At 41.3% G+C, this 62,615-nt stretch overlaps 1 long non-coding RNA gene across 1 annotated transcript; it reads left to right on the top strand.

Annotated features, from left to right (window-relative positions):
• Positions 1 to 8,565: 8,565 nt before the first annotated feature.
• LOC124545226 lies at positions 8,566 to 52,136 on the top strand. The gene is made up of 4 exons (XR_006967597.1): positions 8,566 to 8,724; positions 9,230 to 9,315; positions 33,943 to 33,999; positions 51,884 to 52,136. It is a non-coding gene; the product is annotated as an uncharacterized LOC124545226 (long non-coding RNA).
• The last annotated feature ends 10,479 nt before the right edge of the window (positions 52,137 to 62,615 follow it).

The raw sequence follows: 62,615 nt of genomic DNA on the forward strand, positions 1-62,615 counted from the left end.
AGGGCCCCCGCGAGCGCGTAGAAGTCCCGCAACACGACGTGGCAAGGACTCGACTAATAGCTGAAGCAGTGCTGGAGAGAAGTGACACCGTGAATCCGCAAGGGCTGTCCATAAATCCGTAAGAGTACGAGGGGGTGGAGATCTCTTCTTAACAGCACATTGCAAGGGATCCGAGATATGCTCAATAATGTTCATATCTGGGGAGCTTGGTGACCAGCGGAAGTGTTTAAACTGAGAAGAGTGATCCTGTAGCCATCCTGTAGCAATTCTGAACGTGTGGTGTGTCGCATTGTCGTGATGAAATTGCCCAAGTCCATTGAAATGCGCACTGGACACAAATGGATGCAAATGACCAGACAGGATGCTTATGCATGTGTCACCTGTTGGTCTGCGTAGATTTGGTGGAAGAGACCAAACAGCGAGGTCATCGGTCTCATCGTATTGGGGAAGGATGGGGAAGGAAGTCGGCTGTGCCTTTTCAAAGGAATCATCTCATCATTTATCTGAAGAAATTTAGGGAAATCACGGAAAATCTAAATCAGGATGGCCGGATGCGGGATTGAACGGTCGTCCTCCCGAATGCGAGTCCAGTGTGCTAACCACTGCGCCGCCTCGCTCTTTGAGTCACCTGTCAGAGTGGTATCTAGACGTATGAGGGGTCCCATATCACTCCAACTGCACACGCCCCACACAATTACAGAGCCTCCACCAGCTTGAACAGTCCCCTGCTGACATGCAGAGCCCATGGGTTCATGAGGTTGTCTCCATATCTGTACACGTCCGTCCGCTCAATGCAATTTGAAACGAGATTCGTCCAACCAAGCAACATGTTTTCAGTCATCAACAGTCCAGTGTCGGTGTTGATAGGCCCAGGCGAGGCATTAAGCTTTGTGTCGTGCACTTATCAAGAATACACGAGTGGGCCTTCAGCCCTTCACTCGTTGTTGGTCCCATTCTTACAGGATCTTTTTCCGTCCGTAGCGATGTCGGATATTTGATGTTTTACCTGATTCCTGACATCCACGGTACACTCGTGAAATGGTCGTACGGGAAAAATTCCCATTTCATCGCTACCTGGGAGCTGGTGTGTCCCATCCTCGTGCGCCGACTATAGCATCACATTCAGACTCACTTCAATCTTGATAACTTGCCATTGTAGCAGCCGTAACCGATCTAACAACTGCGCTAGACATTTGTCTTATATAGGCGTTGCCGGCCGCAGCGCCGTATTCTGCCTGTTCACATATCTTTGTATTTGAATACGCATGCCCATACCAGTTGCTTTGGCGTTTCAGTGTATAAAGTTACGTATCTGCAGTTCTGGCACACAGTGAAACCCTGTGGCAAAGTACTGCAGCACGTCTCTAGAGAAGCTGAACCAAAATGGCGCAGCCCATTAATGAAGTGGAGTATCATGTGGTAAGTCGTTTTCTACGTGTCAAAGGGATCAGCGCTACAATAGTCGATCGTGAGTTGCTGGAACGCGGCAACGCACCATCATATGACACAGTGGTTATGTAGTGCAGATGTTTCCAGTGTGGCCAAACAAGTCTTAATGATGAAGAACAAAGTGACAGACCATCTGTCTGTGAAATGCTTGAGAAATTGAGGCCCTGGTGCTCGAATCAGCTTATCACTATCGAGGCAACAGTGAAAAAAGTTAAAACAAGTCACGGAACATTTTTCAACATCCTATAAGGCATTTTGAATATAACAAAGGACGCCACCCGCTGAGTTCGTTGTCTACCCACACATATTTAATAACCATGCCGAACTGAGACAGCTGTGTAAGTGTTGCAGTTCTGTCAGGACAATCGAGATGGCTTCTTTGGCCATCTGAGTACCATGGACAAGTGTTGAACGTATCACTGTGATTTCGAGACTAAGGAAGAAAGCACGTTGCAGAAACACGTGGGTTCACCAGTGAAGAAAAAGGTGAAGACCCAATCACTACTGGGCAGGATGATACTCGGTATTTTTGGACTCCTCTAATATTATGTTAATAGATTGTGATCGTAGGTGAGAAACAGTCTCAGAAGCATACTACTGAAATCTCAGAAAGAGATTATGGACAGCTGAATAGACGAAACGTCGTGGGAAGCAGTACCAGGGGGTGCTTTTTCTCCATGATAACACACCTGCTCATTTTGCACAGGACACAGTCATACATACGCTATATCTGTGGCCTCAGAAGCTGAGGTGGATCATCTGCAACAAGCACTGCCAAAGACCTCACCTACAGCCAATAAGAGCGTCCACAAGAAATCACAAGGGCCTGACCTCTAACATCATGCAGGAAATAAGACTGGCCACATTGCCAATATGAACTCACTCCATACAGTATTGTGCTCTAATATCTACCTTCTCACACTGTCCATACCTGATCAGGCTGGTTATTTGTTCTTACTTAGATAACTTTTTCAAATGAGAATTTTAGCAGTTAGCTGATGTCTACTACAGAGGGGCAGAGAAGTTGCTCTTCTAGGAGTCACAGTGAGGTTCAGCTCTCCAACTTGGGCACCGTGAGTTTGATGGGTTGGTGAGAACTGTAGGAGACTGTCAAAGAAGTCTGTACCAACACAAATGGCGTGCATGTAAACTCTTTACTGTTCCAACTAGCTGGAGCAGTTACAGGTGAGTGTTCTCGTCCGGTGGTGCAGCCTGATGTCGGCACACGAAGTCTTCATACTGCTGCAGTAGAGGTGGCGCCCTTGATGGTTATGCACACGACTAGTTCTCAGCATGCTGACAACGCACTTAGCGCTAGAGACCAATAGCTGAAGCTAGTGTAGCATTCCTGCAGGCTGTAGCGACTGTGTTTGGTCCAACTAGCCAGTGTGAGGGGCTTGCTCGGCTCAGCTGTAGGCGAGACTGGTTGACATGGTGGCCTAGCTTGAGGTAGCGGATGCAAGTGCATATGAAGCCCTTACCTGCATCTCACTGTGACAGATACCGATTCGATGACTCGCTGATTTCATGCATGGACACCCAGTATTTATTTGTGCCAAAAGGTGTTCTGGAGTTACAGCTGCAGAAGTGACATAGGCCATGTGACTAGGTTTCTCCTGACTTCAGTAATCGTCTCAGCATGTGGACGACTATGCTTGGTGAATGTCGGGCGCAATGCTGGGTCAGCGTATTGCCAACAGTGGCTTACGTAACAGCGTCAAGCTCATCGGTTAGACTCATGTCTTTACAGACTAGACAGAGGCTGACAGACTTGAGCAACCATGGATTACTTGGATTCTTGACTTCATATGTGTCAGTAATATTATGGTGCAGAATTGTTTTGTGAACTATCATGATAATTGTTCATTCACCCTTAGTGTGTAATAAAGAGCATATGTTGCACTTGGCAAATGTAATAACATGCTATTTCATTCGGCTATCAAGTTTTGCCTAACTCCCTTGCATTCTCCTGACAAGGCACGCAGTGATTTCTTCTTCTTTTCTCAGATAAAGAAATAGTTGCGGTCCATGCTTTTCGAGAATGATGACGAGGCGACTGTTGACGTGAAATGTTTCCTGAAAAATCAAAATGCAGCCTTCTACAACTGAAGTTCCTTCAAGTCATCTATTTTTGGGAAAAACGTGCCGCACTGATGGGTGAATACGTCGATGCACCGAAGGATACCACCAGAAATCATACCTGCACCTTAATTTTTTCGAGGTGATAACTGTAACTTAAAACTACCTGTCCTATAATCTGTGTGGCGGAAGAAGCACCCTGACAGAGAGTGAGGGCTTGTTGCAGCAGCTTCGTGAGTCAATCATGACCAGTCATGTAACGCAACTCTATGGCAATGCCTCAGTGTTTTCGCAGCTTTGTAGATGACTATTGTCAGTCATGTAACTCCTGTATCGGCAGCAGTCTTTTGCACTTGGTTGTTGAAAGCTGGCAACAGTGCTGCAGTTAGCACTCTTCTTTCGGTTTATGCTGTACAGATTAGCAACAAGTGCTGCTGCGATACACTACCAATTTGTATCATAACAACACAAAACAGGGTACTTATTTTCATGGGGTGTGTGTCACCGTGAATGAAGTACAGAGTGCCCAAATTGTATAAAAATAGAAATCTTTAAATGAGGAAACGTTGTCGCCACAGTACTAAAATGGCGCAGCCTGTAGGCCTCTTACATGTATGCAAACTGGTTTCAGTCTCTTTTTTTTTTTTTCTTTGTTGATCATCTTCACTTCATATGGTGGTGTTGCCCTTCAGCCAAAACATATTAGCTTTTTGCAATGAAGAGGGTAAATTAATAGCGTAAAATATATTTAAAATTATGTTTTTTTGATAATGTATTATTAAATACAGACAGCTAACGTGTGGATGGTGTTTAAATGATAAGGACAAATCTGCTTCTGGCAAATTGAGGTAAACACTCGGTAGTGCATCGGTAGAAAGATAGTGTAGGAAAAAGGAGGGGGTGGGAGGCTGGGAGTATCAGATGACCTTTCTCTGGGGAGTGTGATGTATAAGTGAATGGTGGAAAAGGAAGGAACATGGGGGGCCCAGAGGCTGGGAGAGGTATTGGATCCTCGATCTACAGAAAGCATATAAATTGGTTCTGGGGCTATAACTGGTGAATAGGTAAACGTCACGATGGATTTCTGGTTGAGGAGGAGGAAGCCTATTGAACTTTCCTTCAGACAGGATTGTGTTGTTCCTCTGTCCTCATGGCTTTATAAGGATCTGCCCAACAAAGAGTCCATCCAGAGCAATTGTTTACTCTGGTGGCCTCTGCTGGTGCCAAATCTACAAGAAGAGCCTCTCGCCCTACTATCACAACCTGGAGCGTCCACTCACATTCTACTATCTGGCAGGTGTTCGAATAAGACCTTTCCGATTTACTGCTTTGCTGGGATACAAAATTCTACCGATGGTAAATGGCCTAAAACTTTGTCATCAGATCTGACACAAATCGCCACCTATCCTGCTTTACAGAATAGGTAAGCCTCCATGTTCTGTGTTGAGGTATAGACATCCAGTACCCTGGGGCCTACTCGTGGTTTCATCATTCTTCAACCAGTCTTTATACATGCTCACATCAGTAGCCTGTCAACAGACGACCGCCTTTGCCATTTCTGAACTGCTCATTCCCAGGTGCCAGGCTATAAGAATCTGTCATTTGTTAGAGTCGTTTATGTCAGTGGAATATCCTCATTTGCAACCTGTATCGTCGGTAGAATGATTTCCCATTCGTCTCTGCTCCACTTATATAATTTCCTTCCAACGCCACCAGGTGGCATTCAACCTCAGAGTGTGCAATGGTTATAATGTTTTGGCTCTTCAGCATACCATTTCCTTTTGGATCCTCCACTAATGCACAGTTTCAGTGGTGTAGTATTTTCAGGTTTAAATTTACGTATATGGACTACACCCAAAACTTTCCTTTAGTAATACATTGTTAAAACGAAATGAGTTGACTTCACCAACTGTGGCACCAGATGTTTCCTAAACAGCAGTGATGTAAAATAGCACTTGCAGGTATAAGAACATACTGTAAATACTATTTCCAGTTGTAATAGGACTTGCGGAGGGACACTTTATGAACTGTTCGATACTGCCCAAGGTAGCTTTTCAGAATATCACCTCATCCACTTTACACATAACAACACAGTATATAATGAAACTTTTGCTTTATAATTTATGATTAGATGCTAATGCATACATTATGTAGTATAAGTAATTAGCTTACCAGCCTGCAAGGTAAAAGTAATCAGCCCGAATCTGTAATTAACAGTAATGCATTATTTCAGAATCACAAATTTGATAATGGTTATGGGAAAACTAATTATGTAACTTTTGGAAACAATGCATGAAAATGTCTTGATAATGTTAGCATCAAAGTCCAGCTGGTAACTAATTAAAAAGTTATGACTAAACTTCGATTATTTTGTGTAATGCAAAATTAACAATTCGAAATATTTCAGACATCAGATGTAATTAAACTCAAACAGGATCTTAGGGAATCATATTATCAAAGATGGCACACTCAGATTGCCTGTAATTAATTTTGTAATTACACCTTCTAGAAATTTCCGATATAAATAAAAGTTTTTGTGTAAAATGTGGAGCTTATAATCTTATTCAGCAGTCTGTAAAGTTCTCTAATTTATGTTAGCACAAATGTTTCTCCAGTGATTAATAATAAATCTGTAATTTTGTGTCAAGTATTCTTAAATGCATTTCATCACTCAAAACTTAAAAACCAGTACTTCATTCTAAGTGAACATTTGTGTATTTCAAAATTTTGTTGACAGAATATTTTGTAATGAAACTCTAACTGAAATTCGATAAATCTATTTGTAAACAGTGAGATCAAAACAGAAAGTACTGTCAACAAATTTTATAAGCAATGTTACATATTAAACAAAAAGAAAAACTTCTCGCTGTTTTGTTGTTTGTTGATGGAAGGATTGTGTAACTACATCATTTGAGAAAATGAAGATTTTCTGGAGTTGGTTTTATTTAAAACACCAGATTCTCACACTTAGTTCTCAGGACTATCTTGAAATAGATTCAGCACCACAATGAACAGTTTCTGCAACATGGGAGATTTACACCACAAAAACAGTGTCCACCTTCTAAAATTTATTTAGATTGACAGCAACTTGTTTTTAATTTAATCATGACCTTTAAATGTTGTGAAGTTTAATTAATTAATCAGAAGGTGACTATGTTAGACAACCTGAAACATTTGCTGCCAACTAATTTAAATCAGATCAAAAACCATAACTTCCCCATATCTTACATTCCACACTCATATGGGTAAGGCGAGCAGATGTACATATCAGATTGTTCTACACCTAGGATCTTTTCAATCAACTGTCAGCAATAGTGAGTTGTATAACTGTGAGTTACCAATTGGGAATACTTGGAAAACTTCCTGTAAACCATGATCAAGGCTGGTGACTGCAGCTATTGACCTTTCATTTCAGGGAAAGTCACTTGCTGTAAAAATGAAGTCCTGGTCCATGAAAATGTGTCTTGGGTGTTTGTAACAGAGAAAAGCAGTTGCCTTGTGCAATATAATGCACTCATCCAAAAAGATAATTAATCAATGGAAAACTGAGGGATCTGATATACTAAATGGTGAAATATGCATCCTGTCCACAAGATCTGGCTTTCATCTATTCTTACATCCAAGAAACAGGTGTCCAAAAAACATTTTCAATTCAACGAGACAGTGTATGCTACAGAGTTCTATTTTGGGTCCTTTGTTTCGTAAGACAGAAATACTGTCCTCTTTTGCAAATGATACATTCACAGGCCAAAAAAGAATATTTCAGTACTTATTATATAAAGCCAGATGTTGTATATATATTCACAGGATCAAAAAACTATTTCAATACTTATCATATAACTCCAGACATTGTGTACATAGTTCATTCAAGTACTGAAATTTAAGTAGAAGATAGCATTCAGTTTCGGCGATTACAGGTGGATCACAATCTTAAGTGCAAACGCCACACACTAAAATTGATGAACCACTTTAACTCTTAACATTTAAAGTAGAAAAGGTTACAACCTCACATGGTTTAAAACGTAGAAAACAGTTTTTGATTCAATTTACCTCTCACAAGCACAAGTATGCTATGAAATCTTTTTCTTTTCTGAATACGCAATTTACAAGAATAATTTTTTGAATGAAGAATTAAAAATTATATCTGGTATTAGTTGTACAAAATTAGTCACAGACTTCTCAAAAACTTAGGTACATTGGCAACTGTTTCGCTATACATGTATTGATTAATGTGTTGTTCGATAACGATATTTCTTTCTTCACAAAATATAATGACAAATGTGAATATGACTTTAATTGTTTAAACTTTGATACATGAAAGAGTCAGATCATAGGTACCATTACACTTATGTTCAGCAACTTGCTAGAAATTGCCAGAGTGTATTAAATTAGGTGTGGCAATGTGGTGGAGTTGAAGACTGAGTTAAAGTTCGTTTTATTGGTCAACTCCTACTCCATCGAAGAGTATGTTCAAACGGACTCTTAACTCAATACATTAGATTATAATATAGTTAATAACGTCGTAATATAACAGTATTTCTAATTCGCTAAGGGTTTTTTTTTTCACTAGAATATGCATCATTGACTTCTGATACTTCGTTTCACGTTCCAGAGGCTTCTCTGCACGGGATCGTTGAAGTACGAGTAATGTTATGATATGTAATTATCATCACTCCAAAAAAATCAGAAGTTACATCGCCGACCTATTATATTATACATATAACTGACTGACTTTTCTTTTTCAGCCCAAATTAAATCAGTTAGTTGTCGGCGTGCCGAGTAAAAATAATAATCTCGACAGCGGTACAATACTGTATATATCATCCAATAACAGGTCAGTGTAGAATATGCAGTACGAATGTGTAATACTGAAACTAAATTTAAAGAATCATGTACTGCATTATATATAATTTGTAAATTAACTTACATCGCCATTTCTAAGGTAGTGCGAAACTCATACAAAAATGAATTTTCATTTGCCGCGCCATTCAGCGACAGGAGGTTGTTTCAGTTCAGAGATTGCGATTAACGAAAAGCAGAGACGTCACAGGATATGCGGTTCAACATTGATTTTGTTTGTTAGGAAATGCGTATTGGTCCCAAATTAATATACATGGTTAGTTACTTAGTAACGTTTCTGGGACTTGTGTTTATGATAGTGATGGTTGTGATTATAGTTTTGAGCCGCTTAGAAAGGTAACCAAAAAACTTAACATGTAATTGACAGATAAATTTGAAACTTGCGCGCTGCGCTTTTTCTTTTTACACGGGAAATATCAGCTGTAGCTGTGATTGAGTGACAGTTTGACAGTTCACCAACAGCCGCGTGGGCGTGAACGTATGCTGCATTTGATCTCAATGTGTACTTTCAACAACTGAAACCTACCTATTATTCCTTAACGCCACTTCAAAACTTATTTTTTTGTCCCCTGTATGAATATAGTGGATTCTCGGGTATATTCGGTTATACTAGAGGTAACGAACACCCAGAAAATTGATACTGTACTGAGATATAACGGCCCAGTACGTCTTGCAGGGGGAGGGTGGGGGGTTCCGAATTTTGCCAAGTTTGACTATATCGTATGTGAAACAGCCAGTGTAATTCATCATTCAGTGATTGGGATAATTGTGTTGTTTATACGCTTGCTATTCGCCTACCCTACCCATCATCGAAATCGTACCTAACTTTTGTTTGTTTCAGAAAGGAAGACTTTGAAGCCAATGTTGCGTAAACATAGGCGTATTTGTGGTTGCTTTCAGTGCCGCAACGCCTCGTAATGTTATTAGGTAAGTTTTAAACACTGCTCGAGAACTTCTTATTCAGAAGAACTTTATATGAACTACACAATTGGCCGTAGCAACCCCGTGACTTAAGCAAAAAATTGTCGATTTTAAAATTCATAAGACGTTTGCAGATCTCGCCCATCTCCATATTCCATGGACGCATTTAGGTTAAACATAAGTGGGCTTTTCAGCGGTGCAATATCTTGAGTGTGTAATGCAAAAACTTTTTATTGTTTGAAAGATAGAACTAACTTTTTAACTGATTAAATCATTAGAGGTGGAGCACAAGCTCGAATAGGACATGGAAGGGGAACTAAATATATTGAGTTCTTTTCAAAGGAACAATGGAGAAGTTATATTCGGATTGCCAATGAAAGTTTGAACCCATTTCTTTCTGAAACCGAGTTAATTGTTTGTTTCAAAACTGCACATTAATAACTCATTTTCATTCACTGTTTTTGCTGAATAATCTGTTTTGGTACTCATAATTTCCATGGTCCACTAAGTTCTCTTCTGTCACCAGGTGCTTTAGCAGGGAACCAGCTCAGCAACATGAATTCGCTTGTCGCATCAATAGATTGTCCTCACTCTTGACATTATTACGACATACTCATAATTTTTTTTTTTTTTGCTTTGCATGTCTCTTTATTCTTTGTCATCTGGAGAAAATCCCTTAAACCGCTCAAAGAAAACTTATTTCAGGGGCTGGACTGTCAAAGCTTTTTTTTTTTTTTTTTTTTTTTTTTTTTTTTTTTTTTTTTTTTTTTTTTTTACCCATGGTATCCATGTTTTGTTTCCGTACTCCTATAGCCAATTTGTGGCAGCCAGTTGTTTTGTAGCATACTTTTTGGTCCATTTTTATTCTCCTCTAGAATGTTAATTAATTTGTTCATTAATTCTTTCACTTTCTATATCACAATATTCAAAGTGTTGTATCCCTTTTTCACTTAATAGTGGTCTAGCAGTGTATTTAGGTGGCACTGTATGTTAGCTGTAACTGTAATTGGCACCACAAAAAATAGTTTTATGTTGTGAAAATTGGCCTCCCCAGACAGCATAAGTTTTCTCAGAGGATCAATGATTTTAGTATTTTATTCTTTTGCTGTGAGGTTTAAACCTGTGACTTTGTGATGTAGCACACTTGGAGAAGCCTCTTGGATATGCAATCCAGTCCCATAGAAAGGAAGAGTATTTCATTATGTAATAATCATTGTTTAATACACCATACTTAATTTTGACCCCGATGGTAGTAATTACAGGTCTATTGCACAGTTAACTGAAAAGTCAGTGAACTAAACCAGACAATTTTGTACATTACTATCAATTCCTTCAGCCATCTGGACCCACCAATGTGTTGCAGAGGTACAGGACAATCACATGGAGAAGGGGGGGCATTCATTTTTAATATTCACCAATTAACTGAATGAAGGCAGCTGCAAGATAAGGTAAACCCAAGTAAGGTTTGTAATGGTTGCATTCAAATTTGGTCCACAGACATGCTATTGCAGATGTAGACACTTTCTCTGGGGGAGGGGGGTTGATTATCATTTTACTGGTGCAGTGACAGGCTACCCAACCTAAATAATAGGTGGTCTGATTTTCCTGCCATCCAAGAGCCACAGGAACCTCCTTCACTGCTCCCTGGTAAATTTGGCTGTAGGATCTACATTCTCTCGGAGTAGGCATACTAGTGTACTGTCTCAGAGTCAATTAGCTAGTGAAGAGATGCTCATCAGCCCCAGTTTCACAGCAAACCATAGATTACCACATTGTTACAGATTTTACAATGTGGTGCAGAAGCTACCACCTCCTTTGACATGAACTCACTTCCATCAGCTTGGAGGTACTTTTCTATAAATTCATATCAGTAGCAGCTAAGTTACATCACGCCGGTATGGTCTTGCCTATTTTTACCACTGCTATTGACGGAGTATGTAGCTTGTGCTCTGAGGTGCCGATACCAAGATGCAAGAATTGATGCATTGCTCTCTTTTTGTGTCTGTATCCTGTACTTCTCATATCCAACCATGATCACTCATTATTTACTTCCAATAGCTGATCATCTTTTACTGAATAACGCTATTATTCTTTAAAATTTTGTTTTTGTGAGGATCCACAGCCTCCAAATGCTTAATTAAAGAAAACATGGTCTGTAATAAACTGTAATGTAGATCAGCTTTATTTAAATCATGTGATTAGCTAATTTTGATGACATGTCATTTTCAAGTACATGTGTAGTATTATATATTACATGTTGTAATTGTCAAATTATTTTTCATTACGCATAAAAAGATGACGATATATTCCATCCCCATGTTGTGAATGGATACCTGTTAATGTGACAAGTTTAATAAGGTTATTGGGAACGTTGCTCTAACAGGATGCAACCAACTACAGATTGTGGCACAAGTTGGAACAAATGATGCCTGGTCATCTGGGCTCTGAGGTCATACTTGGGTCATTCCTACGACTAGCAGAGAAGATTGGGAAGACCTTCCTTGTGGACGGAGTTTCAATGAAGCTCACAATTTGTAGCATTGTCCCCAGAACTGAACATGGCCCTGAGTTGTGTGGAAGGACTGAACAAGAGACTTAGAAGGTTCTGTACCAAGGTAGGCTGCGACTTCTTGGACTTGTCACAGGACTGAGAACTGTAGAAATGCCTGCAAAACACGAAGGCATATTGCCACATTCTCATGTCAATATAGATGCAAACTCCACTATGTGTTGGAGAAAAAACAGCTATGTTCTCATGTCACACTTAAGAGATAACAACATATTTGGATTGACAACTAAGTATTTGTGACAATTATAAAGTTTACTGATTTCTGTTTTACTTGCAGCAATCTACACTGCGCTATTAGGTCCCACCCTCCCACAGGTGAGAGTATTAAAATCCTAATGGTTAACTGCCGAAGCATTCCCAGCAAAGTGCTAGAGCTTGAAGCACTCCTGAACAGCAGTGAATCACACAATACTAGCTACAGAAAGCTGACTGGAACCTGAAATTTATAGCAGTGAGGTTTTTGGGGGGGAATTTGAGTCTCTGTAGAAAGGATAGGCAAGTGGGAAATGGTGGTGGCGTATTTGTTGCAATAGTCAGGAAACTCAGATCCACCGAGGTAGAAATTGAAGTTGCATGTGAGGTTGTTTGGGCAAGACTCAGTATCAGAGGTAGGCATAAAATGATAATTTGATCCTTCTATGACCCACCAGACCCATCTCCTGGTGTAACCGAAAGCTTAGAGGAAACCTCAGTTCACTTGTACAAAAGTTCCCCAACCATACTGTAACAGATGTTGGAAACATTAATCACTCCCAATTAGTTGGGAATATTACAGTTTTGTTAGTAGTGCATGGGATGAGACATCCTGTGGAACGCTACTAACTGTCTTTTCTGAAATGTTTTTCAAACAGATAGTTAGGAACCCCATTCTTGATGAAAATATATTGGATCTAATGGCAACAAATAGACCTGACCTCAAAGATGTCCACATCAAAACTGATATCTGTCCATGACATAGCTGTGGCAACAAAGATTATCAAAGTATAAAGAACAAACAGAAAGATATAATATTCCAGTAAACTAGGTTTAAAAAATCAGTAGTATCATACCTCAATGAAGTACTTGAAACTTTAAGTACAGGGCAGGAGCATGTAGAATTAGGACTCAAGTTTAAAAGAATAGTTGACAATGCATTGGATAGATTTGTACCCAGTAGAACAGTTAATAATGGGAGGGATTCACCACGGTAAATAGTCACCATACAGTAAAGAAACAGATATTATGGCATAATAGGTGTAAAACAAAATGTAGGTGCTGAGTGAAATGTGTTTAGCTGCCAAGATACCAATGTGATGTCTTTAATGACTACCTAGCAGAATATTGTCAAATGATTTTTTACAAAAACCACAGAAATTCTGATCGTATGTAAAGTCTATTAGTATCACCAAAGGTAGTCCAGTCCCAAGTATATTAGACAGGAACTGAAACTGAGGGTAGCAAAGCGAAAACTGAAATGCTTCACTCCATTTTCAAATGTTCCTTTATGAAGGAAAACCTTGGAGAATTGGCCCAATTTAATCCTTGTACCACTGAAAAGATTTGAAGTAAGTATTAGTGTCAGTGGTGTTGAGAAACAGCTGAAATCGTTGAAACTGAACAAAGCTTTTGGGCCAGTGGAATGCCTATCAGAGTCTATACTGAATTGTGGGCTGAGTTAGCCTCTCTTCTAACAAGGGAACCTCCCCATCGCACCCCCCTCAGATTTAGTTATAAGTTGGCACAGTGGATAGGCCTTGAAAAAACTGAACACAGATCAATTGAGAAAACAGGAAGAAGTTGTATGGAACTATTAAAAAAAATAAGCAAAATATACAAACTGAGTAGTCCATAAGAAGATAGGCAACATCAAGAATAATGTGAGCTCAGGAGCGCCGTCGTCATGTGGTTAGCGTGAGCAGCTGCGGAACGAAAGGTCCTTGGTTCAAGTCTTCCCTCGAGCGAAAAGTTTTAATTTTTTGTTTTCAGACAATTATTATCTGTCCGTCCGATGCGATCACTTTTTTGGGAGTGATTATCACATCGACAAGAAAACCTAAATTGGAAAAGGTAGAAGAATGTTTTTACCCATTTGCCAAGTGTACAAGTTAGGTGGGTCGACAACATATTCCTGTCATGTGACACACATGCCGTCACCAGTGTCGTATAGAATATATCAGACGTGTTTCCCTGTGGAGGAATCGGTTGACCTATGACCTTGCGATCAAATGTTTTGGTTCCCATTGGAGAGGCACGTCCTTTCGTCTACTAATCGCACGGTTTTGCGGTGCGGTCGCAAAACACAGACACTAAACATGTTACAGTGAACAGAGACGTCAATGAACGAACGGACAGATAGTAACTTTGCGAAAATAAAGAAAGTAAAATTTTCACTCGAGGGAAGACTTGAACCAAGGACCTCTTGTTCCACAGCTGTTCACGCTAACCACGGCACTCCTGATCTGGCATTGCCCTTGTATCGCTTATGTGCTGTTGCACATGGACTACTCAGTTTGTATATTTTGCTTTTTTTTCACAGTTCCACACAACTTCTTCCGGTTTTCTCGATTGATCTGTGTTCAATTTTTTAAGGCCTATCCACTGTGCCAACTTATAACTAAATCTGAGGGGGGTGCGATGGGGATGTTCCCTTGTAAGTATAATTTATCATAAAACCGTCCAAAAAATAATTGTGCCCAGTTCTCGGTAAAAATTGCAGGTCATGCCCATCTACATGAAGGGCGGTAGAAGTGATCCGCAAAATTACTGTCTAATATATTCTGAGCTCAAACATAATGAGCTACCTTGAACAGAATGACCTCCTAAATGCAACCAGCATGAATTCTAAAAACATCAATAATGTGAAACCCAACTGGCACTTTTCTCACATGGCATACTGAAAGCGTTGGAGCTAGGCAGCCAGGTAGATCCAGTGTTTCTTGATTTCCAAAAAGCATTTCACTCAGTACCACACCTACACTTATTGTCAAAAGTACAGTCATATTAGGTATCAAATGAAATTTGTGACTGGATTGAGGACTTTTTGGTAAGGATGGGACAACATGTTATCTTGGATGGAGAGTTGTCAGATGTAGAAGTAACTTCAGGTGTGCCCCAGGTAAGTGTGTAGGGACCTCTGCTGTTCATCTTGTATATAAATGACCTTCCAGACAATGTTAATAGTAAAATCAGGCTTTTTGCAGATGATAGTTTTGTATAATGAAGTACTCTGAGAGAAGCTGCATAAATATTCAGTCAGATCTTGATAACATTTCAACATGGTGCAGAGACTGGCATCTTGTTATAAATGTTCGTAAATGTAAAATTTTGCAAATCACAAAATGAAAAAATGTAGTATCCCATGACTGTAATATCAAGGAGTCACTGTTGGAATTGGCCACCTCATACAAATACCTGGGTGTAACACTTTGTAGGGATATGAAATGAAATGATCACATAGGTTCAGTCGTGGGTAAAGCAGGTGGTAGACTTCGGTTTATTGGTAGAATGCTGGGGAAGTGCAATCAGTCTATAAAGGAGGTTACTTACAAATCTCTCATGCAACTGGCTCTAGAATATTGCTCAGATGTGTGGGACACATACCAGATAGGGCTAACACAGGATACTGAATGTGTACAGAAAAGAGCAACATGAATGGTCACCAGTTTGTTTGATCTGTGGGAGAATATGACAGATACTGAAGGAAATGATCCAGAAGACTCTAAGATAGACATAAACTATCCCGAGAATATCTGTTGCCAAGTTTCAAGAATCGGCTTTAAATTATGACTCCAGGAATATACTATATCCCTGTAAGCCCACCCAGCTAGCTGCGTGGTCTAAAGCGCTGTTTCTCAAGTGGGAAGACGTGTCGGTCCCCGGCACGAATCCGTCCATGTCAAGGTCCGCGTGCCGGCCAGCCTGTGGATGGTTTTTAAGGCGGTTTTCCATCTGCCTTGGCGAATGCAGGCTGGTTCCCCTTATTCCACCTCAGTTACACTATGTAGGTGATTTCTACACAAACACTGTCTCCACATATGCATACAACATAATTACCGTACCATGCAAACATTTGGGGTTACACTGGTCTGGTATGAGATGTTCCTGGGGCATCAACTTGGGGCCGAACTGCACATCAACCCTGGGTTCGGTGTGGGGTGGCGGTGGGGCAGGTGGACTGCTGTGGCCTGTTGTGGGCTTGTGAACCACTGAGGACTAAGGCGGGACCAAGCCTCTCTGTCGTTTGTAGGTCCCTGGTTCAATACACAATACACACAATAACCCGTACATATCGCTCACACAGGGATCGTGAATATAAGATTAGAATAATTACTACACACACACACACACACACACACACACACACACACACACACACACACACACACACACAGTTATTCAATCAATCATTCTTTCCACACTCCATATATTAATGGAACGGGAAGAAACCTAATAACTGTTACAATGGGACATCCCCTCTGCCATGCACCTGATGGTAGTTTCTAAAGTCTAGATGTAGGTGTATAAGTACTACAACTTGACAACTTTATTTTTGTAAATAGTCTTCACGGGTTTGCCGTTGTATCACATTGTGCAAATTCCACAATATTTCCTCGGAGCAGCTATCGGACATCTTCAGGTGGTTGAATCTTGCTCGTCACTAGGTACGACTGACTGTATCCGCACACTGACGCCCCACTTTTAGATCAATTTTTCGCGCGCTTGTTCTAAAAATGGGGTGTTGGTGTGCAGATACCGTCAGTCATACCTAGCCACAAGCAAGGTTCAACCACCTGAAGATGTCGTACAATTGTTCCAAGAAAATATTGTGGAATTTGCACAACGTGATCTGGCGGCAAACACATCCGCCGGGAAAGCTTGAAGAGTCACAACTCTATTATTGATTGTTTTATAGCATTTCTTGTGTTAACTTTTCCTACAGAACAGTCTTAACAATGAATACTTCAGAATTTTACATTGATATCATTCCATAGTAAAGGTTACCTTGCATTTAATCTGTTTTTCATAATCAACTAATATTTTCTTTAGCTACCTGTCTGTTACTTTTTGTAGCTTCCCCCATGCCCCTTTTTTAACATCATGTAATCTGGAAAACAAACTACCTGTAGTATGAAAAGGGGTCTGATATCTCCAATCAGCGGACAGATTATTTGCCAGATAGGGATTGTTTTACATGGTAACAAAGCAGTTGGTTTTACATGCTAACAAAGAAATTGTAACACTCAGGACAGCTGATTCATTTACTTAATTTACATCTCTTTAAAATAAAAGTGCTTCAGAGGCTCCAGTTGTAAGGGTCCAGCCACTCTTTTTTTGTTTTTCTCATATATTGCTCCTCTACGGAGTTACTTGCCCAGGTAATACACAGTTCCTGCCTTAATAGACAAGGGAATAGGATCTGCTGGCAGAGCTGTTAAAATTCAGTTCTGTTTTATTATGTTACTTCACTAGAGTGCGGACTGTCCTATCTGTAGAACTCATCGTTCCTTGTATTACTAACCAATGGAAGTTTTAAACATGTTACGTGACAAAATTACAAGTAGGCTTATTTGACAAAACCTTTTCTTATTTCTCAGTTTTATGATTTGATTCTCCTTGTTTTTTATTTTTCCCTCCAAACTCGGAGCACAGTTTATATGAATCAGTTATTTCTTAGGATGTGTGCTACAATCAACATTCTCATTGTGTTGGAAAAGTGTGTGTCACATGAGATGGGGTGCCTCCTTTGCTCCTAAAGTGTTTAAGTTCTGCCAGAACTTTTCCTTAATACAATCATATGTTGTAGCTGAAGATGTAGGTTAAGTTGAAATGTGAGATTGATTCCAATTTGCTGAAGCCTAGGATTGTCATGCCATAAGAATAACTATTCTTGATATGATGCATATTTTACTCGTATTGGATTTCGACAAGCAGCTAATGTCCACAGATCGTATTTGCTGGTTCAGTATTCTTATAGATTTGACTCCGTTAGTGTAGTTGAATCAGGATTAACACTCATTAACATACCTACAAAATGTTCGATAATTTCACTTGCCCCATTAATATATTATAGTATCTCAGATAGCCTTAAACAAAACAAAAAAACTTAATTTTCTACAGTTCCTCACTCTGAGGCATGCACTAATCCATGTCATGCCAGGCAATATCCCAATGGTTCCACCTCTGCGTGGCAACACGCTCATTTGTCTGGTGCCTGTCCACAACTTCCAGAAAAAAAATATTTTACTAACCTTCAAAATAAACAAGACATTCTATCAAAGTACCGGGATTCTCAGTGTGTTCCACCAGAATAAAAGTTTGAGTTCCCCTGATCTGCAGAGACTGCGTATATTATACCAGAAACATGGTGGGGCATCTGTGTTTAGGATACTATGATACAAAATACAAAATCAGTAATTGGCCTGTGGTTCTTTCTCCTTTAATTGTATTTGGTATTATGCAGTGTCTGATGTGAAGAAGTAAGGTCAAAAAGTTGTTGAATGAAGTCCAGTTTTTATTTTTTTCTGAAGCTGACATATATTATGCCATTTATGGAACATAAACCACAAGAAAAACTATGTACCATATTTATCCAAGTATAAGACAATCTCCCCCCCCCCCCCCCCCCCTCCAAACTCCTTTCCTTTCAAAAAGTCTCCTTGACAAAATATTATATTTAACATATTCTGACTAATCCGAATTACAATCAATTTCACTGACAAAGTATTTGCCAAAAAAGTTTAATATTATACTTGTTCTACACTTATACTATTTTTTGATTGTCAACAGTTTCATAATAGAAAGTGAAATAAAATAAACAAAAAGAAATATTTTATGTTAATTTTTGTGTTCACCTTTTTTTCTATCTGAGCAAGTTATTGTGTTATCACTATTTTTAATCATCATCTCTGGTATCATTATATGAGAATACAATATAATTAGATATATAAAAAACATTCTCTGGAGGAAACACACACAAAATTTCAAGGCAATGTGGAAGCTTTGGATCCAATTGCTCCTCCTAATGGCAGAAGGTTTGAAGGGGAAAGCAGAGAGGAGGGGGAGGAAAAGGATTGGTGAGGTTTAAGAAATAAGGAGAGTTATGCAAAAGTCACCCAGAACTGGTATTTAAAAAAAAAAGATTATTTTTGATGATCTTTTAGCTCTTGTGGTTATTACCTGGGATGTTAGTTTCATCAGACCAATGAGAGGCAAGAAAAGAGGCATCATATTTCTATACATCAAGCCCAGTGCAATTTGTAATCTTGGTTGTCACAAGTATGTGGCTGTTCCTTTAGAATGTTCTGTGTTGTGTGGAGGTTAGGGTGGGACCTAATAGCGCAGTGTAGATTGCTGCAAGTAAAACAGAAATCAGTAAAATTTATAATTGTCACAAATACTTAATTGTCAATCCAAATATGTTATCTCTGAAGTGTGCCCTGAGAACACAGCTGTTTTTTCTCCAACACATAGCGGACTTTACATCCATATTGACATGAGAATGTGGTAATATGCCTTAGTGTTTTGCTGTCGAACATATCTGCCCATTGCTCTTTCATTGGCTGTGTGAAACTAACAGCTGACACACTCTTTTCTTTCCTGTTATAACCCATGATGAGCATTGACAACATTGCTGGAAGAAACATGTTAAGTATGCAAGTGGGCCTTATTTACATTTCCACCATTTCTTGCTGAAATATATGCTGCTGTTGAATATTTACCAAATTTCAAAGCCACTACAAATCTGAGTGGAAATGGATTCAGACAAACAAGGTATGCTGTATACATTCCTGTGATGGACAGAACAATGAAATTTGCTTTCCACTCCCTGCCCCCCCCCCCTCCCCCCTCCCCCCCTCCCCCCCGCGCCCCACCTCGACCTCCCCGCATTTGTAATAGTTCTCAGCCCCTCCACACCTTCTGCATACTGCAAAATAAACATGCAAGTGATTTCATCACCAAACCTTCATCTGAAAATGTAAGACAACCCCAATATTTACTGGTTGTATAACATAAAAACTTTGACACCAGCAACAATAGTTTAATTTGTGAATGTAAGATGACCCTGTATTTTTCGAATGGCAAGATTGGGAAAAAACCTCATCTTACAATTGGGTGAATACAACTATTAAGGTTTGAAAAAGTGGAATCTGGGCAGAAACAGTTGTTATGCAGACTTGTGGGTAGAAAACTTGTCTATGCGCCTTGAAAATCCAACATGCAGAATCACTCTAATTTCTTGAGTTATGACTGCCAAGGTTTGCAACATTGTAGTAAGCCACTTTCCTTAAACTGGTGCAAGTGGGAGCTAAATGTAAAATTTGGCAAACTGTCCTGTTTGATTTGCTCAAAGAGGAAGCATGTTAAGCTGTAAAAAGGGCAGGGCTAGCCTAGGTCTGAAACTCCTCTGGTTTTTTTGTGTTCTGTGGCAGAGTCACTTCCCCAAATGGTTGAAAGTCTCATAGTTCCTGTTACTTGGAAGTCCTATAACCACCTTTTTAATGTAGAGGCACAATGGGATGACATTCCATCAGCAAACTTACAATGAATTTGAAATATTCATGGAGGTCTGTGGTACCAAACATCTTTAAAATAAAGGTAATGATAATAATGAGCGTATGGCATTAGTGGCCAGGAGACCCCTCGCGGGGCGGTTCGGCTGCCGCTCCACAAGTTCTTTAATGCCACTACAGCGACTTTAGAATGAATGAGGATGAAATGATGAAAAACACACAACACCCAGTCATCTCGAGGCAGAGAAAATCCCTGACCCCACTGGAAATCGAACCCGGGACCCCGTGCGCGGGAAGTGAGAATACTACCGCAAGACCATGAGCCACACACAAAATAAAGGTGTTGTAAACAATTGTAAACAAAGACACATCGTTCAGTTATCTGTGACTCATTGGCTATTGAAATGACCACTAAGATTTAGCATATGCCATCCATTCAGAAAACAATTGGCCTCACCGCTTTATGTTGTAGTTGTTGAGATCTTCAGTCCAAAGACTGGTTTGAGGCAGCTCTCTGTGCTACTATATCCTGTGCAAGCCTCTTCATCTCCAAGTAACTACTGCAACCTACATCCTCATGAATCTGCTTAGTTTATTGTTATTTGGTCTCCCTCTACGATTTTTACCCTGCACACTTCCCTCCAAAAAATTGGTGATACCTTGATGCCTCAGAATGTGTCTCACCAACCAATCCCTTCTTCTAGTCGAGTTGTGCCACAAATTCCACTTCTCTCAAATTCTGTTCAGTACCACCTTGTTAGTTATGTGATCTACCCATCTAATCTTCAGCATTCTCCTGTAGCACCACATTTCAAAAGATCTATTCTCTTCTGTCTAAATTGTTTATCGTCCACATTTTACTCCCATACATGCCTACAATCCAAACAGATGCTTTCAGAAAGGGCTTCCTGACACGTAAATTTATACTCGATGTTTACAAATTTCTCGTCTTCAGAAACACTTTTCTAGTCATTGCCAGTCTACATTACATATCCTCCATACTTTGACCTTCATCAGTCATTTTGCTTCCCAAATATCAAAACTCATCTATTACTTTAATGTTTCATATCCTGCTGATTTAGTTCCCCCAGCATCACCTGATTTGATTGGACTACATTCCATTTCTTTGTTTTGCTTTTGTTGATGTTCATATTACATCCTCCTTTCAAGATACTGTCCATTCCGTTCAATTGCTCTTCCAAATCCTGTGCTGTTTCTGACAGAATTAAGTCATCGACTGATTTCAAAGATTTTGTTTCTTCTCCCTGGATTTTAATTCCTACTTCAAATTTTTGTTTTGTTTCCTTTACTGCTTGCTCAATACACAGATTTAATAACATTGGGGATATGCTATAACCCTGTCTCACTCCCTTCTCAACCACTGCTTTGCTTTCATGCCCATCAACTCTTAAAACTGCCATCTAGTTTCTGTGAAAATTGTAAATAGGCTTTTGGTCCCTATATTTTACCCCTGTCACCTTTAGAATCGAAGGAGAATATTCCAGTCAACATTGTCAAAAGCCTTCTCAAAGTCTACAAAAGCCATAAACGTAGATTTGCCTTTCCTTAACCTATCTTCTATGAGAAGTCATAGGGTCAGTATTGCCTCACGTGTTCCTACATTTCTCCAGAATCGAAACTAATTATCCTCCCCCCCGGCCCCCCCCCCCCCTCCCCCCGCTCCCTACCCCCACCCCCCGAGGTCAGCTTCTACCAGTTTTTCCATTCTTCTGTGAAGGATATGTGTTAGCGTTTTGCGGCCATGACGTACTAAACTTATAGTTCAGTAATTTTCACAACTGTCAGCACCCGCTTTCTTTGGAATTGGATTTATTATATTCATCTTGAAGTCTGAGGGTATTTCATCTATCTCATACATCTTGCTCACCAGATGGAAGAGTTTTGTCATGACTGGCTCTCCCAAGGTTATCAATAGCTCTAACAGATGTTCACTCCCGGGCCCTTGTTCCAGCTTAAGTCTTTCAGTGCTTTGTGAAATTCTTCACGTAGTAGCATATCTCCCTTCTCATCTTCCTCTACATCCTCTTCCTCTACATCCTCTTCCTCTACATCCTCTTCCTCTACATCCTCTTCCTCTACATCCTCTTCCTCTACATCCTCTTCCTCTACATCCTCTTCCTCTACATCCTCTTCCTCTACATCCTCTTCCTCTACATCCTCTTCCTCTACATCCTCTTCCTCTACATCCTCTTCCTCTACATCCTCTTCCTCTACATCCTCTTCCTCTACATCCTCTTCCTCTACATCCTCTTCCTCTACATCCTCTTCCTCTACATCCTCTTCCTCTCCCATTTCCATAATGTTGCCCTCAAGTACATCTCCTTTGTATAGACCCTCTATTCTATATACTCCTTCCCTCTTTCTTTTTTCCCTTCCTTGCTTGTGACTGGTTCTCCATATGACTCTTCATATTCACAAAGCTGCTTCTCTTTTCCCCAAAGGCCTCTTTATTTTCCTGTATGCAGCATCTATCTTACCCCTAATGATACATACTTCTACCTCCCTACATTTGTCCTCTAGCCATTCCTGCTCAGCCGTTTTGCATTTCATGCCGATCTCATTTTTTAGATTTTGCATTCCCTTTTGCCTGCTTCGTTTATTGCATTTTTATGTTTTCTCCTTTCTTTGATTAAATTCAGTATCTCTTGTTATCCAACGATTACTACTACCCCTCGTATTTTTACACAGCTGATCCTCTGCTGCCTTCACTATTTCATCTCTCAAAGCTACCCATTTTTCTTATATTGTATTCCTTTCCCTTGTTCTTGTCAGTAATTCCCTAATGCTCTCTGAAATCTTCTACAACCTGTGGTTCTTTCAGTTTATCCAGGTCCCATCTGCTTAATTACCTACCTTTTTGCAGTTTCGTCAGTTTTTATGTGCCATTCATAACCAATAAGGCATGGTCAATCCACATATATCTCTGGAAAAGTCTTACAATTTAAAATCTTGTAGCAATTCCACCTGCTTTATTTATTTCTTCATTTGTTGTCCTTGGTGTCAGCGTACTGTGTTGCTACACTAGCTAAAAATGGGGGTTTGTAGTTTGGACACTGACTACTGTAAATAATGTAGCCAGCAGGTACACATTTGTGTTTCACCGTACTTTACTTTCACTTTGCATAACCCCATATAATGCACAGTTATGCATGTATGGCCAGTGCACTATTGTTTAAACTTTCCATAAGCCTCATTAATAGTTTGCTGTCTCTCTCCCACCCCACCATCACAAACCCAATACACTGTCTAGGCTGTGATGCTTCATTGCAGTCGACAGTGCCAGTGAATTTTAATTGAATATCATTTGTGTTATTGGTAACAGTACAATTTTTTTGTTAGCAGCTAGTTTCATAATGGAAGAAGGTAAAAGGTATTCACGTGATGTGGGCTATAAATTGAAAGTAATAGCATATGCTGAACAACATGGAAACAGAGCAGTCAAGCAGCATTTCAGCCCTCCACCTACAGAAAAAACCATTTGCAGTTGGCAGGCTGGTGTCAACATCTACAGAAAATCAGTGTGGAACTAAGCCAAAATGCGAATAGGGACGAAAATCCTCTGACATTTGATGTGCTGAGTAATAGAACTGTAGCCATGAACAGTGCTGAAACCATAACTATAAAAACAAGTGGACATGAAAAAATACACTACACTTTTGTTCTTTCATGCTGAGCTGACAGCCAATGATTGTTTTCATACCCAAAACACTGCCAAAACCTTCTGAAATACTGCCAGAAATTGTTGTTCATGTACATGACAAAGGTGGAATGGATGAGGCTTGTATGAAATTATGGATTGACAAGGTGTGGGAGAGAACGAAAGGTGCTTTACTGAAGACGAGTTCTCTTCTTGTGCTAGATCAGTTTAGCTGTCATTTGAAAAATTTTGTGAAAGAGTAATTGAGACAGGAAACTACAGAGCTTGCTGTTATTCTGGGAGGACTGACTTCACAATTGCAACCTCTTGAGGTCTTGATAAATAAACTACTTAAAGTGTACAGGAGAGAGGAATGGAACAAATGGATTATAGATAAAAGCCAAAAGGTTTAAAATGACCTACAATCAAACAAGTGTGACAGTGGATAAAACAGTCATGGTCAAGAGTGAGAGAAGACATTACTGTCAAATCTTTCATGAAATGCAGCATAAATAGTGCTCTCAGTGGAAGTGAAGACCATCTTATACAGGAGGAGGAGGAGGAGGAGGAGGAGGAGGAGGAGGAAAGTTCAGATGACAATTTTCAGGGATTTTAAAGTTGTTCAGTTCAGTTTCATAAACTAAGAATTTTTTTGTCTGGTTTTGCAACCTAATAATAAAACTGGTAAAAATGCTATGTTTTGAAAAACTGCTTAAAAATGAAGGTGCCTCTTGTAGTCCACAGCATCTAACAGTCCATAAAACATGGTAACTATGGCTTCTTTTAGTAGGTGGTCTGAAAAAGTACAGTGGCCTTCTCTACATCTCCAGGTTCAATGGTGTTCCTACAAGTGGGCAGTTATTGCCCTGCCACAATGGCCTATGTAGAATTTGCCACAACTACAAGTGATTCTGTATATTCTGCTCTTTTCCAAACCTGATGTGCTGTTTTTACAATTAGGCAAAAAGCGTTCAACAGTGTTGTGTGCATAAAGTGATGTATGAATGAATGCCCTCGTGGCTATATCCATTAATTTTAACAGACACTGAATTACATCCAACGTGGCTTCTATTGTTAAACAGACCAGCAGCTTCTGGGATAGCATAATAAACAAAGCAGTAGAGATAAAAATATTGGACAACACCCTCAATGATGCTGCATTGCAGCTGAGTATGGCCTGGGATCCCATGATTGGGGAATTGAAGTGGGCGCAGCAGTTATGCCACCAAACCATTACCATATATGGTGCAGGACAGAGCACCAGTGATTTCACTGGCGACAGTGCTACTATATAAGCACGACAGTGGCATTCACACAACAGTCTACCACTTGACAATGGCAGAGGAGATCTCTGCTGAGAGCTCATGTGCAGTTAACCACTTGATGTGGCTTGAAACCCAAAAGTATTTTACTAACATAAATCAATGTTTCAAAGTTCCTGAGTTTGAGCTTTCTGTCTACAATCAGAGACTTTTCTTATTAAATATGGAATCATGCAACATTTACTAAGATCTTGAGGTGGTGGTTTGAGTACAGTGTAAAGAAGAATGATCTGTCGTTTTTTTTTATGGATTGTGAAGTCCACTGAGGTAGGAATTCAATCAATGCTTGATGTTATTTGTTTGATTGCATTTGATTCCATTCGGAAATAGTCTTCGTTAATGGAGGTGAATAATAGGCGATATATACATCAATGAAAGGCAACATGTTTGAGTCACTGGGTGGTGAAAACTGGCAGGTAGTAAAAGGTCACTAGCCCCTTTTTTGAGCTAGTACATGTCTCCCCCCGACCCACCCACACAGTACAGTTACAATGTGCAAGCTGATTACACTCATCGGTTGGCACAATGTAGCCACATAGGTTGTGTGTGTGTGTGTGTGTGTGTGTGTGTGTGTGTGTGTGTGTGTGTGTGTTTACTTGGTGAGTTGTTACCTTAGCTCCAATAATTATTTTTACATTCTGCCAGGACTTCCCATTGCCATTTTTATTAACAATAAGATTGTTTTATTAATCACACCCAACAAACACTAAGTGATCCTTGTTGTACTACTTGACCATGATCAATCAAGTAATTTACTATGAAACTTTCTGGATAATCAAGACTTAGTGGTATACTGGTCCTTGAACCTGTAACCTTGTCCTTCACAGATAGTACTCTTATCCAGACACTTCACAACCCATCCTCATAGCTTCTGTTCACCAGTACACAAGACTGGATGCAGTTTTCTCTAATATCCTGTCTTCCAAGAATGCTAGTCACACAATATATACATGAGTGTCTGCAAAATCTGGAAAGTAGGGAGAGGCAATGACAGAATTTAACCTGAGTGGATGACCTGAGAGTTAAATTTGCACACCTTATTCAGTAACAGCATTGGCTGCAAAAGTAAAGGTTGCAAATTTGAGTCGAGGTCTGGGATACAGTTTTAACCTACAGGAAGTTTAAAAGCAACATGCTGTCTAGCGTGAGGTGAAGGATCCAATCAAGTAATTTACTATGTTTGTAATGCCCTTTCAGAAACCGAATGTAAATTGTCAATGGCAGTTTAAAATTTCTGGGACAAATGAGCCAAAGTTGGGTAATTCTCTAATAAAAATTAACATTTTGGAGCCATCATAATTTTTACTCCAGATGTTCCTACAAAATCTTAACTGCTTCTTCTATCAACTGATAAAGCATTAGACATTTCCTACTGAGACGAGCACACAGTTAGAATTACTAGCTTCTGTACTCCCATATTTACTAAAGTGATGCATCAATCCTGATTGACACAAAAGTCATTCCTGCTTGGAAAGCAATAAATGAAAGTAAATTAGTCTTCCACTGTAGCAAACACTGTTCTTAACTTTCAGAGCAGGTGAAACCAACTTTTTTTTGGGGAGAGGGGGGTGGGGGCGGGGGGAGGCCTGATAAACAGCTTTCACTGCATACTTTGAAGTTTCAGTTCTGATATTACACTATACCCAAAACACAAAATTGGTTGGATTCTTTTCAAAACAGTTCACTCACTGCTAAGTAATTCATTTTCTTTTGGTAAGAATTCAGGAAATGCTACAGTTCTTTTCTGCGAAGAATTGTCATGGTTAAATCTTTCTGTAAATTTCATGGTAAACTCTCTTCTAATATGATTATGGAATCAGCTATTTCACCCACTTGTACTCAATGATGTCACAGTTCTATACTGTCCACTTTCTTGACGTTTTATCCGTAGTTGCATATTTTGGATGTTTATTGTGCAGGTACTCTTCAAAGCAGATGGCTAAATTTAAATTTAATCACCCATTTTTTAAGTGCTGAAAGTGAAGAAGTACATTCTTCACAAATATTAAACCACTTTGGATGAAATTCCATTGCCCATAAACCAACCCCAAAAACATAATTTTGTGATAGAATGATGCCACTTAAGTTCATCCAGCTGACTGCAACATGCAGTTCCTTAAATAAATAAACAAATATATTGTAGATCAAGTCAATAACCAAGTTAGTTTTCCTGCAAATATGTATCATTAGCAAAGTAACAAAAATTCTTTGATATCAATGATACATCTGTACCATGTGAATAATCTTTCATTTGACCTAACTGAGAATATTCCAACTTTACTACCACAGTAAGAAACAAACTGTCCACTCTATATGGAAAAAAAGAAAGAAGGTTAGAGATTAATTTCCCCATTGGCATTGATGGCATTAGGGATGGAACACAAGCTTGGATTAAGGAAGGAAATCAGCAGTCCCTTTTCAAAGGAACCATCACAGCATCTGCCTTACATGATTTAGAGGTATCACAAAAACCTAAATCAGGATGGCAAGATGGGGATTTTAACTGTTATCCTCCTGAATGTGAGGCCAGTGTGTCAGTGCCAACCACTGGAGTACCTTGTTTCACACACTATAGAGATGCAGAATAAAAAAATACCAGGTGGCTATACTTAGAATAATATTCCATGATAAGAATTATCATCACCGTGTTAATATAACAAATTAGTGGCCGTGCTTTGTTCATTTACTTGGAGCACTATATGGCTGTACCGAAATCCTCTATCCTCCTTAAAGCTACTTGCAAATCATGCAGTGCTCATGGTGTTGACATCGTCTGTATAACCCATGTACACCATAGGTACAAAGGACCAAGCTCTTGTACTTTGGTATTGGCAAAACCGAGGGAGTTGTTGGAATACCCACAGTGTTTCATCAAATCTGTCATTCACTGATCTCCCTTTTTTTTTACCTACACAATTTTATTCACAGGAAGCGAACTTTCTCGTGCCCATAAATTCTACAGCATAGGCAGAACCTTAAACTGAACATAGCTGGAGCCATGGCAATGTTGTGATTTCCAGATCAGCGTGGAATGTCACTAACCAGGAAAGTCTGTCAAGTGACAAATTGCTTTGATAATGATAGGGAAACATTTTCTAGAGTAAGTGCATTTCACCACAATGAAAAAAGAGAAATTGAAAAGTAAGCCTCATCTTAGAATTAACGCAGTTTTGTTAGAGAGCAAGAGAGGCTTAAAAATTGCAAGTTACCAGGTGTCACACGGGGTATTAGGATTTTGTTATGGGTATAAAGCAATCCCCCCCATGAAACACGGACCTTGCCATTGGTAGGGAGGCTTGCATGCCTCAGCTGTGATGATGATTGGTTTGCAGGGCGCTCAACTGCGCGGTCATCAGCACTCGTACAAAATCCCAATTTTTTCACACTCCAATTTTTTTACTGAATCCAGTCTAACCACTATCACGATTCATGATGATGATCATGTCGCCGGGTGCATGCCTCAGCGATACAGGTAGCCATACCATAGGTGCAACCACAACAGAGGGGCATCTGTTTAGAAGCCAGACAGGTAAGCGGTTCCCAAAGATGGGCAGCAGTCCTTTCAGTAGTTGCAGGGGCAACAGTCATAATGATTGACTGATATGGCCTTGTAAAAGCCACCAAAAGAAATGCTAGTTCTGCGAACAGCTGAAAGCAAGGGGACGCTACAGCCATAATTTTTTCTTGAGGGCATGTTGCTCTACTGTATGGATAAATGATGGCATCGTCTTGAGCAGAATATTCCGGAGGTAAAATAGTCCTCCATTCGGATCTCTGGGCGGGGACCACTCAGGAGGATGTCGTTACCAAGAGGAAGGAAACTGGTGTTCTACGGATCAGTTTGTGGAATGTCAGATCATTTAATCATTCAGGTAAGTTAGAAAATTTAAAAATGGAAATGGGTAGGTTAAAGTTAGATACAGTGGGAATTAGTGAAGTTTGGTGGCAGGAGGAAAAGGACTTCTGGTCCAGTGAATAAAGGGTTATAAATACAAAATCAAATAGGGTTAATGCAGGAGTAGGTTTAATAACGAATAACAAAAATATGAATGCGGATAAGCTACTATGAGCAGCATAGTAAACACATCATTGTCACCAAGGTAGGTAAGAAGCCCACACCCACAACAGTAGTACAAGTTTATATGCCAACTAGCTCCACAGATGAGGAGGAGATTGAGGAAATGTATGATGAGATGAAAGAAATTATTCAGATAGTTTACGGAGATGAAAATTTAATAGTCATGGGGGGAAAGGAATGAAAGAGAGAACCACCTGGTAGAATTTTGCACAGTGCATAATTTAATCACAGCTAATGGATGGTTTAAGAAACATGAAAGAAGGTTGTGTATCTGGACGAGACCTGGAGACATCTGAAGGTTTCAGATTATTCATATAATGGCTAGATAGAGATTGGAAACCAGACTGTGACGAAGCAGCAAAATGGGATAATTTTAATTCCCCTCTTGTTCTGCCATCTACCTCCTTAAATTAGTTTTGTTACTTTTAAATATTTACCATTAGCATATGTTAATAAAATCTGCATTTTAATAAAAGACGAAGGTTGGCCCTCAGTTTTAAAGAATATAACACCAGATCTAGTTTTGTGCTTAATTTTATGTATGTAATTGATTTTTCTAATTTATTTCGACTATTCCTAGTTAGTATCTTTTATTATAGGGTGAAATCAGTAACTGTTTTGTAACTTAAATTCTATAGTTGATGTATAAACAAATATAAATTCTGTAACAGTTATAAACATTTGGAGGAAAAACTAATAGTACCTGTTCGTCTCTCTTCGAAAACCTGTTAGCAAAACCAGCCCTGAATTAATTCCAAAGTAATTAACAGTTTTGTCAAAAGTACTGTTTGCATAACTATATATGTTAATTTCATGATTTAAACAAATAATTCAGCCTAACTCTTGTAGTAGAAGAAACTGTTAAAAATACGGAAATTTTCGATGTATTCAACTAATTTAATGAGTTAAGTTTTAATTATACTTTCTGCAAATTAAACATCAAACAATGTGAAGTTTCAGTACCTATTATTGTGGTGATATATAAGGACCCAATTTTTGGTCATGAGACAGTCCACGGCCGAGTTTCACACGAGGAACCTGTGTTGCTTAGAATAACAACACTGCATCAACTTAACAATGAAATAAGTGTCACACCAATAGGACAAATAGGCCATGTGTTAAAGCAATGACAGTGACTGTTCAATTTATTTGAAGGACTGTGAACTATGTGGCTATGTTTTTACTGCTCGTAGATTTTCAACAGTAAATTGTTGTTGCAGTATTGGCAGGTTTTACTATTGAGATACACAAACTACATTAAGAAGAAATGGGTATTTTATTTCTCTACAACAATACTAACTCTAATGTGAAATCTTTATCATTCCACCTAAAAAGAGCTCTGTCCCAATAAAGACTGAAGTCTGTTAAATTGAAAATTGTTTTCTAAGTTATGAAATATTGATTGAATCATTACATAGAATTCTATTGAGTTACTTTCTTTTGTGGACTGAGCATTACTCCTTGTGTGATTATACAATGATATGTAATTTGAAAGTAAAGAAATGACCATACAGATATGTTTACATATTGAAATTGTCATAACTAAAGTTGTTTAGTAATCAGTTGTATTGTGTAGCTCAATAATTGACTCTTGGTATGTCATATTACAACACATACAAACATACATAAAATTACCCTAGCTTTCAGAACTGAGTGTTTCTCAAGGAGAAGGTTGGAAAGAACGGGGTCACTCTGACCTCAGCTTGAGAAAGAAAATCCTGTTATTCATTCACACATGTTCCATATATAGTAAAAGCCTTCAGAAATGTGAAATGAGTCAAGTAGTCAAGTTATACAGTAACAGGAAGAAGTAGCATACTTCTCTAAACTATGCTAGCTACAAATAATGACTGTTGTTAACCTACTCATAATGATAAGTAGGGAATTACTTGTAAATTACTTTCCAAATGTTTACATATATTAGAAAAAAAATAATTTCTTTCAAAAATCTCACTGTACTCTATTTCTGCAACACAGGTGCTGTTTTTATCCAATTCTTTAAACAGATAATGTATGTGACTTTGTGCAGACCAATATCAGCTGTCTGTATACTGACGTCATGATCGGTTTGTGTTAAATTTATGTGAAATTTAGATACTTTAGTCCAAATATCATAATAAATTGTACAAGGTGGAATGATTGAAATATTCTTTTGTTTCTGAATATCTGGTGAATTTAAATCTCGAGCCTGATATCTGATTGTAACCTGTTGTCTTCATGCAGCGAATGTAAAAACTTGATCTGAAGCCTAGACAGAAATGCATTGTCTATATTCTTCTTATTTTACTACACCAAAAAATTACAGTTTAGGTAAATTTAATGTAGCAAACTTAACAAGCATGTTTAACAATTGTGTTTGCAGCACATTTTCTCAAAACTTGATTACAAATAAGCGAAAAAGGTTAGATTTTTCTGTTAGTTTAAATTTTAAATTGATATTGTGAATAAACTTATTGTTTCTTGGTTGTCCATCAGCACTAATTGTAATTGTTGGCACAGTTTTTGTAGTTGGTATATTCTGCTTGCAAAATGATTTCAGTGTTCTGTTTTGTTGTATACACATTTTTAAAGTACAAAGCAGGTGTAACTGACCTTTTTGCTTAACTTATCCACATATTCACGCCACCTCAGTTTATTATCTATCTGGATGCTTAGGAGCCTCACACACAGACTTGTCCAGTGTGTTCCCTTTGATCTCTATTCCTGGTACATGCAAGTAATTTTAATTTGTTTGAAATTGCATAATATGAATCTCTGTATGATTAAGGGTTAAATTGTATGTTGTGAAACAGTTATAATCCTGTTCCATTATTCTCCTGGCTTTGTCTATTATGGACATGTTTTGGTTCTTAATCAAACCTTCTAGAACATTATATTTAGTGTTTCTCCATTCCAAATTTGGGATTTCTCAACCGGAAGGTACTAAATACTGGCCAGCTGTTCTGTCATTTTGTAATTTTGTTTTCTCAATACTTTTGCTTATTTGTACTTTCTACACATTCCTCATGATTCTCCTTTCTGATAAGATCTGCAGCACAAGTTGATGCCAAATCTGAATGATAAGCAGACCAAGCCCTTAAAAATAGTTCTAAATAGTGTCACTTATTGTTGTATTTTAGAAAATAAGTAAAGATTGTACACATTAATATTACCATACACTTCTCAGGTTAAGTTGCATCCACCTGTACAGTTCTTTCCCCTCTTGGTAATTTTCTTCCTTTCATAAGTGATATTTTATAAAGGTGTATTATTTGAAGTGAAAGGCATTTTTGCTGTAACTTTCGTATCATGAAGTTCTAAGTCCTTTAGTGACTGGGTATGAAAATCACTAGTATTACACTGACTTTGAAGGAAGAAAATCACACATGTTAATGACATGAATGCCAACAGTTTGCAAAGTATGTAATTTTCTCAGTTTAGTTTTATAAAACTAATGATTTTGCATTGAGTATACACTTCATATCCATCACCACCCTGTTGGCAAATCAGTCAACATTTGACTATGCTCCTCAATAGTGCATTTATATTCACACAACTTTCATATTAAAGCTATATGAATTTGGAATATAAGTACAGTTAAAAAAAAATAATGTTCAGTATAGTGTCTCTAATGCACTTGCAGGAGTTCATTGTGCTTCTGTGAAACTTTTTGATCATCCTACCCATTGTTTAACACACTTGCAAAAACAAATGAGACTAAAATGAACATTTTTAGCATGCTTCAGAATAAATGACATTCATTCTGCAGGTCCTCCAAAGTTTTGTGGTAAAACTCAGTGGTAACTGTGTGTCATTTTAGTACAATTCCCAGAGCTGAGTATCTCGATATGTGAAATCTGCAGGGAATTATTTCATGCGGAGACTGTCTTGTGTGATATAGAAGAGGGTTATCCTTGGGTGATACATGGAAACAAAATTTCAGATGTTAGAGTAATCTACTAGGCTTTCCTTGCTGCTTCCTCAGCATTATCAAGGGACAGTAACTTTTTTCAGCTGTTATAACTGAAGTACCATGTATAAATTGGTGTCTTCATGTAGATACCAACTAAGTGTTCGTGTTTTGAAATGTCATGTTGAGTTGTATGGTTGATTGTCTCTCATGCAGACTTTATATCGATTTAGCACCTTTTCATGGACATGATTACTATCTTATTTGTAGGGTAGAAGCATTAAAGGCATGAAAAACGAAGCTCCTCAAACATGAACATTTCAGTCTAAAAAAAAAATTTCAGGATCATGTTATAACAAACATTGTGTAGTTAACTTTTTAAACTTGTAACTTCATTTCAACTCACTATTTATTATTAGTGAATTCTAACTAAAGTGCTTGAGAAGAACACCAACCTGCATTGAATGTAACCATTTTTATTAATCTTCATCATTTGCTGTTTTCTGTACATTTAGTAAAGATACCTCTAAAGATTATTGCTGTTCTCGTACTGCATTAGACGATTGAAAGAAAGAGAAATAAATATGATCTCTTAACGACTGACTGTATTTATTATTACTTGTTGCAGAATCTACCAAAAGAGTGCAACTTTGAACTGTGACTCATCGATGGCTGCCATAAGATGGTAAATACATTTTAATGATATTTGAGATGGTAATTTTCTTGTCAAGAAATGTGCCCACATTCTAAGTGGTAAATACAGTATGTGACTATAGTATTCATTGGAAATAAATGTTGAACCTTTAGGAGAGCCATGTGCATGTACTTGGTTTATTTGAAAAGTAAGTTTCTGTAGGAAAATAAACAGAAAGGAGACATGGTTATCAAGATAAATTTAGTAGATCAAATACGGTAGTTGTCTGTGGTAATTATGAACATACTGCTCAACAGGACTGGTAGTCGCTTAATTCTTTGGGGTCAACATCCAGTTTCTACTGAAATCTAGCAAAGTAGAATAACTCCTTGTTCTGATATAAAACCTAACATAAATACGTGTTTTCCCTTTTTCTCACTTAATCTGTCTTTGTCTGATAAAACACATATTTTCCAAATTTAGTAATGCAGACCTTTCAAACATTCAGTGTTACCGTTTAGCCGCCTTAATTTTTCTCCATTTAAAATATGTAACACTACTGAGAAAACTGGTTAGTTGTCGATATGAGATTTGGTTTCTATAATATTCTTGGAGGGCAGTAGTAAGAAATGTGGAAGAGAAAATGCAGAGCTCAAATTCTGCTAATGAATATAGAATCCAGTATTAAAACCATTTAAAGAATAGGCCTATGTGGCTGTTTGCTAATCAAAATAACATAATAGTTAAATGTAAATGTATTGCTTCCAATTCCATTGTTACATTTTATAATTAAATTTGTAACTGTGTTATATTTAAACATTTTGTGGAGAAATTGCCCTCTATGAGCTGTGAAATACATACCATGGACGATGCTGTTGCCTGCCACTGCCAAGCTACAGCAAAGTTCATTGTATACCGGTCAGTAGAAGTTGGACAGCCAATGTGTAATGATTATCTAGTCAGCCAGCACCAAGAACACTCTCACGGTCAGTTAGATGCCATTAATTGTGTGATGTAAATTGGAAGGATTGTTTAAATTGTATCTCATTTAAGTTGAATTCAGTGGATACTATTTAGTGCACTGATCTTAAGTTCTGGAAACTAATGAACACTATAAGGAAAGATAGAAAGATAGGAGATGCAATGCCATTGGTTTTGTATTACAGTTGCATATCCAGATTCCAGCTATAGATACCCAGCTTCAATGAGTTATAATCATAACTCACTCAGATGTTGGCTAACATTGTAAACTGCGACAGGATCAATATATATGTCGGAGTGAAAATAAATGTTCAGTGGCTTCAGTTTAAACATCAACAGTTGGCAATTTTAATTTATTAGCAGCATTTATTTATTCAGCAGTTGAATAAATGTAAAGACATAGTACGAGCCACTTTTTAAGGTCAGCAACCTTAAACTATGCTGAAACAGGAATTGGAACCAGTGGGTGACAGTTGTCAACGTCTTTTCATCACTAAAAATGTTGGCAGGGAATGAATTTCTTTATTAGGAAGGAAAGATGTAATTTTTTGTGAATGCTATAAGATGAATGATGAAACATTTTCCTGCATAATGTCCACAAAAAATGTTGTATACGTAGAGTATTCTGGTGAATCACCATGATACATACCATCGGTATCCTGCACTAATTTATGTGACCATGCCATTGCAATATCCAGAATTATGATATCTGTGTGAAATGGCACCAAAATTCAATAATCATAAAACAAATCTTTTCTCCACATTGTGCTGATCCACCCACTTTACAAGGCTGATTAGAGGTCGATGCCTACTGCTTTTTGGTTTGACATAGAGACAACTCTGGACAATTTTCTCACATCTACAATACAGCATCTGCTTGCTCGTGGTGTCCAGACCTTACTGTAAATATACCTTATAATGAACTTTGACAAGCACTGGGTTTTGAGGATTTGAAAACTTATTTAACCTCATAGTTGGTGGGAGAAAGTATCAATGCAGCCAGTTTCATCTGCTACAACCAGTGACTTGGCAGGCAGTCAGAAAGTGCCAGCTGTGACATAAAATAACTACATTCCAAGTCTCTCGTATGCACTTAACTTTGGTGATATATAATCAGTAGCAACAGGAAAATTTTACAGTGAAGGTGACATGACAAGTAACACACAATTACGTGTTCACTGAAATTACTCAAAATCAGTGTATAGATCTGTGAACTGCATTTTACTAATATTCATAAATGGTAGTTACTGCAAATTAAAACTGTGTTTTGACAACTCAAGGCTCTTTCTTGCATATAATTTTAAAATGACAGTTTATTTTCTATGTAATGAAATTTGATATAGAAGCAATTCACAAAACTACCATCCAGTATCCATGACATCGACTTGTTGTAGAATCTTAGAACATATTCTGGGCTCAAACATTGAGGTATCGTGAACAGAATGACCTCAATGCCAACCAGCATGGATTTCGAAAACATCGATCATGTGAAATCCAACTCGCACTTCACTCACATGACATACTGAAAGCTTTGGATCAAGTCAGCCAGATAGATGCAGTATTTCTAGATTTCCAAAAAGCATTTGACACAGTATCGCACCTAGGCTTATTGTCAAAAGTACAGTCATATTAGGTATCAACTGAGATTTGTGACTGGATTGAGGACTATTTGGTAGGGAGGATGCAGCACGTTACATCGGATTGGAGAGTCATCATCAGATGTAGAAGTAACGTCAGATATGCCCCATTGAAGTGTGTTGGGACCCTTGCGATTCATGTTGTATATTGATGACCTTGCAGGCAATATTAATAGTAAAATCAGGATTGTTGCAGATAGTGCAGTTACGTATAATAAAGGACTACGTGAAAGAAGCTGCTTTGATATTCAGTCAGATCTTGATAAGATTTCAACGAGGTGCAGAAAACTTGCTCTAAATGTTCAGAAATGTAAAATTTTGCACTTAAAGAAATCATAAAATGTAGTATCCTCTGGCTATAATATCAATGAGTTGTGCTGGAATCAGCCAACTCATACAAATACCTGGGAAATTTGTACGAGTGCTGATGACCACGGATTTGAACTCCACACAAACCAAACACCCCCCCTGCACGTCCGGGAATTAGAATAGGCTCGAGGTATTCCTGCCTGTCATAAGAGGGGACTAAAAGGAGTCTCATATGTTTCGGCGTTTATGTGATGGTTCCCTGTAGGCTTTGACCTCCATTTTTCAAAATTTTTCGAAGAGTGAGCCAATTGGGGAAGGGCGCCTTACGTGGTTCATCGTGTCCATCATGCATTGAGATCTAGAGCCCACTTCTCCATCGTCGTATTTCAGTCCGACCCATCTCTTGGGCGAGGACATCTGCCTGGGTGTGTTTTCCACCATGCAGTGTCAATTTCTGCGTCGATGATAATTGACGTCTTTGCACCTGATATCCAGCCGGTAGCCAGACCGTTGTGGTGGGGCTGCCATGTACCCTGTTGGTTGTAGCCCCCTGACCACACAGTTGTCAATCTGCTGATGCATGAGCCGTTAACTCCTCACGTATGCCAAGGGGTAAATGCCCATCCCCCTGGGGCATCAGGACTCAGGCAATGGCCATCCTACCCGGTAGACTTTGCTGTGGCTGGGTGGCGCCCGTTCGGAGGGCCCCTGGTCGGAGTGGGTGGCATCAGGCCGGATGACACGCAATGAAGTGTAGTCCATCATCTCGTGCTGGTTGTGAAACACCAGCAGTCTCTAAGCATTCAAGAGTTCCATTTAACGCACAGAAGGACAACCCCAAATCATTCCCCTCCGCGGCCACGTCATGGGTGGGAATGTCAGACTAAGCATGTCAGTAGATCTTATTCGCCCCGGTACCTTCTATGTTCGAGAGCTGATGGGGAATCTTTCATGACGATGAAGCCTCAGTTTTTTTGTTGAGCATTTAGAGGACAAGTTTGGGGAGGAGGGGGGGGGGGGGGTTAGGGCTTGTCCAAAATGAGATCTAGGTCAGTCTTGAACAAAACAGCACCCACTACCCAGTCACCGAGGTTACTCGCGTGTGACAAGCTGGGGGATGTTTCTGTAACCATCACTCCCCATAAGAGATGAAATATGGTCTAGGGAATCATATTTCACAGGGACCTTTTTTTGCAATCTGACGATGAGCTGCGCACCAATTTAAAGCGGCAAGGTGTACATTTCGTCCGGCGTGTCCATCGGGGTCCAAAGGATAATCAGGTTGCCACCGGTGCCTTCATCTTCGCCTTCAAGGGTAATACATTGCCCAAGAAGGTCAAGGTGATGGTCTACCACTGTGATGTAAAGCCCTATATCCCTCCCCCGATGTGGTGCTTTAAGTGTTTGAAGTTTGGCCATATATACTTCCAGCGTCACACGCCGAGATTGCGGGTGCCCATCACATCCCACTACTCCATGTGCCTCCCCACCCATCTGTGTCAACTGTGGAAAGCACCATTCGCCGTGCTCGTCAGACTGCAGGATTCTCCAGAAAGAAAGGAAAATCATAGAGTACGAGACCCTGGACCGACTGACCTACGCTGAGACTAAGAGAAAATTTGAACGCCTGCATCCTGTACATATAACATCGTCTTACGCCGCTGGTGCAACAGCTCTGGCACCACCAGCTCCGCCAACCCTAGACACCTCTGAGAGCCGGAATGCTACACCTACCCACTCGATGGTGGGTGCCATTTCCCTCCCTGTTGCTCCTGCACCACCTACATTAGGAGCAACACCCGCCCCCCCCCCCCCCCCCCCCCACACACACACACACACGCCAAACCATCGGAGACATCTGTCCCCACTTCTAAGCCAGAGAAGTGTAAGTCTTCTTCAGCTTCTCTCACTGGGAAGGGGTCCCTTGGGTCACTCCCTTCCCAGGTTTCTGCTAGTGGGAAAGATGACACCCACCAATGGCTGAAGAGCTCAGAAGCAGCTGGTCGTAGGGCTGTACACTCATTCCCAGTCCCGCAGACTGAGCCAGTGAAGTCCTCCCAGCCAGGGAAAGCCAAGGACCAGTGAGAGAAATCCAAAAAGAAGACCACCTAAGACCAAGGAAATTGCGGTGGCACCCACACCACCGTTACCTGCAAGTTCTGCGTCTGAGGATGGGGTGGAGATTTTGGCGTCTGCTGAGGACCTAGATCTTGCCAGACCCTCAGACACAATGGATATAGACTCGCAGGCAATACATTGGTGGCAGCAGGTGACTCTGAGGCGTAAACTGCCTCTGTGAATGTTCCACGCCTTTCCAGTCTCACGATGAAATCATTCTCCAGTGGAATTGCAATGGTTTTTTCAACCACCTGGCTGAGGTACACGGCAACTGCTATCTGCATTGCACTCCAGGAAACCTGGTTTCCAGCAATGCGCACCCCTGCCCTCCACAGCTATAAGGGATATTACGGGAACTGTAGCGATTATAATAAAGTGTCAGGTGGAGGTTGTGTTATGTCTTAAACTCAGTCTGTAGTGACACATTGCCCCTTCAAACCTCTCTTGAAGCTGTGACTCTCAGAATAAGGATGATACAGGAAATAACTGTCTGCAATGTATATCTTCCTCCAGATAGTGCAATACCACTGAATGTATTAGCTGCACTGATTGATGAACTCCCTAAACCTTTCCTACTTTAGAGACATTTTAACACCCATAACCCTTTGTGGGGTGGCACCTTGCTTACTGGCAAAGGCAGAGATGTCAGAACTGCACTGTCTCAGTTCAACCTCTGCCTCTTAAACACTGAGTCCGCTACATATTTCAGTGTCATATGGGCTTTAAACAAGGTGGACTGGGAAACTTTCGCCTCTGCTGTCATCGTTGAATCTCCCCCAGACGGTAACATTGATGTGATGGTTGAGCAGGTGATTACAACAATTGTTTCTGCAGCTGAAAATGTGATCCCTTGTTCTTTAGGGTGTCCCCAGTGTAAGGCAGTCCCTTGGTGGTTGTCAGAAGCAATTAAGAAGCATTGGTGAGCTCTACAGCGGTGTAAGCAGCACCCTTCAATGGAGCACCTCATAGCCTTTAAACGGCTCCATGCCCACGTTCGCCAACTCAGCAGACGACGGAAGCAGGAGTGTTGGGAGAGAGAGGTCTCGACCATTGGCTGTAATACGTCACTTTCCCAACTCTGGGCAAAGAGAAAACATCTCTTCGGGTACCAGACCCCAACAGGTGTTTCCGGTGTTACCAGAAATGCTCTGTTATCTACCGATGCAAATGCGATTGCCGAGCACTTTGCTCGAGCCTCTGTGTCGGAGAACTACCCCCCAACCTTTTGCACTCTCATTCGGCGGCCGGAAGGGAAAGTCCTCTCATTCACTACACACCACAGTAAATCCTGTAACGCCTCAATTACTGAGTGGGAGCTCCTCATTGCCCTCGCACATTGCCCCAACACAGCTCCTAGGCCTGATCGGATCCACAGTCAGGTGATTAAACATCTCTCATCTGACTAAAAGTGACATATCCTCGTCATCTTCAACCGAATCTGGTGTAATGGCGTCTTTCCTTCGCAATGGTGGGAGAGCGCCATCATTCCGGTGCTCAAACCTGGTAAAAATCCGCTTTATGTGGATAGCTGTCGGCCCACCAGCCTCACCAACTTTCTTTGTAAGCTGCTGGGACGTATGGTATGTCGGCAGTTAGGTTGGGTCCTGGAGTCACGTGGCCTACTCGCTCCATGTCAGCGCAGATTCTGCCAGGGTCGCTCTACCACTGATAATCTTTTGTCCATCGAGTCTGCCATCCGAACAGCGATTTTCCAGATGCCAACACCTGGTTGCCATTTGTTTTGACTTTTGTAAAACATACGACACAACCTGGCGAAATCATATCCTTGCCACATTGTATGAGTAGGCTCTCTGGGGCCCACTCTGGATTTTTATCCAAAACTTTGTTGCTCTGTACTTTCCATCCAAGTTGGTGCTTCCCATAGCTCCATCCATATCCAGGAGAATGGAGTCCTGCAGGGCTCTGTATTGAGTGTGTCTCTACTTTTAGTGCTCATTAATGGTCTAGCAGCATCTGTCGGGCCCTCCGTCTCATCTTCTGTTCATGCAAACGACTTCTGCATTTCATACTGCTGCTCCAGTACTGGTATTGCTGAGTGGGGGTCCACCCACAAGGGGCAGTCATGGGCTCTAGCCCATGGCTTTGTTTTGCACCATGAAGATGAAGATGTGTGTCACACATTTACGTCGGTGTCGTATCGTTCATCCGGAACCAGTATTTTACCTTAATGTTGATCCACTCACTGTAATGCAGACATATCAGTTCTTAAGTCTGGTTTTCGATGCCTGTTTGACTTGGCTTCATCTTAGTCAGTTTAAATGGAAGTGTTGGCATCAACTCAGTGCCCTCCAGTGCCTGAGCAACACCAACAGGGGTGCAGTTCGCTCTATGCTGCTGCAGCTCTACAGAGCCCTTGTTCAATCCCCCCTTGAATATGGGAGTGTGATTTATGGTTCATCGGTGCCATCAGCATTGCGTTTGATCAACACATTGCACCATTGCGGAGTTAGACTAGTGACAGGATACTTTTGGGATGAGTCCAGTGTCAAGCATATTGGTGGAGGCTGGAGCCCCTCCATTGAAGATCAGACACGCACAACTGCTCTCCAGTTATGTTGCACACATTCATAGCTCTCCTGAACATCCTAATTACCATCTTCTTTTCCCAGCCACAGCGGTTCACCTACCACATAGGCGGCCCAGGTCAGGGCTAACAATTGTGGTTTGTGTGCGATCACTTCTGTCTGAACTGGAGTCCTTTGCTTCACCACCTCTCATTGAGGTCCACTCACGTACACCTCCGTGGTGTAGCTGTAGGCCAAAGCTTTGCCAGGGACTTTCGCGTGGCCCTAAGGACTCCGTTAACCCTGCAGCTCTCCGCGGTCACTTCGTCTCGATTCTTGAAGTGTTCCGGGGCTCTGAAGTGGTTTACACTGATGACTCCATGGCTGATGGTAATGTTGGCTTCGCCTTTGCCCACAGAGGCCATATTGAACAGCATTACTTGCCTGGTGGCTGCAGCATATTCACTGCAGAGCTGGTAGCTATATCTCATGCACTTCAGTATATTCCCAAGGAATCATTTCTTCTTTGTACTGACTCCTTGAGCAGCCTGCAAGCTATCAACCAGTGCTACCCTTGCCATCCTTTGGTGTCCATCCAGGAGTCTATCTATGCCCTGGACCAGTCCCATCTTTGTGTTGTTTGTGTGGATGCCAGGACACGTCAGAATCCCAGGCAACGAACTTGCCGACAGGCTGGCCAAACAAGCTACACGGAAACCACTTCTGAAGATCAGTATCTCTGAGCCTGACCTGCATTCTGCCACAGGGTTTTTCGGCTTTGGGAGATGGAATGGCATAACAGTATGCACAACAAACTACATCTCGTTAAGGAGACCTTGAGTGTGTGAAAGTCTTCCATGTGGGCCTCTCGCAGGGAATCAGTTATCCTCTGCTGGCCCTGCATTGGCCACGCTTGAGTGGCCCACTGTTACCTTTTGCACCGTGAAGACCCGCGTCAGTGTCGGTGTGGTGCCCGGTTGACAGTGGCCCATATTTTGGTGCACTGTCCCACTTTGACTGCCCAGCCACGAAATGTTGGTTACCGGACTGGTTGCCACGCATTTTATCTGGCCTTATTGGCCAATTTAGTTTTAAGTTTTATTCATTATGTTGGGTTTTATCATTTGATCTAAGTTTCAGTGCATGTCCTTTGTCCCTCTTTGTCCTCCACCCTATTGTTTTAGGGTGGAGGTTTTAATGTGTTGCAGTGTGGCTGGCTTTTCCTTTTTATTCTCATGGTCGGCCAGCCACTGTAATCTGCTTTCTTCTTTTACTCTCTTCTGTTTCTAGTGTCTGTGTTGTTTCCTTGTCCTATTTTGTTCCTTTAGTGTTTGTTGCCTTCCCTTTGTTCTTGTGGTTTTTCTTTTCATTCTATTTTGTGTTATGTGTCTTCTGTCTCATTCTCACACTGGGGGCATTGTTTTATTAGCAAAAAGGGACTGATGACCCTGTAGTTTGGTCCCTTCCCCCCCTCCCCCCCCCTCTCTCTCTCTTTTAAACAAACCAACAAACCAAACAGATAGGTTCAGTTGTAGTTAAAACAGGTGGTAGACTTTGGTTTATTCATAGAATGCTTGGAGTGCAATCTGTCTACCAACGAGATTGCTTACAAATCACTTGTGCGACCAGTTCTAGAATATTTCTCAAGTATGTGGGACACCTCCTACGAAAGAGGACTAACAGAGGGTACTGAATGTATACAGAGAAGGGCAGCACGAACAATTACAGGTTTGTTTAATTCATGGGAGTGTGTCACAGAGGTACTGATGGAATTGAATTGGAAGATCCATGAAGACAGATGTAAACTACCCCAAGAAAGTTTATTAACAAAGTTTTAATAACCAGCTTGAAATGATTACCCTAGGAATGTACTACAACCCCCTATATATTGCTCACACAGGGACCATGAGGATAAGATAAGAATAATTACTGCATGCACAGAGGCATTTAGACAATCCGTCTTCACACGCTCCATATGTGATTGGAACAGGAAGAAACCCTAATAACTTGTACAATGGGACATATCCTCTGCCATGCACCTCAGGGTGGTTTGCAGAGCATAGATGTAGATGTGACAACAAAAATAGCACTGACATTGGCAAAAATTATGAACAAAATAAAACACCTAATTTGGCAATAATTGCCCAATTTGTTAAAAATAACACCAAATTTAGCAAAATAAATAATACCAATCTTAGGAGGAGGAGGAGGAGGAGGAGGAGGAGGAGGAGGAGAAGATTAGTGTTTAACGTCCCATCGACAATGAGGTCATTAGAGACGGACAGCAAGCTCGGTTTAGGGAAGGAGAGGGAAGGAAATCGGCCATGCCCTTTCAAAGGAACCATCCCAGCATTTGCCTGAAAGGATTTAGGGAAATCACGGAAAACCTAAATCAGGATGGCCAGAGACGGGATTGAACCGTCATCCTCCTGAATGCGAGTCCAGTGTGCTAACCACTAATACCAATTTTGGGAAAAACAAATGTGACAGAAGAGGATGTCAGAGTTGGTGGAAGAGGACACCGAATTTGGTGGGAAAGGAAGTGAATTCAACAAAAATACTGAATTTGGCAAAAAAATTGCGTATTTGGTAAAAAAAAAAAACATCGAATTTGGCCGTAAGATAAAGCAATTCTTTTGTCCTCAATGGTCAGCCATTTTTTGACAGTAAATTCTGGATACCCCTTATACATAAAGTATTTCATGTCAGTAAATTCCGTGTTTTCTCATTTATTTGTACCAATTTACAGAAAACAAATTTCATTTTTGGTTCCCATAAAGAGAACAGAATTTTCTAAATGTAAATTAATGTGAAGTTGTAGATTAATAGACAAGTAACCATCATAAATTATACCTGAAATATTTATTGGCACTAGCTGTACACAGTCACATTTTGCTGTGGCTCAGTCTGCTTAAATGGAAAAGAAAGAAAAGACAAAGCACATATTTCACATCTCTTCCCCTTTCGTCTCTTCCCCCCGCCCTCGTCTCTTCCCCCCGCCCTCGTCTCTTCCCCCCGCCCTCGTCTCTTCCCCCCCGCCCTCGTCTCTTCCCCCCCGCCCTCGTCTCTTCCCCCCCGCCCTCGTCTCTTCCCCCCCGCCCTCGTCTCTTCCCCCCCGCCCTCGTCTCTTCCCCCCCGCCCTCGTCTCTTCCCCCCGCCCTCGTCTCTTCCCCCCCGCCCTCGTCTCTTCCCCCGCCCTCGTCTCTTCCCCCCCCCCCGCCCTCGTCTCTTCCCCCCCCCGCCCTCGTCTCTTCCCCCCCCCCGCCCTCGTCTCTTCCCCCCCCCCCGCCCTCGTCTCTTCCCCCCCCCCCGCCCTCGTCTCTTCCCCCCCCGCCCTCGTCTCTTCCCCCCCCGCCCTCGTCTCTTCCCCCCCCCGCCCTCGTCTCTTCCCCCCCCCCCCGCCCTCGTCTCTTCCCCCCCCCCCCGCCCTCGTCTCTTCCCCCCCCCCGCCCTCGTCTCTTCCCCCCCCGCCCTCGCATCTGCCCCCCCGCCCTCGCATCTGCCCCCCCCGCCCTCGCATCTGCCCCCCCCGCCCTCGCATCTGCCCCCCCCGCCCTCGCATTTGCCCCCCCCGCCCTCGCATCTGCCCCCCCCCCGCCCTCGCCTCTGGCGCCCCCCCCCCTCCCGCCCTCGCCTCTGGCGCCCCCCCCCCTCCCGCCCTCGCCTCTGGCGCCCCCCCCCCTCCCGCCCTCGCCTCTGGCGCCCCCCCCCTCCCGCCCTCGCCTCTGGCGCCCCCCCCCCTCCCGCCCTCGCCTCTGGCGCCCCCCCCCTCCCGCCCTCGCCTCTGGCGCCCCCCCCCCTCCCGCCCTCGCCTCTGGCGCCCCCCCCCCTCCCGCCCTCGCCTCTGGCGCCCCCCCCCCTCCCGCCCTCGCCTCTGGCGCCCCCCCCCCTCCCGCCCTCGCCTCTGGCGCCCCCCCCCCTCCCGCCCTCGCCTCTGGCGCCCCCCCCCTCCCGCCCTCGCCTCTGGCGCCCCCCCCCTCCCGCCCTCGCCTCTGGCGCCCCCCCCCCTCCCGCCCTCGCCTCTGGCGCCCCCCCCCCTCCCGCCCTCGCCTCTGGCGCCCCCCCCCTCCCGCCCTCGCCTCTGGCGCCCCCCCCCTCCCACCCTCGCCTCTGGCGCCCGCCCCCCTCCCGCCCTCGCCTCTGGCGCCCCCCCCCTCCCGCCCTCGCCTCTGGCGCCCCCCCCCTCCCGCCCTCGCCTCTGGCGCCCCCCCCCCCTCCCGCCCTCTCCTCTGGCGCCCCCCCTCGTCTCCTCTCCCCTTACCTTGAGGTAAGGCAAGTCTTTCCGCTCCTGGGATTGGAATGACTCCTTACCCTCTCCCTTAAAACCCACATCCTTTCATCTTTCCCTCTCCTTCCCTCTTTCCTGATGAGGCAACAGTTGTTGCGAAAGCTTGAATTTCATGTGTTTGTTTGTGTGTCTATCGATCTGCCAGCACTTTCGTTCAGTAAGTCACATCATCTGTGTTTATATATGAGAGAGAGAGAGAGAGAGAGAGAGAGAGAGAGAGAGTGAGAGAGAGAGGGGGGGGGGGGGGGAACATTCCACGTGGGAAAAATATATCTAAAAACAAAGATGATGTAACTTACCAAACGAAAGCGTTGGTATGTTGATAGACACACACACACACACACACACACACACACACACACACACACAGATATCCATCCACACTTATACAGACACAAGCAGACATTTGTAAAGGCAAAGAGACTTCACCAGAAGATGATGAGAATGACACTCATTGAAACGTCATGGATTTTCAGTGTAGCTATCTGGATGGAAGCCGAGAAGATTTTATCAGCATTATACACCAGGAAAGCCCATATTCACATTTCTATGTTTATTTAACAGTCGGCAGGTGATGGTTGAAGATATCACTGTAGTAAGGCCTGAAGATGGCATAGTAGAATGCTTAAACTGGTTGCCAATTACAAAAACATTGAAAATTGACATCTGAAAGGTATTTCCAAATACAAGATATGTCGGTGATCTGCTTCCACATTGACAGACCATTCAAATTGACGATGTCGACCCATTTTTTCTGGTGAAGTGTTCAGTGGGTATCGCAATGTCCTTTACTTCTTTCCATTCAAGAACTTTGCAGCATACCACAACAGAAAGTTGATGGGATATCGCAACCTGTCTGTCAGTTTAGTTTTAATTCTACCCACTCATGTTTCTGCCTCAATCAGTTGTAACACTTACCAGTTCTAGCAGTGGTAATTGCATTGATAGTAATGTTTGTTCTAAGTGGCGAAATAAATCTTCCCCTGTAGTCATTCTTTTCAAACTGCAAAACTCACGCATGGCATCTTGGCGGTCGCAGCTCTACATCATAAATCATTGAAGTCACTGTCTCCTGTAGACTGATGATCAATTTTCGCATCCTGTAATGCCTCCTACTTTGGTGTAAGTAGCCAAGAAGAGAGTCAGCATTCTTAAAAGGTAAACACAATTTCCAACCTTCATTATCAGCCTTCCTGCTCCTAAATAATATGCCTTTACACATGCAGGAGACACCTCACACTCACTTGTGCTGCACTTCCTAACAATAGCTAAAACTCTTACTATTGTTTTTTCTGACCACACCACACCACACCACAACCAGTCTGTGGTCAGTGGTAATATGCATGTCAATTTACTCACTTATGACATGTTCATTCTGTCACCTAGTATTGCATGCAAACTGAACAAAACAATTATTCATTGCAAACATATAATACAAAAACAATAAACTATATGTTTGCTGGCCAGTGCTCCATTGGCTGCTTCATCTTATGTAGTCTGTGAAGTGAGAGAGACACCTAACGACAGATTTTTTTATGATGCACTGATTGCATGGTAATGGACCTTGACTTAAGCCCACTTACCTTGGCACTGTGTATCACCTCACTGATTATAATTCTGGGATGGTGCAGATTTCAAAAAGCATGGTCATACAATGCACTCTGTCCATAACACTACAAAGGAGAGAAAAAACACCTTCATTACAGAAAGGTTTTGATCAATGAGCCAGTATGAGCAAATTTATCTTTCAATGTGAACCCATTACTCTGAAGTGCAGTAACTTCTTAAAATCATACTAAGCAGAAGCATGGTGGCTTCTCCAGAATACTGAGCAGTTACAATTGTGCCTGTCATGAAAGCAGATGCAGCAAAATCGTAGTCCTGTCACACCATGTGTGTCTTACAGATAATTTAATGAGTCACAAAATGCCCACAATCATAGAACAATGACCATCATGTACCAAGAACCATCAGCCCTCAGAGAGTTTAATTACTGCCAGGAACACATGAGGCAAGCTGTGGAACTGAGTCACCATTGCCAACATCAAGGGATTTTGTTACAATGGCTACTTGGATGAACCGTCTGTACTGAAGCTACCCTTGGTATAATACAGTATGAAGGAGAGTCTGGTAGCTTGTCTGTTGAAACTCACAATACCTATTTCAGCTATGTTGCTGGCTTTACCAAGCTTTTCAGATCTAAAAAAGCTTTGCACCATTTTCCGTGTCTTCCCTGCCTAGATAAAGGGACAGTCTCATTCTTGCAGGAGAAGTGTGTCCTTACAGAGAATCTAAGCCTTACCTGGAAAACCTGGTAGTAGTATTACTCCACCAACATGTGTAGGCACTTCCTAACTGCCATCATCCCTTTCCAGCAAGAACACGCCATAAAATCTGCCTTGTTGACACTCAGTGCCCTTAGGCCCTCTCTCCTCTGATGAATAATTTGAGCCCATGATAGCTCATGAAATCAGGTACATGCAAACAAAATAAAGGTTTCCTTTTTCGAATGTGAATAAATCAAGTTAACATTAGCTCATGAAATCTGTTATTTAGTAATAAAGGTGGGACAAAGTGTGGACCTCATCTTAGTGGTATGCTACATCGTTGTCCCACACTCTACTCCGTTTCTGTATCTTTGCCTTCCATTTCCTCAGTTCTGTATCCCCTATTAGTCAGTTACTCGTGGTCATTGCGTGTCACACATCATCTCCCCCTGCCCGTACCAGAGTGATTTCACCAGTGCCACATTCCTATTATGTGCATCTGCTGCCTCTCCCTCCCATCTGTCAGTCAAATTTCTTTCCAAACCTCCCTCCCCTCTGTGACTCCTTCATCTCCATGGCCATTTTGATAAAACTCCTCACTCTAATTGAGTTACTGTTCCAGGACAAAGTAGCTGTGCATGTGTGCATGGGCCTGCACGCGTGTTCACATGGGTGTGGTTGTGCGTGTATGCACATGCACGCGTGTTGTGTTTCTGTACCAGCTAGCTCTGAAAGAAGGGCATAGTCAGAGAGCTTACCAACATTTGTTTGAAGTCTTGATATCTTGATATATGGTTACAGATCACTGAATGGTGTAGCTATACGTTGAAGCATACATTATCATCATTATCATCCAGCTTATGATCTCTTTAGTTTTCACTCAATAAAATAACACCACCACATTCCATGTACCAGACACTGCATTAATGCTTTCTTTCACAGCCTTAAAATTTGTGGTAGTATTCCTGAAATTTTCTTCTTAGTCCGTATTTTTGTAAGTGCCATAGTTAAACATTAGTTTCAGCTTCTTTCTTGATCCTCTTGCTGGAGGATGTTCCTTTATATTATTAGAAATGTGGGAATAACTTTTACCTGACATTTAAACTAGAATTGTTAATTGGTCTTTCTTCTTTTTTTTTCCTCCTAAATTTTGCATTTTACATTTTTTCACAACGTATTTTCTTCACAAGATAGGTCTGACAAAGTAACATACATACATCAAAAAAAGTTTTGCGTCACCCCACTTCCCAGAACTCCTGAAGGTAGACATTGACTGTGGATATTGTATCACAGACACAGTCCCTTTCTCTGTTCAGAGATGTCATTAAACCCCTCCCAAAGATGTAAACAACCATGCATGAGCAGTGCCTATTAAACGGAGGGTGTCCGGCAGCCGATCAGTTCCAGTCATTCGAGGAGGAAGGAGGTACACAGCTTGTGTTTTCTGTAGTTTAACCATGCCTAGACAGTCAATACCACAGTTCCATCATGTTTGCATTGTTACTTTGTGCCAAGCAGGGCTCTCAACAAGGGAAGTGTCCAGGCGTTTCGGAGTGAACCAAAGCGATGTTGTTCGGACATGGAGGAGATATAGAGAGACAGACAGGAACTGTCGATGACATGCCTCGCTCAGGCTGCCCAAGGGCTATTACTGCAGTGAGCGACCGCTACCTGCGGATTATGGCTTGGAGGAACCCTGACAGCAACACCACCTTGTTGAATAATGCTTTTCGTGCAGCCACAGGTCGTCCTGTTCTGGCTCACTGTGCGCAGTAGGCTGCATGATGTGCAATTTCACTCTTGACATTCATGGCGAGATCCATCTTTGCAAACATGACACCATGCAGTGTGGTACAGATGGGCCCAACATGCTGAATGGGCCGCTCAGATTGGCATCACGTTCTCTTCACCAATGTGTGTCGCATATGCCTTCAATCAGACAGTCGTCGGAGATGTGTTTGGAGGAAACCCGGTCAGACTGAACACGTTAGACACATTGTCCAGTGAGTGCAGCAAAGTGGAGGTTCCCTGCTGTTTTGGGATGGCATTATGTGGGGTCTACTTACGCCACTGGTGTCATGGAAGGCGCCATAACAGCTGTACAATACATTAATACCATCCTCCGATCAATAGTGCAACCATATCGGCAGTGTATTGGTGAAGCATTCGTCTTCATGGATGAAAATTTGCGCCCCGATCGTGCACATCTTGTGAATGACTTCCTTCAGGGTAACGACGTCGCTCACCTAGAGTGGCCAGCATATTCTCCAGACATGAACCCTATCGAACATGCCTGGGATAGATTGAAAAGAGCTGTTGATGAATGACATGACCCACCAACCACTCTGATGGATCTATTCCGAATAACCATTGAGGAATGGGACAATCTGGACCAACGGTGCCTTGATGAACTTGTGGATAGTATGCCATGACGAATAGTCATGCGTCAATGCAAAAGGACGTTCTACTGGGTATTAAAGGTAGTGTGTACAGCAATCTGGACCAACACATCTGAAGGTCTTGCTGTATGGATGTACAACATGCAATGTGTGGTTTTCATGAGTAATAAAAAGGCAGAAATGATGTTTATGTTGATCTCTCTTCTAATTTTCTGTACAGGTTCCAGAACTCTTGGAACGGATGTGATGCAAAACTTTCTTTGATGTGAGTATTAGGAGTAGTAGTATTGTGGTTTCGATTGCATGGCCAAAAGATGAAATATGAAATTATGTTCCGTTGTATACCAGCCAACAGGATGGAAAGTATTGACATAGAATACATAGTTCATTTACCTCTTGGAGGGTACTAGATGTATATGTCATGAAGTTGGGTTAATTTCATGTTTGTCCTTCCTTCCTTCTGCTACTATGGCTATTAACCATGTAGCGAACTTCAAGGTGTGTCAGTGACTGTATCCACGCGTGCTTGTTCACACAATAAAAAGCTAGTCCCTCCTAATTCAGAGATATTCTGTGGAGTGAAACATGCATGTGTCATAGGTTCATAGTTTGCTCCCACACCAAGGTTAAATTGGTGTTTTTTTTACTTATTCATTCAAATCCTTCAGATGTACGCCTCATGGACACATTATCACCTGTGACACTTAAACTTTTGTCCTCCTCTTAAAAATATAATTGCTTTAAATATGAATTGCTGAATTAATAGGTGAGAGAAAAATGAATTGGTAGAGAAAGGGTGGTAGAGAGTGAACTCTTTAACCCGTATTCTTGTTTCATCCGTTGCATTGGGTAGATTTGTTTACCTTTTCTTTTTATTTTTCCTGCAACATATATTTCTATATTAATTAATTCCTAAGTGTGTACATACCAATTGTTCTTGCAATTTTGTTGTATATTTTAAGTGACTCTTGAGTTATGCAATGTTAGGGTTGTCATGTCTTACATTACTCCTGTACTTCCAGATACTGAGTGTAAATAGTAAATATTACGTACAGTGTATTTAACTGAATGTGTGCACCCCCACCCCCAAAATAAATCTGTTGCACTAACGACAAGAACAGCACAAATCAGTTAACCAAAGCTCAAACTTTTGGAACTTATTGTAGTGTTTTCATTTGGTAGCAAGGAAGGAAAGTATGTAGAAGGAAGTAATAGGCTTAACGTTTTGACCAAATAGTGAAGCCAAAATAAAACTGGTTTCTAATGGACTAGTTTTGCAATGATGACAGGTTACTTAAAAAAATTGACTTAAGTTAAAATGTGTGTGTGTGTGTGTGTGTGTGTGTGTGTGGTGGGAAGAGTGGTTATAGGATCATTATTATTTTCATGATTGTTGCTCTGTTTGTTTCAGGATGTGGTGATGGTTTTAACCAAGCAAAGAATGTTGCTGCAACATGAGAAAAGTAGTTTGTTTTGCTAGAACATGTAAAGGAAAAATGTTAAGGTAATATTCTGAAAACAGGATTTTTTACAGAGTATAATTATAATTTTCAATATGTCCAGTTAATCTCTTTTTAAAACCATTATCTCTAAGATTATCTAAGTTAGAAAATATTGTGTATTACCTTACTAATTATCATCAATAAAATATATTTTGTATTGTTCAGCATTTGTCACTTAATCTCTCATCCTGCCCTACATTTTTCCTACCGTATACCTAAAGCCTTTGCAAACTCTGTGACTTGAATTTAATTTAACAGTCTAAAATACGCAAACCTGGATCTCCTCCACTCTTCAAAGTGGTCTTACGATGTACCTGCTAAATATGATGCATAGTTTAGTTGAGCATCGTATAATATTTCGTTTAAAATAAATGTAGAAGATTGTTTTATCAGTGTAATGTAAAAAGACAGTCCATGAGGCAAGGATGAAAACCTCAAAAATTGTAAGAAAAAATTTTGAACTGTGTGCTTCACTATCCATATGTTTATATGGTATGAATCATAAGGAGTAATTTCCCAGGAAATACAATAAATCTGCTGGACACAGCTGAATGAAATACTTCCATGAAATGGTAGATTTAAGTGAGGTTGTGTTGGGAGAGTCAAATTTTAAAATGAGTTAATCAACATAAATGATGAGTTTTTCTGTTTGGGCAAGCAAATACAGAGTGGGAAAAATAAAAGTGCTCTGGACAAGTGGACATGCCTGGATGTGAATATATGCATATAACCACACCCCATGACATGCTCACCATGGGTACACTCACCACGTGATCCCCCCCCCCTGGTTCAGTGTGTGGTGCGGGCTGTCAGTAAGAGTGGAGCAGTGCAAAGGGGATGGTGGTACTCACAGTGGAGCAGTGGGTGCTCATTGAGGAAAGTTATATGACAGCAAAGTCGTGGAAATTGTGTGGGCAGTTGTTCACTGGGAAGTCTTATGTCGAAATGCCAGCAAGAAGTGCCATGCAATGCTTACTTCGGAAATGGCGTTAAACAGGATCTGTTTTGAAAAAGTCAAAAAGCATTCCAAAACATTCATGCACACCAGAAAATGTGGCTGCAGTTCACCAGAAAATGCTTCAGACTCCTACCAAATCAATCCGATGCCTGTCACAAGAGACTGGAATATCACTTCGATCATGTGGATGAATACTCCACCTGGACCTGCACATGCATCCTTACCTAGTGTGTATTATTCATACATTAAAACCAGTAAATGCCCCTCAGTGCCTACAGTTTTGTGAGCTGCTGTTCACTGAGATAACAATAAATGGCTTGGGCATGGATCTGTTTTTTTGTCTGATGAAGCTTGGTTCACCTGGGTGGTTATGTCAAATAACAGGTTCTGGACAGCAGAGAATCTGCATAACTTCCACGAGACACCATTGTCTGCATGCTGCATTATTGGTCCCACCTTCTTTCATCAGACACTGACTTTGGCATGTTACATTGCCAACATTTTGAAACCATTTGTAGTAGCATTAATGGAGGAGGAATAGACCTACAGTTACTTCCATGAGGATAGAGCAGCTGCCCATACATCCAGTTGAACCATGGAGCACATTTACACAATCCTCACACTTGGCAGTTGTTAGCAGTGGTAAGTCTGGATGCAGTGCTGGCTGGCCACCTAGGCCACTTGATCTATCAGTTTGGGATTACTTTGTGTGGGAAGCCCTTAAGTCTAAGGTGTGTCACAACAACCCTCATAAGTCTGTCTTGTCTTGTGACAGCCAGAGCGAGAGCACCAGCAGCAGCGAGTACTGTTTGTATAAAGCGTTTTTGTACTTATTTGCTGCGCTTAGCTTTTAAATAGTTTTTCTGGGAAAACCTAGCGTAGTTTTCGCGTCTCGTATTTCAGTGAGTGTTTCTTGATTATCAGAGTAGCTCATCAGAAGATTATCTTGGGAATTTGTCACCGTATAGAGTAGGGTAAACATAGTCATGTGTAGGGACTGTGGTTGTTGTGAGCGGACGCAAGGAGAATGGCCACTCTTCGGGGGCAGGTGGAGGCTTTGTCTGTTAGGCTCATCGAGCTCGAGGCGCAGGCGTCGGCTCGTAGTGGCGTTGGGGCAACTGTGGTGAGACCTATGCCTACTTCGGTGGCCTTGGAATCACATGGAACCCCTGATGTCACTGCGTCTTCCGGCAGTGAGCATCTTACCGGTCAGCCATCACTCCAGGGTGAATGGCGGACAGTGGTGGGCTCGCGCGTGCCTGGCCGAAAGGCGAAGGTGGGATCTGGCCGCGTGGCAGCTGCCTTACCCCTTTCCAACAGGTACGGGGTGCTTCCTAGTGGTGATGACATCGTTTCCGAGCCACCACAGGATGCCTCGCCTGTTGGGCCAGTGGCCGATTCTCCGGCAAGGTCCCGACAGTCACAGAGGGCGGGCCTATTAGTTATAGGGAGCTCCAACGTTAGGCGGGTTATGGAGCCCCTCAGGAAAATAGCGGGTAGGTCGGGGAAGAATGCCAGTGTGCACTCGGTGTGCTAGCCGGGGGGTCTCGTCCGTAATGTGGAGGAGGCCCTTCCGGCAGCTATTGAACGCACTGGGTGTGACCGGCTGCAGATAGTAGCACATGTCGGAACGAATGACGCCTGCCGCTTGGGTTCTGAGGCCATCCTTGGTTCCTTCCGGCGGCTGGCTGATTTGGTGAAGACAACCAGCATCGCACGCGGAGTGCAAGCTGAGCTTAATATCTGCAGCATAGTGCCCAGAGTCGATCGCGGTCCTCTGGTTTGGAGCCGTGTGGAGGGTCTAAACCAGAGGCTCAGACGACTCTGCGACTATAATGGTTGCAAATTCATCGACCTCCGTTATTGGGTGGAGAACTGTAGGGCCCCCCTAGACAGGTCAGGCGTGCACTACACACCGGAAGCAGCTACTAGGGTAGCAGAGTACGTGTGGAGTGCACACGGGGGTTTTTTAGGTTAGAGGGACCCCCCCCCCCTTGGGCGAAACGATAAAATACCTGACGGCTTACCAGAGAGGACATTATCATCGTTGATAAAGAACGTCCGTCCTCAGAGACCAAAAACAGGAAAAGTTAACGTAATATTGGTAAACTGCAGGAGTATCCATGGCAAGGTTCCTGAATTAGTATCTCTTATTGAAGGAAATAGTGCGCATATAGTATTAGGAACGGAAAGTTGGTTAAAACCGGAAGTGAACAGTAACGAAATCCTAGACACAGAATGGAATATATACCGCAAGGATAGGATAAACGCCAATGGTGGAGGAGTATTTATAGCAGTAAAGAATTCAATAATATCCAGTGAAGTTATTAGCGAATGCGAATGTGAAATAATCTGGGTTAAGTTAAGTATCAAAGGTGGGTCAGATATGATAGTCGGATGCTTCTATAGACCACCTGCATCAGCAACCGTAGTAGTTGAGCGCCTCAGAGAGAACCTGCAGAACGTCGTGAAGAAGTTTCGTGATCATACTATTGTAATAGGGGGAGACTTCAATCTACCAGGTATAGAATGGGATAGTCACACAATCAGAACTGGAGCCAGGGACAGAGACTCTTGTGACATTATCCTGACTGCCTTGTCCGAGAATTACTTCGAGCAGATAGTTAGAGAACCAACTCGTGAAGCTAACGTTTTAGACCTCATAGCAACAAATAGACCGGAACTTTTCGACTCCGTGAATGTAGAAGAGGGTATCAGTGATCATAAGTCAGTGGTTGCATCAATGACTACAAGTGTAATAAGAAATGCCAAGAAAGGAAGGAAAATATATTTGCTTAACAAGAGTGATAGGGCACAAATCGCAGAATATCTGAGTGACCACCATCAAACGTTCATTTCTGAGGAAGAGGATGTGGAACAAAAATGGAAAAAATTCAGAAACATCGTCCAGTACGCCTTAGATAAGTTCGTACCGACTAAGGTCCAAAGCGAGGGGAAAGATCCACCGTGGTATAACAATCATGTACGAAAGGTACTACGGAAACAAAGAAAGCTTCATCATAGGTTTAAGAGTAGTCGAATCATAGCTGATAAGGAAAAGCTGAACGAAGCGAAAGAGAGCAATGAGAGAAGCATTCAACGAATTCGAACATAAAACATTGGCAAACAATCTAAAAAAGAACCCTAAAAAGTTTTGGTCATATGTAAAATCGGTAAGCGGATCTAAATCCCCTATTCAGTCACTCGTTGACCATGATGGCACCGAAACAGAGGGCGACCGAAGAAAGGCAGAAATACTGAATTCAGTGTTCCGAAACTGTTTCACTGCGGAAAATCGTAACACGGTCCCTGACTTCAGCCGTCGCACGGACGCCAAAATGGAAAATATTGAAATAAACGATATCGGAATTGAAAAACAACTGCTATCACTTAGTAGCGGAAAAGCATCCGGACCAGACGAGATACCCTTAAGATTCTATAGTGATTATGCTAAAGAACTTGCCCCCTTTCTATCAGCAATTTATCATAGATCGCTGGAAGAACGTAAAGTACCTAGCGACTGGAAGAAAGCGCAGGTCGTTCCCATTTTCAAGAAGGGTCATAAATCAGATGCGAATAATTATAGGCCTATTTCGCTTACGTCAATCTGTTGTAAAATAATGGAACATGTTTTGTGTTCTCGTATTATGACGTTCTTAGATAATACAAATCTCCTTCATCATAACCAACATGGATTCCGCAAACAGAGATCATGTGAAACTCAGCTCGCCCTATTTGCCCAAGAAATTCACAGTGCCATAGACACTGGCGAGCAGATTGATGCCGTATTCCTGGACTTCAGGAAGGCATTTGATACGGTTCCGCACTTACGTTTAGTGAAAAAAATACGAGCTTACGGAATATCGGACCAGGTTTGTGATTGGATTCAGGATTTCCTAGAAGAAAGAACACAACATGTCATTCTTAACGGTTCAAAATCTGCGGATGTAGAGGTAATTTCGGGAGTACCGCAGGGAAGCGTGATAGGACCTTTATTGTTTACAATATACATAAATGACTTAGTTGACAACATCGGTAGCTCCGTGAGGCTATTTGCAGATGACACGGTTGTCTACAAGAAAGTAGCAACATCAGAAGACTCGTACGTACTCCAGGAGGACCTGCAGAGGATTAATGCATGGTGCGACAGCTGGCAGCTTTCCCTAAACGTAGATAAATGTAATATAATGCGCATACATAGGGGCAGAAATCCATTCCAGTACGATTATGCCATAGGTGGTAAATCATTGGAAGCGGTAACGACCGTAAAATACTTAGGAGTTACTATCCGGAGCGATCTGAAGTGGAATGATCACATAAAACAAATAGTGGGAAAAGCAGGTGCCAGGTTGAGATTCATAGGAAGAATTCTAAGAAAATGTGACTCATCGACGAAAGAAGTAGCTTACAAAACGCTTGTTCGTCCGATTCTTGAGTATTGCTCATCAGTATGGGACCCTTACCAGGTTGGATTAATAGAAGAGATAGACATGATCCAGCGAAAAGCAGCGCGATTCGTCATGGGGACATTTAGTCAGCGCGAGAGCGTTACGGAGATGCTGAACAAGCTCCAGTGGCGGACACTTCAAGAAAGGCGTTACGCAATACGGAGAGGTTTATTATCGAAATTACGAGAGAGCACATTCCGGGAAGAGATGGCCAACATATTACTACCGCCCACATATATCTCGCGTAATGATCACAACGAAAAGATCCGAGAAATTAGAGCAAATACGGAGACTTACAAGCAGTCGTTCTTCCCACGCACAATTCGTGAATGGAACAGGGAAGGGGGGATCAGATAGTGGTACAATAAGTACCCTCCGCCACACACCATAAGGTGGCTCGCGGAGTATAGATGTAGATGTAGAAGAACTGCACCAGAATGTTTCGGATGGGACTGCAGAAATTCCAGCAGTCCAGCTTCGGTTTGACTTCAACAACTTGCTGACCAGATTCTGAAAGTGCCAAGAGATGAATGGTGGTCACTTCCAACATCTACAATAATCAGATGTTGTGTTTCCTTGTACACCGTTATTCTTTTTCTGGGCCACTGTTATTAGCTCCACCCTGTATATGACAACAGCAGGTGTAAAGAGGATGTAGAATGCAGATTTACAATAGCAATAAAGGGCTTTTCGAAAAACAGAAGTAGGGTAACATGAAATGTAAATTTAAGTGGTGACAAATCATTTCTGAAAGTGTTTATCTGGAGGGTAACATTATATGAAATTATAACAGGGTCAGTAAGCAGTGTAGACAAGGTAATAAAAGTTTGTTAAATGAGTTGTTGCAGAAGAATGCTGAAAATTAATGGGTAGATCAAATAACAATGGAAGAGGCACTGATTAAAATTGAGGAGAAAAGTGCATTACGGCACAACTCAATTACAAGAACAGATAAGTGAGTAGAGCATATGTGGAAGCATCAAAGGATTGTCAATTTGATAGTGGAGGAAAGTAGGGTGGAGGGGATTACAATTATGGTGTGAAACCAAGGCTTGAATATGTCAAGCAGGTTGAAATGGATGCAGGTTGCAATAAATTATGCAGAGCTGAAGCGACTTGCAAGAGATATGGTAGAATGGAGAGCTGCATCAGATTAGTCATTGGGTGATAAATGCAACAGTAGATAAGTGAAAGAGCACTTTTTACATACGTTACATGTAACACTCTTGGTGAAACCAATATCAGCAACTGAATGGTATGGCTGCTTCATAAATAGTAGATTAACATACTAGTCACCAGCAAATATACATTTTGACAGCCATTTAAAGTCATTGGTAGACCATTTATGTAGGTTCTGAACAGGAGTGGACCCAGCATCCATCTTTGTAAGCGTACATATTTTGTGTATTCTCTTTCTGATTTTAGTTTTGCATTTTCTTTCTATTCTGAAGGCAGGAGGCCAGTGGTGCAAGGGGAATACCATTAACGCCATAATATATTTGGTTTCCAAGTACAATTTAATGGTACACACAGCTGGAGGCTGAGATGATAAAAGAATAAATTTTCTTTCCACAATAAATTTTCAATCTCCAGCAGTGCGTGCACTGATTTGGAACTTGATGGCCAGATTAAAACTGTACCAGATCAGAACTCAAACTGGGGAACTTTGCCTTTTGCATGCAAGCATTCTACCAACTGAGGTATCCAAGCACAACTCAGTCTGTTGCAAAATCAGAATTCACGCAGTTTTAATCTACCAGGATGTTTCAAATCAGCTCACACATTGCTGCAGAGTAAAAAAAATTGCATTGGAAACAATCCACCTGGTTGTGGGTAGCCATGTCTATGCAGTATATGTTCTTCTAGGAATGCTAGTCCCACAAAGTACACAAGAGAACTTAGGAAAAGTTTGGAAGGTAGGAGATGAGATACTGGCAGAAGTAAAGCTGTGAGCATGGGTTGTGAGTTGTACTTTGGTAGCTCAGTTGGTAGAGCACTTGACTATGAAAGGCCAACATTTGAGTTCCAGTCCAGCACACAATTTTAATATTGCCAGGAATTTTTCTCATTCAGCTACATTACTTCCTATTTTAGACTGCCTATATAGAGGATCCTTAATGAGAGAGAGACTGAAAGATTACTAAAATGTGTTGCTTGGAGCTATTCAATATTTTACTGCAGGCTAATTCTTCATTTTTTAAATATTTTAATAAGTGTAACCAGCAATTACAGCATTGTTGTGAGCTGGTGTTATTACTGTCTACTTAACTATATCTGGAATTTTGGCATAGTTGGCCGATCATGGAAAATCAGATCTTGAGAAGTGGAAGAGCTTCTATATACACTAAGAAGTTCAACAAGGGTGCCCACTTCAACCCGCACTTGTTAATATTTATATTTATGAAGCTATAAAACAATGTGTAATGAATTATACTTCACCATTGTTGCTGATAACAGGCAAGGATTAAGCTGAGCTCCAGACACCAGTAAATAAATGAAGAAGATTCCTGTTGAATAGAATATAATAGCCCAATTCTAACAACTGAAGTGATTTGCATGTTTATATGCAAAACAATTACAAATAGATAAATTATTGAAGAAATAAGAGAATATACAGGGTGGCGCACGAAATGTGTTACCAATTGTTTCTTTCACAATTTAAAATGCACATTAGATATCCTGCTGGGATCTCTACAGCAGTACCAGCAGAGCTTGAAAAAACAAATGAGTTAAGAAATGGCGTGTAATTCACGATACTGCCACTAGGAGACTAGTAAGCAGCAATGGCTGACAATGGAAGACTGACGACTCAGCAACGATCAGCAATTGTCTTACTTTTTCATGAAACGAAAAGCCTTGTTGTGACTCAGAGGCATTTTCGACAACAGTTTAACACTCAATGGGTCCCTTACAAGAAGGCCATCCACAGGTTGTACGATAAATTTGTACAGGAAGGAACAGTATTGTAAGTGAAGCAACCATGGCCTAAGTCTGTTTGTTCACCGGAGAATAATGAAGCGGTACGCGTTGCTGTACAGAGAAGTCCTGGGAAATCGCGTAGAAAGGCAGCAGTGCAACTGGGAATATCCAGAAGCTCCATTCAACGCATTCTTAAAAGTGACCTCCATATGTATCCATACAAGATGACCTGTGCGCAGAAGCTCGCTGAAGAACACAAGCAGCAGAGACTACTGTTTGCTCAGTGGGCAGAGGATAGGGAAGAAACTCTCAACAATGTTTGGTTTTCAGACAAGGTGCATTTTCGTTTAGACGGTGTGGTTAACAAACAAAACGTATACTTTTGGGCCACTGAAAACCCACAAGTGCTTCATGAACAACAACAGTATGCTCCGAGGATTACAGCGTGGGCAGCAATTTCTAGTCACGGACTTATTGGACCCTTTTTCTTTGAAGAAACTGTGAACAGCCAGCGTTATTTGAGCATGCTTTGCAACAGCTTCAATCCACAGCTTCTTGCTACTGCCTTGCCCTTCAACACACACTGGTTCATGCAAGATGGAGCAAGGCCACATACTACAAACACTGTGTTGGAGTTTTTACATGAGCATTTCAACTTGTGGATCATTTCACTCAGGTTTCCAGATCGCTTCAATGAGGGACAAAATTGGCCCCCCAGTAGTCCAGACCTCAATCCATGTGCCTTTTTTCTTTGGGGGTACCTAAATGAAAAAAATTTTCCCGAAACGTCCACGTGATTTAATGGAGCTCAGAAGACTTATTCTTCAAGCTTGCAGTAAAATTACAGAAGACATGTGCCGTAGAGTAATCACTAACTTCTGTGTTCGTTTGAAGGAAGTTAGGAAATGAAATGGTGGACATATTGAGCATGTGCTGAGTTAGAACAAATCTCCATGGACGGCTCTTCTTTGTAGTATATGTTCTTTTCAGATTGTATTGACAATAAAGTTTAAACTCAAAAACAAAATGGTAACACATTTCGTTGCCCACCCTGTAAGTCCTTAGCTTAGGTTTTATTTTCCAGAGTGAGAGAATGTGGAAATTAAGCCCCTTAAACTTCTGTTGTACAGCATCGTGAAAGATGAAACATGATGTTTGAAAAGAAACATTCCATCCTGGATTTTCCATTGTTTTATAAGTTTACTCTCCTGCCATAACCGTTATGTTGATGCCAGAGCTTACCTGTAAAGTCTGCCCAACTAAGAAGAGCTAATGCATTTGGAATAAGATTTCTCCATCATGTGGCAGGACATTCAGTCCTGAATTATATGAAAAATACAGACATTAGACAAAGAATTTTAAGTTGGTAGAATCTGTTACAGATTTTAAAGAAATATAGAAGAAACTGGAGAAATAATATATAATGAAAGATTGCAGATTACACAACCAGTACTGCACTATAATCCTCGCAGAAAATCGCAATGGAGGATATCCTTTACAGAGATGGCATGTGTACTTTGGAAGATGATGAACATTTTAAAAATGTGGATTCTATAAATATATAACTGATTCTGTTGCTCCATTAGTCTGAGGCAGTGAAGGCTACCCAATCAGTCACCATACTGCTGTGTCTAAGCTGATAGGGAACATTCATTTTAGGTTAGAGTATACTGTGTGACAGATGACTTTATTACATTGAAGGGCCAAGAATAACAGTGTTTACATTACTTTTGTGTGAGTAAACAGAAACTGGGTACTCCTCCTCATGGAATCAAAAACCTAAACAAATAGATGTGCAAATGTTATGCCTTTGGTTGACACGTAGTCATTTGCTAGTGCAGTCTGCAGGTGCATTTATAGATGTCTTGAATGCCAGGTGCTGTTTGTCCAGTATGGCAATGATACTGGTGGATGCTGTAGTACTCTTTGTTCTTTTACTGTGAAGTGAACATAAGGAGCACATATTGTGGATATACATTTTCTAACAATTTGGCATGGCAAGAACAGGGATGAAACTGTTCTGTTTGTAGCCATATTGTTGGAGTTTTGTGATGACAAAATAACTTAAATAGATCTGAGCTCAAAGATGAAATGTATATGAAGTGAACCAGTGAGCAGAAGAGTTAAAACTTCTTCGCAGGCGAGCCTTTAGTTTCTGCACAATTTGCAGAGTACAAGAAACAAAATTATAGGTCATTCAACAAGGCACGTGTTTTAATGTGATGATGTGGGTGTACTTGTTTGGAGTGACATTTGTGTTCTGTAAGATATTAATGCTCAACTGTAAGGAAGTGATAAGGCAAGTATTGAAGTAAC

The sequence above is a fragment of the Schistocerca americana genome, chromosome 8, assembly GCF_021461395.2.
Source record: "Schistocerca americana isolate TAMUIC-IGC-003095 chromosome 8, iqSchAmer2.1, whole genome shotgun sequence".
Taxonomy (NCBI): Eukaryota; Metazoa; Arthropoda; class Insecta; order Orthoptera; family Acrididae; genus Schistocerca; species Schistocerca americana.